This window comes from Oncorhynchus mykiss, chromosome 10 (assembly GCF_013265735.2).
Source record: "Oncorhynchus mykiss isolate Arlee chromosome 10, USDA_OmykA_1.1, whole genome shotgun sequence".
NCBI classification, from domain to species: Eukaryota; Metazoa; Chordata; class Actinopteri; order Salmoniformes; family Salmonidae; genus Oncorhynchus; species Oncorhynchus mykiss.
In genome coordinates this window covers 33929780-34001868 of record NC_048574.1, presented here as the reverse complement: position 1 = coordinate 34001868, position 72089 = coordinate 33929780, and the positions used below count along the sequence as shown (strand labels likewise).

At 42.2% G+C, this 72089-nt stretch overlaps 1 protein-coding gene across 1 annotated transcript; it reads left to right on the top strand.

Moving 5' to 3' along the window:
* The first annotated feature begins 28579 nt into the window (after window positions 1-28579).
* On the top strand, window positions 28580-62434 carry LOC110533687 (calmodulin regulator protein PCP4). The gene is made up of 3 exons (XM_021618135.2): window positions 28580-28728; window positions 52661-52709; window positions 61258-62434. The coding sequence occupies exons 1-3, from the start codon at window positions 28720-28722 to the stop codon at window positions 61395-61397; spliced, it is 198 nt and encodes a 65-aa protein (XP_021473810.1). The 5' UTR covers window positions 28580-28719; the 3' UTR covers window positions 61398-62434.
* The last annotated feature ends 9655 nt before the right edge of the window (window positions 62435-72089 follow it).

Here is a 72089-nt window from a genome sequence, read left to right as displayed (position 1 = left end):
ACATACACACACTCACGCAAATACACAAATGCACACATAAACACTTGTGTGATGATAAGATCTCTCTGTTCTTGCGTCAAGTTTGACTGCGTGTTCACAGCAACATGACAGGAGAGCACATGGCAGGAAAGTAAACTATACAATGTTGGCAAGTTTAGATAGTAATTTAATTAGTTTAATTTAATTTGATTTCTTTCAAATGGCTGCCACAGAAGTGAGATTTTGGAAGGTCAGACAGTTTATTTTATTTATCCACATGACCATGCTGTATGTCTTGCAGCCTTGGGCTGGCTGTTTGTTGGTGGGCAGGGACGGTGTCTTCTAGGACAGGCTAGACAAGATGAGAGGGGTGACCACCAATCAGACACCACTAGCAATGGCAGTGCAAACAAACCTTGCTGTAGGGAAATAATATGATGAACAGGTTAAGCACAGAGTAAGAAACATTTTAGGTTATAAGTATCTGAAGCAAGGAAGTCACATGATAGAAGAGAGAGCTATGAGAAAACAATATGAGACACACCATGTCATTGACGTCCTGTAGTTTAATGTCTATTCCCCCTCTGTGTCTAAAGATGAAAATCAGATTAATAACCACTCGTGAATGCAAATTAATTCATCTCTGAAACATAATTTATGACATATTTTACGTACTACTTACAAAGTCGTCAGTGCTATGATTAAACATTCAGACTGTGCTTGACTGAGTATCATCAAGTCTACATTTTCTGAAATGCTGTTTAATACATAAATATAGCTGTTGTTTTCTCTAATGTTAATGTTCAGCGAGGGAAATAGAGGGTCTATAGAGTACAATTCATAATCAGCCACCAGGGACACTGGGACAACCAGGTAATGTTTTTTTTTTTTTTTTTTACCCCTTTTTCTCCCCAATTTCGTGGTATCCAATTGTTGTAGTAGCTACTATCTTGTCTCATCGCTACAACTCCCGTACGGGCTCGGGAGAGACAAAGGTTGAAAGTCATGCAACCCAACCAGCCGCACTGCTTCTTAACACAGCGTGCATCCAACCCGGAAGCCAGCCACACCAATGTGTCGGAGGCTACACCGTGCACCTGGCAACCTTGGTTAGCGCGCACTGCGCCCGGCCCGCCACAGGAGTCGCTGGTGCGCGATGAGACAAGGACATCCCTACCGACCAAGCCCTCCCTAACCCGGACGACGCTAGGCCAATTGTGCGTCGCCCCACAGACCTCCCGGTCGCGGCCGGTTACGACAGCCTGGGCGCGAACCCAGGGACTCTGATGGCACAGCTGGCACTGCAGTACAGCGCCCTTAACCACTTAGCCCTTAACCACGCCACCCGGGAGGCCCCAGGTAATGTTTTTGATTGAAACGGTTTGATTTGAATTCGTAGTTGGACTTTTGTTGTTATTTTATCATGCCTCCGGGACACTCTGAACCTGCAAAATGATCCTAGTTATGACCTATTACCATGGGCCAAGTACCAACTAGGCTTCAAATAAAAAGCTGATGTCTGTGCAAGATACTGTACAATATCCATCACTGGATCACACTGTATAATATCTCCAGAGTATTCCGACTATACTTTAGCAAGTAATATTTTTTCCCAGGAACATTTCCTTATGATGTGTGCACTCAGAACACCTCCCCATCCCTGTGGTATGATTGGCAGGAGCAACAGGAGCATCTATAGTTCAACATCTTAATTGTTCACTCTGTCCTTACTCTGAATGGCTGCATCAGGAGACGTATCATGTGATGGACTGCAGTTCACTTTGGTGCAGTGTTGTCTTGACACAAGGTCTGACAGGACAGAATAGAGAACACATCCCACAATAGGTCACAGCCAGGAAGAGTCGAGTCAGCTTCATCTAGTATTGTTTTACTGGTGAATGCATACAACCCTTTACAACATTGTAAGATAGATGTATAGCACTGAATTAGAATGTTGAGGAGCCTAATAGCCTCTAATAAGGAATGTTTTTATGAGCTTTCATGCAGTCTTATAAAATGAGAAAACCTATTTGACTTAAAGCTTTGCGCATATGTTGTAGCCTATGACTTAACTGCTCTCCTAGGAGATCTATAAGCACTAGTTAAAGATTTAGAGTCTAGGTGTCAAGCCATTTATAACCATAAATAGTGACTAGCCAATAGACACATGAAGATAGATTGGGGGTAAGGCCCTGCGATAGACTAGTGTCCTGTACAGGGGGTGTACTTGTACATCAAACTGCCTCACGCTACAGAAACCGGAGATAGGCTCCTGCTCTTTTGAGACATTCTGACATGCTTGTGCAAGGCTACAAATAGACACTCAATCTAGTGTCATCGTCACAAATACAAGTATATTGTAATAATCCTGGATGATCTTTTGTTAGGTATAAGTCTGCAAAGATCTACACTTCTGTAATCTCCTCTGTTGTGACCCTCTCCCCTGATTCTGACCTGCCTGTGAGCTCGGTGTGATATTCGTTCTCTGTTAGGCCTATGTCCCACATGCTGTTGGCCCTCTAGAGGTTACAGAATGTAATAGAATACAATCTTTCATTTTCTCCAGACTATACAGTTTTACAACTAATTACTTCAGACATTGATTGGTCTACAAAAAATGTTAGGGACCAACATTGATGATGAGAAACACATGGGTAAAGTGCATTCGGAAATTATTCAGACCTCTTGACTTTTTCCACATTTTGTTACGTTACAGCCTTATTCTGAAATGGATTACATTTTTCCCCCTCAATAATTTACAAATAATACTACCATAATGACAAAGCAAAAACGTTAAAAAAAAAACATTTACATAAATATTCAGACCCTTTGGCAGCGATTAAAGCATTGAGTCTTCTTGGGTATGACGCTGCAAGCTTGGCACACCTATATTTGGGGAGTTTCTCCCATTCTTCTCTGCAGATTCTCTGAAGCTCTGTCAGATTGGATGGGGAGTGTCACTGCACAGCTATTTTTAGGTCTCTCCAGAGATGTTTGATCGGGTTCAAGTCCGGGCTCTGGCTGGGCCACTCAAAGACATTCAGAGACTTGTCCCGAAGCCACTCCTGTGTTGTCTTGGATGTGTGCTTAGGGTCGTTGTCCTGTTGGAAGGTAAACATTTGCCCCAGTCTGAGTTCCCGAGCTCTCTGGAGCAGATTTTGATCAAGGATCTCTGTACTTTGCTCCGTTCATCTTTCCCTCAATCCTGACTAGTCTCCCAGTCCCTGCCTCTGAAAAACATCCCCACAGCATGATGCTGCCACCACCATGCTTCACCGTAGGGATAGTGCCAGGTTTCCCCCGGACGTGGCGCTTGACATTCAGGCCAAAGAGTTCAATCTTGGTTACATTAGACCAGAGAATCTTGTTTTCATGGTCTGAGAGTCCTTTAGGTTCCTTTTGGCAAACTCCAAGCAGGCTGTCATGTTCCTTTCTACCATAAAGGCCTGATTGGTGGAGTGCTGCAGAGATGGTTGTCCTTCTGGAAGGTTCTCCTATCTCCACAGAGGAACTCTCACAGTGACCTCTGACCAAGGAACTTCTCCCCCAATTGCTCAGTTTGGCCAGGCAGCCAACTCTAGGAAGAGTCTCGGTGGTTCCAAACTTCTTCCATATAAGAATGATGGAGGCCACTGTGTTCTTAGGGACCCACAATGCTTCAGAAATGTTTTGGCACCCTTCCCCAGATCTGTGCCTTGACATAATCCTGTCTCGGAGCTCTTCCTTCAACCTCATGGCTTGGTTTTTGCTCTGACATGCACTGTCAACTGTGTGACCTTGTATAGACAGGTGTGTGCCTTTCCAAATCATGTCTAATCAATTGAATTTACCACAGGTGGACTCCAATCAAGTTGTAGAAACATCTCAAAGATGATCAGTGTAAATAGGAAGCATCTGTACTCAATTTCAAATCTCATAGCAAAGGGATAATGAATAATTATGTAAATAAGATCTTTCTGTTTTTATTTGTAATACATTTTCTAAACTTTCTAAAAACCTCTTTTCACTTTTTCATTATGGAGTATTGTGTGTAGAAGGATCAGGATGTTTTATTTATTTAGTCCATTTTAGAATAAGGCTGTAATGTAACAAAATGTGGGAGAAGTCGAGGGGTCTGAATATTTTCCGAATGCACTGTATTTACTAGCCCTGCTTTCTCCAGCATAGGCAATCACAGGGAGAGTGGGAGCGATGGGAAATAATGAAAAGTGTTCTGGTAATGGGTATTGATAGGCCATCAGTAATGTGGCCTCTCAACTCCTCCAGGCTCTCAAATCCCGGACTGGACTGCCTTGTGAGTGGGTCTGCTTCCCTAAGCAGTTCAGTTCCACCACATAAGGAATGGCCCTGAAAGTAATGATTAAGCAGACTTAATCATGAAATTGACTGCCTGGAGGAGGGAGTTGAGACTGTGTGCCTTATGCTGGGAGAGATAATAGAACCCATGTTAGTTTGGGTCTTCATTGTGATAATGCTCTACATGAAGCCATTTTGTATCTGCATGCTATTATTATATTGACAGTGAAATATGACTGCTTATCAGTCGGTGCATGTCCTGCACAGGAGGTTAGTAGCACCTTTATTGGGGAGGATGGGCTTGTGGTAGTGACTAGAGCGGAATCAGTGAAATGGCATCAAATACATAAAACGCATGGTTTCCAGGTGTTTAATGCCATTCCATTTGCTCCGTACATTATTATGAGCCGTTCTCCCCTCAGCAGACTCTACTGATGTCCTGATATATGTTGCAAAAGACTACCACAACTGAGAACACCACAAACGTTCACCAGGAGATGGGTCTTGCATATACAAACCTGACCATAGCAATGGGAGACCAACATTGGTTTTGGGCTTGGTTTCTAATTTGTCAGACTGTTGGCTAGGGTGGATTTCTTGGGAGTCTGGATTGCACAGTGCAGCAGAAGGTATAGCTTGGGGAAACGTATAGGCTCGAGGGTCACCTCCAAGCATACCGTCTAACAGGGTAGAACAGGAAGCACAGTCTGGTAAATTGATTGCAAAAACTGTGGTGTGTTGTCTCATATTCACTAGGCTATTGTATTTCTGTTCAGCTTACATGTGTGTGTAAATTCTGCGGCAGCCCGGGGGCCAGCAGGTAGTTACCAAGGAGCAGGACCTTGGTCAGCTCCAGAGGGCTAGAGAGGCCAAGGAGAGTCAGCACCATGGACAGCTCTACAGGCACTAACTGGGGCTGTTGATTCAAAACCAATACTATCCAGTCCAGGTTCTGCAACCAATTGGTACCTTGAATTGGTTCCACCTTTCCTGACAGTACGCCACCCGGGGCAAGTAGAGGGCATGTATTGAAACTCCAGACTCATCGCTCTCTCTCTGTTCTGTTCATTAACACAGGTGGTACGAGGAGCTGCCACGCTGGACATAGAGTGACCCACCCATTATCTGAGAGGCCTTTAATTTGTATTTCTCCCCTTCCTGTTCTCCCCAATCTTTATTAAAGAACAACTTTTGTTTGAGCACTGCAAAACGGTCTTCCACTGTCTTGTTTTATTGTGAGTTTCACCTCTGACTCACCTGGGCTGCCACAATACCAAAAGCCACTATAACAGTCATTGTCATAGTAAATCTACCAAGAATTACAGATGATCAAATATGAAATACTGTAGATAGTATAACAAATAATTGATTTGTAAGAACAACTCACTATATGAATGAACCTTTGGACTAGTCGCTTCAACCCGTGGATAAAGGCCACTAAAACAGGCTGGTGAATCACACTATGAGAACTGAAGCTAAAAAACAACTGACTATACTATCAACACTATAAGCAACATTATAACTGTATGTGAAGAGATTGATTAATAAAAACAAATTAAGAGAACCAATTTTACAGGATGATATGCAATGGGGTAAATATACAGTGCCTTGCGAAAGTATTCGGCCCCCTTGAACTTTGCGACCTTTTGACACATTTCAGGCCTCAAACATAAAGATATAAAACTGTATTTTTTTGTGAAGAATCAACAACAAGTGGGACACAATCATGAAGTGGAACGACATTTATTGGATATTTCAAACTTTTTTAACAAATCAAAAACTGAAAAATTGGGCGTGCAAAATGATTCAGCCCCTTTACTTTCAGTGCAGCAAACTCTCTCCAGAAGTTCAGTGAGGATCTCTGAATGATCCAATGTTGACCTAAATGACTAATGATGATAAATACAATCCACCTGTGTGTAATCAAGTCTCTGTATAAATGCACCTGCACTGTGATAGTCTCAGAGGTCTGTTAAAAGCGCAGAGAGCATCATGAAGAACAAGGAACACACCAGGCAGGTCCGAGATACTGTTGTGAAGAAGTTTAAAGCCGGATTTGGATACAAAATGATTTCCCAAGCTTTAAACATCCCAAGGAGCACTGTGCAAGCGATAATATTGAAATGGAAGGAGTATCAGACCACTGCAAATCTACCAAGACCTGGCCGTCCCTCTAAACTTTCAGCTCATACAAGGAGAAGACTGATCAGAGATGCAGCCAAGAGGCCCATGATCACTCTGGATGAACTGCAGAGATCTACAGCTGAGGTGGGAGACTCTGTCCATAGGACAACAATCAGTCGTATATTGCACAAATCTGGCCTTTATGGAAGAGTGGCAAGAAGAAAGCCATTTCTTAAAGATATCCATAAAAAGTGTTGTTTAAAGTTTGCCACAAGCCACCTGGGAGACACACCAAACATGTGGAAGAAGGTGCTCTGGTCAGATGAAACCAAAATTTAACTTTTTGGCAACAATGCAAAACGTTATGTTTGGCGTAAAAGCAACACAGCTGAACACACCATCCCCACTGTCAAACATGGTGGTGGCAGCATCATGGTTTGGGCCTGTTTTTCTTCAGCAGGGACAGGGAAGATGGTTCAAATTGATGGGAAGATGGATGGAGCCAAATACAGGACCATTCTGGAAGAACCTGATGGAGTCTGCAAAAGACCTGAGACTGGGATGGAGATTTGTCTTCCAACAAGACAATGATCCAAAACATAAAGCAACATTTACAATGGAATGGTTCAAAAATAAACATATCCAGGTGTTAGAATGGCCAAGTCAAAGTCCAGACCTGAATCCAATCGAGAATCTGTGAAAAGAACTGAAAACTGCTGTTCACAAATGCTCTCCATCCAACCTCACTGAGCTCGAGCTGTTTTGCAAGGAGGAATGGGAAAAAATGTCTGTCTCTCGATGTGCAAAACTGATAGAGACATACCCCAAGCGACTTACAGCTGTAATCGCAGCAAAAGGTGGCGCTACAAAGTATTAACTTAAGGGGGCTGAATAATTTTGCACGCCCAATTTTTCAGTTTTTGATTTGTTAAAAAAGTTTGAAATATCCAATAAATGTCGTTCCACTTCATGATTGTGTCCCACTTGTTGTTGATTCTTCACAAAAAAATACAGTTTTATATCTTTATGTTTGAAGCCTGAAATGTGGCAAAAGGTCGCAAAGTTCAAGGGGGCCGAATACTTTTGCAAGGCACTGAATACAGTTGAAGTCAGAAGTTTACATAAACTGAGTTTAAATGTATTTGGCTAAGGTGTTTCACAATTCCTGAAATTTAATCCTAGTAAAAATTCCCTGTCTTAGGTCAGTTAGGATCACCACTTTATTTTAAGAATGTGAAATGTCAGAATAATAGTAGAGAGAATTCTTTATTTCAGATTTTATTTATTTCATCACATTCCCAGTGGGTCAGAAGTTTACATACACTCAATTAGTATTTGGTAGCATTGCCTTTAAGTTGTTTAACTTGGGTCAAATGTTTCGGGTAGCCTTCCACAAGCTTCCCACAATAAGTTGGGTGAATTTTGGCCCATTCCTGCTGACATTGCTGGTGTAACTGAGTCAGCTTCGTAGACCTCCTTGCTCGCACACGCTTTTTCAGTTCTGCCCACACATTTTCTATGGGATTGAGAGCAGGGCTTTGTGATGGCCACTCCAATACCTTGACTTTGTTGTCCTTAAGCCATTTTGCCACAACTTTGGATGTATGCTTGGGGTCATTGTCCATTTAGAAGACCCATATGCGACCAAGCATTAACTTCCTGCCTGATGTCTTGAGATGTTGCTTCAATATATCCACATAATTTTCCTGCCTCATGATGACATCTATTTTGTGAAGTGCACCAGTCCCTCCTGCGGCAAAGCACCTCCACAACATGATGCTGCCACCCCCGTGCTTCACGGTTGGGATGGTGTTCTTCGGCTTGCCAGCTTCCTCTTTTTCCTCCATACATAACGATGGTCATTATGGCCAAACAGTTCGATTTTTGTTTTATCAGACCAGGGGACATTTCTCCAAAAAGTATGATTTTTTGTCCCCATGTGCAGTTGCAAACCGTAGTCTGGAGCAGTGGCTTTTGGAGCAGTGCCTTCTTCCTTCTTGAGCGGCCTTTCAGGTTATGGTGATATAGGACTCGTTTTACTGTGGATATACTGTAGATACTTATGTACCTGTTTCCTCCGGCATCTTCACAAGGTCCTTTGCTGTTGTTCTGGAATTGATTTGCACTTTTCGCCCCAAAGTACGTTCATCTCTGCGTGGTCCCATGGTGTTTATACTGGTGTACTATTGTTTGTACAGATGAATGTGGTACCTTCAGGCATTTGGAAATTGCTCCTAAGGATGAACCAGACTTGTGGAGGTCTACAATTGTTTTTCTGAGGTCTTGGCTGAAATCTTTTGATTTTCCCATGATGTCAAGCAAAGAGGCACTGACTTTGAAGGTAGGCCTTGAAATACATCCACAGGTACACCTCCAATTGACTCAAATTATGTCAATTAGCCTATCAGAAGCTTCTAAAGCTATGACATAATTTTCTGGAATTTTCCAAGCTGTTTAAAGGCACAATCAACTTAGTGTATGTAAACTTCTGACCCACTGGAATTGTGATACAGGGAATTATAAGTGAAATAATCTGTCTGTATACAACTCTTGGAAAAATTACTTGTGTCATGCACAATGTAGACGTTCTAACCGACTTGCCAAAACTATAGTTTGTTAACAAGACATTTTTAGAGTGGTTGAAAAACTAGTTTTAAAATGACTTCAACTTCAACGTCCGACTTCAGCTGTATGTGGGAGTCGGTCCGTGGCAGAGTGCAAAGGCAGTACAGAGCAATGTGCAGTCTGGGATGAAAGTGCAGGGTGCATAGTACTTGGATTAATAATGCGGAGTACAACGTCTATAAGTGGGAAGATCAACGTGGACCAGGTGGCCGGTTGGTAAGGGCCAAAGCTGTTCAGGTGGCGGAAGGTTTTGGTTGTCATTGACCTGAACCGTTTGCCAGTCTTTTGAAGAGGGGGTTTCCAGGGTGAAAGGGGTCGTGAGGATCTTTCCTTCACGCTTCCTTGTCCCGGAGTCGTGCAGGACCTCAAACTTCCAGCAGTGCCTGAAATAGGAATCTCTCACATTCTGTCAACAGCCTAACACTCCATAAAACGCAGGGATGGTTGGAGGACTTTTCCCGTTTAGGCAGGCAGCCATGCAGGCAGGCAGGCTCTCAATAAGCAGCTGTCTCTGTCTCTGCACACTGGCAACAGGCAGATGAGAAACTACCAGAATTAGATGCCAGTCTCCAGCCTGACACACAAAAACACAGAGGATCTTTCAGACCTTTCCCTTACTTCTGTTTACAGAATGCATTACAGAGGGAGAGAGAGGGGAGAGAGAGGGAGAGGGGAGAGAGAGGGGAGAGAGAGAGGGAGAGAGAAGGGAGAGAGAGAGGAGAGAGGGGAGGGAGAGGGGAGAGAGAGAGGATGATATTATGGGTCTGATATGTAGGGAATGAAACAGGGACAGACAGAAATAGGTGTTTCTGTTTTGGTAGAGTAAGAGTGTGTTTGTGCATGTGCACGAGCATCAGGGTATGTTTGTATGAGTGCGATAGGAGACTCAGTGTGTGAGTGAGTGTGGAGAATGAACACAGTATGGAGAGAGAGAGAGAGAGAGATAGAGAGAGAGAGAGAGAGAGAGAAGAGAGTCGGATGATCTGGAGCTGTATTGAAGGCCAAGTGTTGGTAATATGGGCAGGGACTCAGACACACTAAACCAGCAGTGTCTCTCTCAGGTGAGGTGAACGGAGTCATAGGAGAGGGCCAGTGCTTGGCAGAGTATAATAGCCTTTAATTAAGGATCCGCACCTTTTTTCAAATTTTCGCATAAAATGACATACCCAAATCTAACTGCCTGTAGCTCAGGACCTGAAGCAAGGATATGCATATTCTTGATACCATTTGAACGGAAACACTTTGAAGTTTGTGGAAATTTGAAATTAATGTAGGAGAATATAACACATTGAATATAGTTAAAGATAATACCATTTCAAAGATGTACCATCATCTTTGAAATGCAAGAGAAAGGATATAATGTATTATTCTAGCCCAGGTGAAATTTAGACTTTGGCCACTAGGTGGGAGCAGTGTATGTGCAAAGTTTTAGACTGATCCAATGAACCATTGCATATCTGTTCAAATATGAATGAATTAATTAATTAATTAATACATTTTCAGGTTCATAATTGTGCACTCTCCTCAAACAATAGCATGGTATTCTTTCACTGTAATATCTACTGTGAATCGGACAGCGCAGTTAGATTAACAAGAATTTAAGCTTCCTGCCCATATCAGATATGTCTATGTCCTGGGAAATGTTCATGTTACTTACAACCTCATGCTAATCACATTAGCCTACGTTAGCTTTACCGTTCTGTGTGTGTGTGTGTGTGTGTGTGTGTGTGGGGGGGGGGGGGGGGGGGGGGGGGGTCACTGATCCTGTAGAGGTTATAACAAGGCTCAGGTGAAGTTAGCTGGCTACACATACAAAGCCATGCATGTACATGCTGCATGCTAAGCCTAGCCTTCATTAACAGTGTCCTGATGACAGACAGACATTCTAGACAGCACCACGGTCTAACCTCCCCTGCACTGCCAGACCCAGAGTCACTAACCTGGGCTGGGAAGTGGTTAGGAGTAGGGGGTGTCACAGAGTGCTATTTAATTGCCCTCTCCAATTAAGACACCTCTATTAAAAGCAATAATGTGACATGAAAAAGGAGAGCAGAGCGGTGACTCACAGCCTGACTTTAGCTGTCTGTGCTATTCCAAAGGCCAGAGCCACCATGAGACAGACATACATACATACAGGATAGTACAATGAAACAGCCAATCAGGCGGAAATCCTCCCTCTGTTTACACCACTGTTTTTAGGCGGCTATTTTAGTACCTTGTTTCATCAGAGAGCCTATTCAAATATTCCCCACATCAAAGAGGTTTATTTTGCATCATCTTGTTGGTCGGGGAGCGAATGTGACTCAATGACAGGGCTATTCACGTGTTGCCTCTTACCTCACACTAAGATATTTAGAGGTTATCAATTTGGGCTGTTTCAAGAGCACAATGATGATATCCTGCCTGCATATGTAGTTTTGCAGAGTAAATGTTGTTCTTTTTTTAACCCATTTTTCTCCCCAATTGGTAGTTACAGTCTTGTCCCATCGCTGCAACTCCCCTATGGACTCGGGAGAGGTGAAGGTCAAGAGCCATGCGTTGTCCGAAACATGACCCTACCAAACTGCACTGCTTCTTGACACCATGCTGCTCGCTTAACCCGGACGCCAGCCACACCAATGTGACGGAGGAAACACCGTCCAGCTGGCAACCGAAGTCAGCTTGCAGGCGCCCGGCCCGCCACAAGGAGTTGCTAGAGTGCTAAGGGACAAGGAAATCCCGACCGGCCAAACACTCCCCAAACCAAGACGACGCTGGGCCAATTGTGCACCGCTCATGGGTCTCCCAGTCACGGCCAGCTGTAACACAGCCTGGGATCGATCCCGGGTGTGTAGTTACCACTCAAACACTGCGATGCAGTACCTTAGACTGCTGCTCCACTCTTGAGGCCCTGTAGATGTTGTTCTTGAATTAACTTCTACAGTATGACAGTTATAAACTAAAGTTAAAGATCTTGTTGCTTCATGACATGATTTATTTATTTATTTATTTATATTTCAAGCATCTGCGAAGCATAGATATACATCCAATACACTGGAGTGAACAGCTTGCCAAAGATCTTGAATAATATTACAAACAATTCAAAGTAAACTTCCTGTATATTATGAGGTAAAACGTCAATTCAGCCTGGTTGTGAGAACTCGAGCATTGCTCATCTCAGAGCCAGAGCTGTAGAAAGCTGTATCCTGCTATGGATACTGGATGTGTGCTAAAAATGCAGGCCTGCACCACTTCTTCCCACCAAACACCATTGGAGCTACTTAATCACCAGGAACTCACATCGTAAATTGTAACATAAATTAATCTCACATCGATTGCTCGTCATCTTGCTCCCCAAGTTTTAACTGTGTTTGTGTGTGTGTGTGTGTGTGTGTGTGTGTGTGTGTGTGTGTGTGTGTGTGTGTGTGTGTGTGTGTGTGTGTGTGTGTGTGTGTGTGTGTGTGTGTGTGTGTGATAGTAGAGTAGTATGGCTTACTGATTTAATTCCTGGAGCTAGGAAGATTGGGTATTCTTTGTCCATAAGCAATCCAGTTAAATCCATGAGCAGAGTGACTGATGATCAATGGAAGGCAGAGCATATAGTGCTATTCCCCAATTCCCCCTGCCTGGCCCAGAAGGAGAAGTTGGGTCTGCTGGTTCTGATGCAGCTGGGTGCCCCAACTGGCTGTGATGGGGAACAGTGACTGATTGAGAGTTTGCCAGTCATACCCTGATTAATTTATAGTACAAACACATACACACACGTGAGGTGGCTTTTAATCAGAATAATCGATTATGGACTGAGCTACTGTGCAGAGAAAATCAGTAATCCTGGTAGCTCAAGGAAAAATAAATTCTGTATCCCATTTTACAGATAAGGACAATCAAAGTCGCCAAAATGGCTGCACCATGGAAGCTATAAACAAACAACAAAGCAGGCCAGGGGACTTCAACCCCCTCAGAGGGGAATCATCCTAACAGGAATCATCCACAATACTATTCCATGCTGCACAGACAGGAAAACCCATTCATTTGTGGTAGTGGGTGATCCGGTACTACTGCAGTGAATCAGCTCGACTGTGTTTCTTGAAACAGGAAAAAATATGGACGTCTGGCTAATACTCTTAACAGTGGACCAGCTTCACTCTGCTCTTGTATTACAGTTTTTCCTCAGTTGCTAAAACACTAAATCCCATTGGCTGAACAAAGTTCAGTTGCCTGGACTCATTTAGCTAATTATGCAGTCTGTTGTCAATACCTTAAACCATATCTCTTGGTAAAACACAATTTTCAGATCTCACTTAGACTTTTCAGCAAAACTCTAAACACGTTCTCATTCTCAAAACACATTCTGCACTCTAATGCACATGTCATCCATACTGGTAAACACAAGTGGCAACAATCAAATACAAATAGAGAACACATGTCATTGATTGAACACAACCACTCAAAATTGATTTAACCTGTTTCAAATGATGCGACACAACCAATATAAGCCAGTTCAGAGAGCAAACAGGTTGTTGAAGGTGGGAAGGAGAAAGTCTGAGAATGGATAGAAGAAACAATGTGAGAGGACGAGGACGAGTGCACATGCGAGGTGGGCGACGAGGAGGAAGAGGAGAAGGAGGGAAAGAAAGAGGAAGAGGAGGACGAAGAGGAAGAGGAAGACAAAGAGTGGAAATATCTGATGAAATTCTAGCAACAGTTAAAGACCATGTTCTTATCCATGGACTGACAATGAGGGAAGCAGGACTTAGAGTGCAACCCAATTTGAGCCAATTTTCTGTGTCCACCATAGTAAGAACATTCAGAGAAGAGAACAGGTACAGTATACTACTGTATTTTTGGAATTGCAAATTTACTGTACTACACTATATGCAGCTGTTTCAATAGACAGTTGTAAAGTTAATCACTGTATGTATTGTACTGCATGAATATGTTTTGTAACTGCACAACTACTTTTTGTAGAATTGCAAGGCTGCCACATGCAGGTGGAAGGACAGCTATATCCACTCGGGAGCAAGAGGCCGTTATAGTTGGCATGGTCCTTCAAGATAATGCAATACGACTCAGAGAAATCCAGGAACGAGTGATACAAGACAACACACACTTCCAGGGAATCGACAGTGTGAGCATTTCTACAATTGACCGTGTCCTCCATCGTAACAGGATGCGAATGAAACACGTATACAGCGTACCTTTTGAGCGCAACTCACCAAGGGTACAAGAACTGCGAGCTCAGTATGTGCAAGTAAGTGTACATTCAGAAACATTTACTGTAATCCAGATTGTCTACAGTACTATGTGAATGACATTACTGTTCAGTACATATAATGTATGTGAATCAGAAGCCTAATTGTACTCTACAGTATAGCACTGTCTCTGTACGACTTACAAAATCCTACATACAGTATATTGTATTACTACACAGACAATATTTGACATGGAATCCTTGGACAGACCCCATGAGTTCATCTTTGTCGATGAAGCAGGCTTCAATCTAACAAAGAGGAGAAGGAGAGGCCGAAACATGATTGGACAGCGGGCCATTGTTGAAGTCCCTGGTCAACGAGGTGGCAATGTCACAATCTGTGCTGCTATCAGCAACCATGGTGTTCTACATCACCATGTTACACTCGGGCCATATAACACTCAGCATCTTCTAAGATTTATTGCCAAACGAAGAGCAGCAGGGTCAAGAGCTAAATGAGAATCCCATTCCCACCTATGTGATAGTGTGGGACAATGTCAATTTCCAGCTGCTCAGGTAAGGGAATGGTTTAACATCAATGGGCAGTTTATGAACTTGTTCCTCCCTCCATACTCGCCTTTCCTGAATCCGATTGAGGAGTTTTTCTCCTCTTGGAGATGGAAAGTGTATGATAGACAACCCTACACCAGAGTAAATCTGCTGCAAGCCATGGATTTAGCTTGTGGTGATATAGGTGAGGAATCATGTCAGGGCTGGATACGGCACACAAGAGGCTTCTTCCCCCGTTAACTCAGGAGGGACAATATTGCTTGTGATGTCAACGAAGTCCTCTGGCCTGACCCAGCCCAAAGACAAGAAGAAGCACATTGATCACGTTCACTCCTTTGATTTTTGTCCCTGTTAGTATTGTATACTGTAGTACAGTGCATTGTGGGCTGTATACTATACAATGGACAAATTGTATGGCCCTGAACATTGTGCTATCCATTTATTAACAGTACTGACTGCTCAATAGATTTTGACTGGTTGCAGGTTCATATCAACAAAGAACAAGAATTACAGTATCACAGAGACAAAGGACAAGTTTGTGAGATGCAGGGTACAGTACTGTAAAAATAGGGGTACAAGGAGGAGGAAGAACAAAAAACAAAATTGCAAAGAGCAAAGCAGAGTAGTAATTTCTGATCAATTTTGAGCTACTTTCATCAAAAGACAATGACGGAAAAATATTAATATAAATATGACATGAACTAGTCTGTGGCGACCTAAATGCCAGAACAGGACAAGAACCTGACACCCTCAGCACACAGGGGGACAAACACCTGCCTGCAGGTGACAGCATTCCCTCCCACATATGCCCCCCTAGGCACAACTATGCACAACATAATCAACAAAAACGGGTCACAACTCCTGCAGCTCTGTCGCACGCTTGGTATGTACATAGTCAATGTTAGGCTTCGAGGGGACTCCTATGGTAGGTATACCTATAGCTCATCTCTTGGCAGTAGTACTGTAGACTACTTTATCACTGACCTCAACCCAGAGTCTCTCAGAGCGTTCACAGTCAGTCCACTGACACCCCTATCAGACCACAGCAAAATCACAGTCTACTTGAACAGAGCAACACTCAATCATGAGGCATCAAAGCCAAAGGAACTGAGTAACATTAAGAAATGCTATAGATGGAAGGAATGCAGTTTGGAAACCTACCAAAAAACAATTAGGCAACAACAAATTCAATACCTTCTAGACAATTTCCTGGACAAAAGGTTTCATTGTAATAGTGAAGGTGTAAACTTAACAGTAAAGTTGACCTCTCAGCTTCCCTATCAAATCTAAAAATCTCAAATAGAAAACCGAAGAAAATTAACAATAATGACAAATGGTTTGATGAAGAATGCAAAAATCTAAGAAAGAAATTGAGAGACCTGTCCAACCAAAAACATAGAGACCCGGAAAACCTGAGTCTACGCCTTCACTATGGTGAATCACTAAAACAATACAGAAATACACTACGGAAAAAGAAGGAACAGCACGTCAGAAATCAGCTCAATGTAATTGAAGAATCCATAGACTCTAACCACTTCTGGTAAAATTGGAAAACACTAAACAAACAACAACACGAATAATTATGTATGTATTATGTATGGGTAATGTTACGGTGCGTGAATGAGGACCCAAAAGCGAATTAACGTAAACAGAGCTTCTTTAATAACAAAACAAAACGTAGGCTCAGATGGACCGGCAGGTTCCGACAGGACAGGACAAGGTTGCAGCAAACATGACGATAGTCTGGTTCAGGCATGAACAACACAAACAAGAATCCGACAAAGACAGGAGCAGAAACAGAGAGAGATATAGAGGACTAATCAGAGGGAAAAAGGGAACAGGTGGGAAAAGGGGTGACGAGGTAGTTAGGAGGAGACAAGGCACAGCTGGGGAAAAGAGGGGGAGAAAAGGTAACCTAACAACGACCAGCAGAGGGAGACAGGGTGAAGGGAAAGGACAGAAACAAGACACAACATGACAGTACATGACAGTACCCCCCCACTCACCGAGCGCCTCCTGGCGCACTCGAGGAGGAAACCTGGCGGCAACGGAGGAAATCATCGATCAGCGCACGGTCCAGCACGTCCCGAGAGGGAACCCAACTCCTCTCCTCAGGACCGTACCCCTCCCAATCTACTAGGTACTGATGACCACGGCCCCGAGGACGCATGTCCAAAATCCTACGGACCCTGTAGATGGGTGCGCCCTCGACAAGGATGGGGGGGGGGGGGGGGAAGACGAGCGGGGGCGCGAAGAACGGGCTTGATACAGGAGACATGGAAGACCGGGTGGACGCGACGAAGGTATCGCGGAAGAAAAAGTCGAACTGCGACAGGATTAATGACCTGAGAAATACGGAACGGACCAATGAACCGCGGGGTCAACTTGCGAGAAGTGGTCTTAAGGGGAAGGTTCTGAGTGGAGAGCCAAACTCTCTGACCGCGACAATATCTAGGACTCTTAGTTCTACGCTTATTAGCAGCCCTCACAGTCTGCGCCCTATAACGGCAAAGTGCAGACCTGACCCTCTTCCAGGTGCGCTCGCAACGTTGGACAAAAGCCTGAGCGGAAGGGAAGCTGGACTCGGCGAACTGAGATGAGAACAGCGGAGGCTGGTACCCGAGGCTACTCTGAAAAGGAGATAGCCCGGTCGCAGACGAAGGAAGCGAGTTGTGGGCGTATTCTGCCCAGGGGAGCTGTTCTGACCAAGACGCAGGGTTGCGAAAAGAAAGACTGCGTAAGATGCGACCAATAGTCTGATTGGCCCGTTCTGCTTGACCGTTAGACTGGGGGTGAAAGCCGGAAGAGAGACTGACGGAAGCCCCAATCAAACGGCAAAACTCCCTCCAAAATTGAGACGTGAATTGCGGACCTCTGTCCGAAACGACGTCTGACGGAAGGCCATGAATTCTGAAAACATTCTCGATGATGATTTGTGCCGTCTCTTTAGCAGAAGGAAGCTTAGCAAGGGGAATAAAATGAGCCGCCTTAGAGAACCTGTCGACAACCGTAAGAATAACAGTCTTCCCCGCTGACGAAGGCAGTCCGGTGACAAAATCTAAGGCGATGTGAGACCACGGTCGAGAGGGAATGGGAAGCGGCCTGAGACGGCCGGCAGGAGGAGAGTTACCGGACTTAGTCTGCGCGCAGACCGAACAAGCAGCCACGAAGCGACGCGTGTCATGCTCCCGGGTGGGCCACCAAAAGCGCTGGCGAATGGAAGCAAGCGTACCCCGAACGCCAGGGTGGCCGGCTAACTTGGCAGAGTGAGCCCACTGAAGAACGGCCAGACGAGTAGGAACGGGAACGAAAAGAAGGTTCCTGGGACAAGCGCGCGGCGACGGAGTTTGAGTGAGTGCTTGCTTTACCTGCCTCTCAATTCCCCAGACAGTCAACCCGACAACACGCCCCTCAGGGAGAATCCCCTCGGGGTCAGTGGAGGCTACTGAAGAACTGAAGAGACGAGATAAAGCATCAGGCTTGGTGTTCTTAGAGCCCGGACGATAAGAAATCACGAACTCGAAACGAGCGAAAAACAGCGCCCAGCGCGCCTGACGCGCATTAAGTCGTTTGGCAGAACGGATGTACTCAAGGTTCCTATGGTCAGTCCAAACGACAAAAGGAACGGTCGCCCCCTCCAACCACTGTCGCCATTCGCCTAGGGCTAAGCGGATGGCGAGCAGTTCGCGGTTTCCCACATCATAGTTACGTTCCGACGGCGACAGGCGATGAGAAAAATACGCGCAAGGGTGGACCTTGTCGTCAGAGAAGGAGCGCTGAGAAAGAATGGCTCCCACGCCCACCTCTGACGCGTCAACCTCGACAATGAACTGTCTAGAGACGTCAGGTGTAACAAGGATAGGTGCGGATGTAAAACGATTCTTGAGGAGATCAAAAGCTCCCTGGGCGGAAACGGACCACTTAAAGCACGTCTTGACAGAAGTAAGGGCTGTGAGAGGGGCTGCCACCTGACCGAAATTACGGATGAAACGACGATAGAAGTTCGCGAAGCCGAGAAAGCGCTGCAACTCGACGCGTGACTTAGGGACGGGCCAATCAATGACAGCTTGGACCTTAGCGGGATCCATCTTAATGCCTTCAGCGGAAATAACAGAACCGAGAAATGTGACGGAGGAGGCATGAAAAGAGCACTTCTCAGCCTTCACAAAAAAACAATTCTCTAAAAGGCGCTGGAGGACACGTCGAACGTGCTGAACATGAATCTGGAGTGACGGTGAAAAAATCAGGATATCGTCAAGGTAAACGAAAACAAAGATGTTCAGCATGTCTTTCAGGACATTATTGACTAATGCCTGAAAGACAGCTGGAGCGTTAGCGAGGCCGAAAGGAAGAACCCGGTATTCAAAGTGCCCTAACGGAGTGTTAAACGCCGTCTTCCACTCGTCCCCCTCCCTGATGCGCACGAGATGGTAAGCGTTACGAAGGTCCAACTTAGTGAAAAACCTGGCTCCCTGCAGGATCTCGAAGGCTGAAGACATAAGAGGAAGCGGATAACGATTCTTCACTGTTATGTCATTCAGCCCTCGATAATCTATGCAGGGGCGCAGGGACCCGTCCTTCTTCTTAACAAAAAAAAACCCCGCTCCGGCGGGAGAGGAGGAGGGGACTATGGTACCGGCGGCAAGAGCTACAGACAAATAATCTTCGAGAGCCTTACGTTCGGGAGCCGACAGAGAGTATAGTCTACCCCGGGGGGGAGTGGTTCCCGGAAGGAGATCAATACTACAATCATACGACCGGTGTGGAGGAAGAGAGGTGGCCCTGGACCGACTGAACACCGTGCGCAGATCGTGATATTCCTCCGGCACCCCTGTCAAATCACCAGGCTCCTCCTGTGAAGAAGAGACAGAGGAAACAGGAGGGATAGCAGACATTAAACATTTCACATGACAAGAGACGTTCCAGGAGAGGATAGAATTACTAGACCAATTAATGGAAGGATTATGACAAACTAGCCAGGGATGGCCCAAAACAACAGGTGTAAAAGGTGAACGAAAAATTAAAAAAGAAATGGTTTCGCTATGATTACCAGAAACAGTGAGGGTTAAAGGTAGCGTCTCACGCTGAATCCTGGGGAGAGGACTACCATCCAGGGCGAACAAGGCCGTGGACTCCCTTAACTGTCTGAGAGGAATGTCATGTTCCCGAGCCCAGGTCTCGTCCATAAAACAGCCCTCCGCCCCAGAGTCTATTAAGGCACTGCAGGAAGCTGACGAACCGGTCCAGCGTAGATGGACCGACAAGGTAGTGCAGGATCTTGAAGGAGAGACAGGAGTAGTAGCGCTCACCAGTAGCCCTCCGCTTACTGATGAGCTCTGGCTTTTACTGGACATGAAGTGACAAAATGACCAGCAGAACCGCAATAGAGACAGAGGCGGTTGGTGATTCTCCGTTCCCTCTCCTTAGTCGAGATGCGGATACCTCCCAGCTGCATAGGCTCAGCACCCGAGCCGGCAGAGGAAGATGGTAGTGATGCGGAGAGGGGGGCAACGGAGAACGCGAGCTCCTTTCCACGAGCTCGGTGACGAAGATCAACCCGTCGCTCAATGCGAATAGCGAGTTCAATCAAGGAATCCACGCTGGAAGGAACCTCCCGGGAGAGAATCTCATCCTTTACCTCTGCGCGGAGACCCTCCAGAAAACGAGCGAGCAAAGCCGGCTCGTTCCAGCCACTGGAGGCAGCAAGAGTGCGAAACTCAATAGAGTAGTCTGTTATGGATCGATTACCCTGACATAGGGAAGACAGGGCCCTGGAAGCCTCCTCCCCAAAAACAGATCGATCAAAAACCTGTATCATCTCCTCCTTAAAGTCCTGATACTGGTTAGTACACTCAGCCCTTGCCTCCCAGATTGCCGTGCCCCACTCACGAGCCCGTCCAGTAAGGAGAGATATGACGTAGGCGACACGAGCAGTGCTCCTGGAGTAAGTGTTGGGCTGGAGAGAAAACACAATATCACACTGGGTGAGGAACGAGCGGCATTCAGTGGGCTCCCCAGAGTAACACGGCGGGTTATTGATTCTGGGCTCCGGAGATTCGAAAGCCCTGGAAGTGGCCGGTGGATCGAGGCGGAGATGGTGAACCTGTTCTGTGAGGTTGGAGACTTGAGTGGCCAGGGTCTCAACGGCATGCCGAGCAGCAGACAATTCCTGCTTGTGTCTGCCTAGCATCGCTCCCTGGATCTCGACGGCTGAGTGGAGAGGATCCGAAGTCGCTGGGTCCATTCTTGGTCGGATTCTTCTGTTACGGTGCGTGAATGAGGACCCAAAAGCGAATTAACGTAAACAGAGCTTCTTTAATAACAAAACAAAACGTAGGCTCAGATGGACCGGCAGGTTCCGACAGGACAGGACAAGGTTGCAGCAAACATGACGATAGTCTGGTTCAGGCATGAACAACACAAACAAGAATCCGACAAAGACAGGAGCAGAAACAGAGAGAGATATAGAGGACTAATCAGAGGGAAAAAGGGAACAGGTGGGAAAAGGGGTGACGAGGTAGTTAGGAGGAGACAAGGCACAGCTGGGGAAAAGAGGGGGAGAAAAGGTAACCTAACAACGACCAGCAGAGGGAGACAGGGTGAAGGGAAAGGACAGAAACAAGACACAACATGACAGTACATGACAGGTAAACCACTTCTCCAATCTTTTTGGCTCTATAACAAAGAATAAAGGGGCAAAAACATATACATGATCAAATACAAATCTTAGAATCAACTATTATAGACTACCAGAACCCACTGGATTCTCCAATTACCTTGAATGAGTTACAGGACAAAATAAAACTCTCCAACCCAAAAAGGCCTGTGGTGTTGATGGTATCCTTAATGAAATGATCAAATATACAGACAACAAATTCCAATTGGCTATACTTTAACATCATCCTTAGCTCTGGCATCTTCCCCAATATTTGGAACCAAGAACTGATCACCCCAATCCACAAAAGTGGAGACAAATTTGACCCCAATAACTACCGTGTTATATGTGTCAACAGTAACCTTGGGGAAATCCTCTGCATTATCATTAACAGCAGACTCATACATTTCCTCAATGAAAACAATATACTGAGCAAATGTCAAATTGGCTTTTTACCAAATTACTGTACAACAGACCATGGTATTCACCCTGCACACCCCAATTGACAACCAAACAAACCAAAACAAAGGCAAAATCTTCTCATGCTTTGTTGATTTCAAAAAAGCCTTTGACTCAATTTGGCATGAGGGTCTGCTATACAAATTGATGGAAAGTGGTGTGGGGGTAAAACATACGACATTATAAAATCCATGTACAGAAACAACAAGTGTGCGGTTAAAATTGGCAAAAAACACACACATTTCTTCACACAGGGTCGTGGGGTGAGACAGGGATGCAGCTTAAGCCCCACCCTCTTCAAAATATATATCAACGAATTGGCGAGGGCACTAGAAAAGTCTGCAGCACCCGGCCTCACCCTACTAGATTCCGAAGTCAAATATTTACTGTTTGCTGATGATCTGGTGCTTCTGTCACCAACCAAGGAGGGCCTACAGCAGCACCTAGATCTTCTGCACAGATTCTGTCAGACCTGGGCCCTGACAGTAAATCTCAGTTAGACCAAAATAATGGTGTTCCAAAAAAGGTCCAGTTGCCAGGACCACAAATACAAATTCCATCTAGACACTGTTGCCCTAGAGCACACAAAAAACTATACATACCTTGGCCTAAACATCAGTGCCACAGGTAACTTCCACAAAGCTGTGAACGATCTGAGAGACAAGGCAAGAAGGGCATTCTATGCCATCAAAAGGAACATAAATTTCAACATACAGTACAAATTAGGATCTGGCTAAAAATACTTGAATCAGTCATAGAGCCCATTGCCCTTTGTGGTTGTGAGGTCTGGGGTCCGCTCACCAACCAAGACTTCACAAAATGGGACAAACACCAAATTGAGACTCTGCATGCAGAATTCTGCAAAAATATCCTCCGTGTACAATGTAGAACACCAAATAATGCATGCAGAGCAGAATTAGGCCGATACCCACTAGTTATCAAAATCCAGAAAAGAGACGTTAAATTCTACAACCACCTAAAAGGAAGCGATTCCCAAAAGGAAGCGATTCACATTGGAAAGAAATAACAAAAAAACAGAGCGAACTAGAATACTATTTGGCCCTAAACAGAGAGTACACATTGGCAGAATACCTGACCACTGTGACTGACCCAAACTTAAGGAAAGCTTTGACTATGTAGTGGACATAGCCTTGCTATTGAGAAAGGCCGCCGTAGACAGACATGGCTCTCAAGAGAAGACAGGCTATGTGCTCACTGCCCACAAAATGAGGTGGAAACTGAGCTGCACTTCCTAACCTCCTGCCCAATGTATGACCATATTAGAGAGACATATTTCCCTCAGATTACACAGATCCACAAAGAATTCGAAAATAAATCCAATTTTGATAAACTCCCATATCTCCTGGGTGAAATTCCACAGTGTGCCATCACAGCAGCAAGATTTGTGACCTGTTGCCACAAGAAAAGGGCAACCAGCGAAGAACAAACACCATTGTAAATACAACCCATATTTATGCTTATTTATTTTTCCTTGTGTACTTTAACCATTTGTACATTGTTACAACACTGTATATATATATATATATATATAATATGACATTTGTAATGTCTTTATTGTTTTGAAACTTCTGTATGTATAATGTTGACTGTTAATTTTTATTGTTTATTTCACTTTTGTATATTACTACCTCACTTGCTTTGGCAATGTTAACACATGTTTCCCATGCCAATGAAGCCCCTTGAATTGAGTTGAATTGAGTTTAATTGAATTGAATCGAGAGAGAGAGAGAGAGAGAGAGAGAGAGAGAGATATTCACTTTATATATTATCTACCTCACTTGCTTTGGCAATGTTAACACATGTTTCCCATGCTAATAAAGCCCCTTGAATGGAATGGAATTGAATTGAATTGAATTGAGAGAGAGAGAGAGAGAGAGAGAGAGAGAGGGAGAGAGAGAGAGAGAGAGAGAGAGAGAGAGAGAGAGCCCTACTCACTGAATCAAAACTTGTTTCCGGATTAACGCTTGGGAAAGACATAAATACATCCAACCGGTGAAAATGCACATTTGGGATGCATACAATCAATGATGCTAACCATCCCGTCTTGCAGAGACCTCCACAACATGCGTCCTTCTCTTCACTGGTGAGGCTGACTTGTTGGTCGGAGCTAAGCTGTCTTCACACATTTTAGGGCTACATGTGTTTATCTGTGATGCTACAGTGCATTTGGAAAGAATTCAGACCCCTTGACTTTTTCCACATTTTGTTATGTTACAGCCTTATTCTAAAATGGATCATCAATCTACACACAATACCCCATAATTAAATCATCAATCTACACACAATACCCCATAATTAAAAAGTGAAAACAGGTTTTAGACATTTTTGCAAATGTATTAAAAAAGAAAAACAGAAATACCTTATTTACAGAAGTATTCAGACCCTTTGCTATGAGACTCGAAATTGAGCTCAGGTACATCCAGTTTTCATTGATCGTCCTTAAGATGTTTCTACAACTTGTTTGTAGTCCACCTGTGGTAAATTCAAATGATTGGACATGATTTGGAAACATACACACCTGTCTATGTAAGCTCCCACAGCTGAGTGCATGTCAGAGCAAAATCCAAGACATAAGGTCAAAGGAATTGTCCGTAGAGCTCCAAGACGAGGCACAGATCTAGGCAAGGGTACCAAACATTTCTGCAGCCTTGAAGGTCCCCGAGAACACAGTGGCCTCCATCATTTTTAAATGGAAGAAGTTTGGAACCACCAAGACTCTTCCTAGAGCTGACCGCCCTGCCAAACAGAGCAATCGGGGGAGAAGGGCCTTGGTCAGGGAGGTGACCAACAACCCAATGGTCACTCTGACAGAGCTCCAGAGTTCCTCTGTGAAGATGAGAGAACCTTTCAGAAGGACAACCCTCTCTTCAATGGTCCACCAATCAACCCTTTAAGGTAGAGTCGACAGACGGAAGCCACTCCTGAGTAAAAGGTACATGACAGCCCACTTGGAGTTTGCCAAAAGGCACCCAAAGGACTCTCGGACCATGAGAAACAAGATTCTCTGGTCTGATGAAACAAAGATTGAACTCTTTGGGCTGAATGCCAAGCGTCACGTCTGGAGGCAACCTGACACAATCCCTACATCATGCTGGGTGGAGTTTTTCGGTGGCAGTGTCTGGGAGACTAGTCAGGATCGAGGGAAAGAAGAATGGAGCAAAGTACAAAGAGATCGTTGATGAAAACCTGCTCCAGAGCACTCAGGACCTCAGACTGGGGCGACGGTTCACCTTCCAACAGGAAAATGACCCTAAGCACACAGCCAAGACAAAGCAGGAGTGGCTTCGGGACAAATCTCTGAATGTCATTGAGTGGGCCAGCCAGAGCCCGGACTTGAACTAGATCTGACTTCTCTGGAGAGACCTGAAAATAGCTGTGCAGCGATGCTCCCCATCCAACCTGACAGAGCTTGAGAGGATCTGCAGGAATGAATGGGAGGAACTCCCCAAATACATGTGTGCCAAGCTTGTAACGTCATTCCCAAGAAGACTCAAGGCTGTAATCTCTGCCAAAGGTGCTTCAACAAAGTACTGAGTAAAGGGTCTGAATACTTATGTAAATGTTATTTTTCTGGTATTGTTTTTTTTTTGTGTGTAAAAATGCCTTAAAACCTGTTTTCCTTTGTCATTACGGGGTATTGTGTGTAGATTGATGAGGGAATAACACGATTTAATCCTTTTCAGAATAAGGCTATAACGTAACAAAATGTGCAAAAAAATCAAGGGGTCTGAATTCTTTCCGAATTCACTGTATACTGTACATTGTCTATTCATCTTGCAGTGCCAATTAACATTGGATGACATTATCCCACTGGGCACACCACGTCATTTCAACGTGGATAATTGGGTAATATTTGGATAATTGGGTAATATTTGGATAATTGGGTAATATTTGGTTGGGATGTTGATAAATGAGTTTACAACCTATGTTCACCTACTCAAAAAGACAGCCAAAAGTTCATTGAATTTCCAAAGTGTAATCACTTTGCTTTCAACATTTTAAAAGCACACCCATTTTCCAATGTAAAAACAATGTCCAATTTTTGTTTCGTTGTCAACCAAATGTCTATGACTACGCTTTCAACCATTTAAAAGTACAGCAAAGTTCAAATGGGAATACAAATTTGACATTTTAGCAATGGTATAAAGTACTTAAGTAACAATTATTTATTAAAGTACTACTTAAGTAGTTTTTAAAAATGTTTACTTCACTACATTCCTAAAGAAAATAAGGTACTTTTTACTCCATACATTTTCCCTGACACCCAAAAGTACTCTTTATATTTTGACAAGAAAATGGTCCAATTTACACACTTGTCAAGAGAACATCCCTGGTCATCCCCACTGCCTCTGATCTGGTGGACTCACTAAACACAAATGCTTCATATGTAAATTAATTCTGAGTGTTGGAGTGTGCCCCTGAGTAAAGAGTCTGAATACTTATGTAAATGTTATTTTTCTGGTATTGTTTTTTTTTGTGTGTAAAAATGCCTTAAAACCTGTTTTCCTTTGTCATTACGGGGTATTGTGTGTAGATTGATGAGGGAATAACACGATTTAATCCATTTCAGAATAAGGCTATAACGTAACAAAATGTGCAAAAAAATCAAGGGGTCTGAATTCTTTCCGAATTCACTGTATACTGTATAAATAAAAAATAAAAAATAAAATTGTGCTGTCTGGTTTGCTTAATATAAGGAACTGGTTTATACTTGTACTTTAACTTTTTTTTAAATGTTTTTATTTTTTTTTACCTTTATTTAACTAGGCAAGTCAGTTAAGAACAAATTCTTATTTTCAATGACGGCCTAGGAACAGTGGGTTAACTGCCTGTTCAGGGGCAGAACGACAGATTTGTGCCTTGTCAGCTCGGGGGTTTGAACTTGCAACCTTCCTTGCAACTAGTCCAACACTCTAACCACTAGGCTACCCTGCCGCCCCATACTTAAATACATTTTAGTAATTCCATTGACTTTTAATACTTAAGTATATTTCAAACCAAACACTTTTACTCAAGTTTTATGTTAATTTCACTTTTCTCTGAAGGTATCTTTACTTATACTCAATTATGACAGTTTAGTTCTTTTTCCACCACTGCATGTTAGTCATTTAGCAGACTCACTTAAACCAGATTGACTTACAGTAAAGTAATGAGTGCATAAATGTTCATACTGGTCCCCCATGGGTATCAAACCCACAACCCTGGTGTTGCACGCACCATGCACTACCAACTGAGCGACACAGATGTTGTGGTTTAGTACTACATTAAGAATAGACAAGTATCCACTCATCCATGTCAGCCATGAATTTGGTGTGGGCTAGTAGGTGAAGGGAAGGTCTTGATTGAATGGATTACTTTACATGCAGTTTTTTTAGGATTGTTGTCAGAAGTGTTCTCCCAGGAATGAACAGCAGGGGGCGGTACTACAATAAATTAATGATTTATCACTGCACTTCATCTAATAGCAAAACCACATGACCTGTGTTATAGTTCAGTTTACATTAAACGTACATGGTGCAAGTGATCAATGTAGTTCGAGATTCTGCACAGATTATTATAGCAATTGTGAACATATACGTTAAAGAGTAGGACTAAATCAAATCAAACTTTAAATGCACTTTAAATAAAGTTTGATTTGATTTAGTCCTATTCTTTAAACAACATTTTTTGGTTGAGATGGAGACGTGAAACCCACATATCAATTATTAAATTGTAGACAAGCTGGAATTAAAGCCAGACTAAGTCAGTGGTACTGATGGAACTATTCATGCAGAAGATATCTCCTTCAAATGTTGATAATTGGTTGTGTTGACAATAAACACAATTCAATATCACATAATTCAATTTGAAATCAACCAGAGCTTGAAACCCTGGGTATTGTATATTTAATTATGGTTTAAATTGAAACAATTGCTGATCATGACCTTGCATATGCTATATCATCATCATTGATGATATATGAGTGATAAAGGATGGTCACATTTCATTTGCTCTGGTAAACCTACCCTTTGGAATGACTTCAATAGCAACAGTGAATCTATTTAATTTATAAGTGGAGATCACTCAACAATCATTCTCACAATATTACATTGGTTATGGTCAGTGACAAATATCATAGCTCAACTGGGCTTCGTTAAAACCATGGATGGGCGTCCAAATGGTACCTGTAGATACACCAATTATCCTGTAGAAGGTCCTGCCCAGCCTACATTTTTTTCTGATAGTGGATATAACATGGAAGATCTGACCTTGTTGTAAAGGTACAAATTCAACATATTTTATACTAGGTTTGTTTATGTTGAAATGTGGTTACCATGGTGAAAATCATGTTGTTGAAATTTCACACTCAAAACAGCAGTTTACATTGATAACTTTTTTCAAATCCATTTTAGGCTATTTTCCACGTAGATTCCAAATGGCGTTGAAACAACGTTGATTCAACCAGTTTGTGCCCATTGGGGAGCTGCTTTGCATTACATAAAGCACACGTTGATGTGTCGTCTAAACTGTGCTGTGGCAAAAGAAGAGCTATTGGTTGGTTTAATATAACAATGAGCTGTGGCAATAACTTGATAAGGCTGCCTGCCTATGTGTACGACTGTAATGGATATTTGAGCTCTTGAGTGGTGACTTGAGATAGAGATATGCCGAAGACATTCCTATTGGTTCAATGGAAACGTGAGGAAATGAAAGGGTTACTCCACATACTATAAAACCTCCCCTCTATAACGGACCAAGGCATCGTGGACGGGAGGACTGCTTACGAGTGACAAGTGTACATCAAGTACTGGAATCATCGTAACTACAACACTTATAAATCATGAGTGAGGTAGGTGTACTTTATTTTTTAAAAGCCTTTCTTTTGAAGTATAATTGTCGCTCACATCATACGGTAGGCTAATAAGTGCATCCATGGATAGTCTGCTACTGCAACACTGCCAATTCCAGCATTCAAGCGGAGCGCAACCAAATTGTTTAAAATGAGCCCATTAAAGCGTCAAATGAATTAAATAGTTTGTAGTTTTGCCGATGGCAACGATATGAAACGATTTGCTACAATATAAGAAAGTGTCACTGGCGTCCAGCAGGTCAACATTATTTATTAGGCTATCCAACTACCGGGCAATCAACCCCAAACGGTCCTCTCTGACCCTCCATTTGTGATTGTTGTCCTTCCTTATATGTTTTTTTTTGTAGAAAAGGTTTGTACAATTATGTATGCTGCTGGTATGGACGGGAAGTAGTCTACAGAGAGCATAGCTTTGGAAATGTAGCCTGCATGCCTATTTGTGTAGCCAAGACACGGGCTATTGTGCAACACTTACCCGCTGAGTACAGACTTAATTTCAAAATCTAGTTTTGACTAACATTTGGTTGAGTTGTCAACTAACGTGAAATCAACAACAAAAAAGTCACCGTGTTATTGGATTTAGGTTAAAAGATGGGTGGAAAAAAATAACAAATTCTCATAACATGATTTATTTTTTCAAATCCCCCAAAATAGTTTTCCAAGTTGATTCAACGTGATCACTGATTTATTTGGTTTAAATTACGTGGAAACAACGTTGATTCAACCAGGTTTTGCCCAGTGGGTAAAGTTATGTTAAAATAAACACAATTCCACATAGTTTTCTGGTGCGTTATGATTTTAACGTATTGCAACACGCTAGAAAAAACGTAAATCATCTGTCTAACTTTACACTTAAAGGTGAATACATTAATGTACGTGGTTACATAATAACCGAAGACTTTTGTTGAATGGATACAGTTTTGTGTGGCCTCTAATCTTAGGTTCAATTCGTCAGTAATCACAGGAGCAGTGGCGGTTCTAGCTTGTATGGCTCCCTGGGCGCCCCGCCAACAAAAAAAAAGCACCATTCTGCACTAACTGTAATTTTTATTCAGACATTTGGAACACAAATAAACTATCATAGCATTTAAAACGATATAAATATACAAAATAAGACTCAAATATCAAAAAGAAGTAACAAAGACAAATATAAACACATTTGTGTTGATTTGCCACTCGAGCATCAATACATTACCCTTCCCCCAACACTGTCAACCAAGAGTCAAGACTAAACCAATTCACCTTAGTGGTGTGCAGAGTGGTTTTATATTATTCTTAATGATTTCACACAAACCAGAAAAAAATGCAACAACATGTCTGTGACACAGTATTATGAATGAATTGGGGTTTATTTGGTAACATTTCGTAGTTTGACTGATTTGACTAATTGCATTAGTACTGTACGAAGTTAGAGGTTAATTGACCCACAGTCCCACACGGTGACATGATATCATTGACGTGACGTGTAAATGAGCGTTAGAAAATCGATCATGCAAATGTCACCATTCCAAAAAATGTTATGTGGGCGCCATGTGCCGTCCCCGGCAAGATGTTGCCCTGGGAGGCTCCCCATGTCATCTATACCTAAATCCGCTACTGCACAGGAGAACAAACCAGTGCACAAAATACAAATACTCCGGGAAATTGGAAACAAGTGTACTAATGGTGGTACATACATGTTTTATGTAGTCTTTATTTAACAGTTGTTGTCATACTGCAATGGCCTACTTGTTTTCATGTATCAATTAAGTGTGTGTGTGTGTGTGTGTGTGTGTGTGTGTGTGTGTGTGTGTGTGTGGGAGAGAGAATAGGCCTACATACAGGAGTAGTCTATGTGTGTGAATCGTTTGATAAGCAAGATTGTTGAGCCATGACATTTGTAAGTTAATGTTTATTCCAGCATAAACAGTTTGTGTTAGCTGAAGCAGGGGTGATATTGACCTAGAGACAGTCTGCCAATCAACTGAATGCACCAGTCAATTCAGTTAAGCCATAATAGCCATGTTTATAATCATCATGTCTTAGCTGAAGGCAATGGGTTTCTGTGCTTATTACACTGCTAGAGAAAAACAGCACCAGCATCCCAGAATTCGTTATATGCAAACACTGCACTGAGTGTTGGCTGTCACTGAATAATTGAAGGCTGACCCACTGAAATAACACATTCTGTTCTGTCACTGCATGCATAGCGCAGGTGGGAATGGAAATAAATGAGGCCCCCAATCGGAGACCTTATCACTGTCTCTTTCCCTAAAAACAATGGGCCAATTTTGGAAACAATTGAGCTGCATTCTTTTCTGGTCGCTTGCCTGATGTATAGGCTAGTACAGTTGGCCTTTCCATCAAAGTCAATGGATTCCAGCAGCAGTTGCTGCCGGGAGAGACAGAGACAGAGACAGAGACAGACAGACAGACAGACAGACAGACAGACAGACAGACAGACAGACAGACAGACAGACAGACAGACAGACAGACAGACAGACAGACAGACAGACAGACAGACAGACAGACAGACAGACAGACAGACAGACAGACAGAAAGACAGAGCTGGCTGTGGTAGTGACAGATGGGGCCAGTCCTCTTAGCTCTACAGCAGTGCCCCGTCCCTTCTTCACAGCTGCCCCCTCTCTCTCCTAGCACCTCGCTCTGCCTGGATAGGTGGTCCAATAGAGAGGCTTGGTCAGTGGTTACCTCTGTGTATGGCTGAGGGAAACCTGCCCAGCCAACCCTACCCACTAAAATACATTGAATAGAAAACACATTACACACTATTTTGGATTGGCTGTATTTAGTTAGTGCAACATTTTCCAACATCAACCAAAATGTACTTGTGGTGACAGAGGTTTGAGATCATACTGTATATCACAGCGCACACATCTGACAATGATTTTCTCTGTTCATGGTTTATATAGGATTCTACGGTACTGCATAAACAGGATTTTATAAATAAGACAAATGTCCTGTGTGCTCTAGGGTACAAAGTGGTATCTTACAGCACACAGGACATGAATTAGATTCCCATCTCCATGATGCAAGTACAGTGCCTTCAGAAAGTTTTCACACCCCTGGACTTTTTCCACATTTTGTTGTTACATCCTGAATTTAAAATGAATAAAAAACATATTTTTCACTGACCTATAATGTTAAAGTGGAAATATGTTTTTAGAAATTTGTACAACTTAATCAAAAATAAAAAGCTGAAATGTTTATAAGAATTCAACCCCTTTCTTATGGCATGCCTAATAAATATAAATTCAGGACAAAAAATGTGCTTAACAACTCACAAAATAAGTTGCGTAAGTTTTGCGCAATAATAGTTTTTAACATCATTTTTCAATGACAACCTCATCTCTGTACCCCACACATACAATTATCTGTAAGGTCCCTCAGTCAAGCAGTGAATTTCAAACACAGATTCAACCACAAAGACCAAGGAGGTTTTCCAATGCCTCGCAAAGAAGGGCACCTATTGGTAGATAGGTAAACGTAAAAAAAAAAGCAGACAATGAATATCCCTTTGAGCATGGTGAAGTTATTAATTACACTTTGGATTGTGTATCAATGCAGCTAGTCACTACAACGATACAGGCACCCTTCCTAACTAATTTGCTGGAGAGGAAGGAAACCACTCAGGGATTTCACTATGTGGCTAATGGGGACTTTAAAACAGTTACAGAGTATGTGGTCTTGAAAAGAAGCTCAGTAATATCTTAAGTATATGCCAGTGTATTATTGGTAAACACATCTGTGTCAGGCCGCAGTGACAGCATTAGAACCAGGGCACAAAATCCACATATCTCCACATTTAGAGACAGCCACCGTCCCTCTGTCGGCAGGCTAGATTAGAATGCTCCCATCAGACACGCAGATATTTAGCAGATTTGTTCAATACATTTGTTGCTAGGCAGGATTATGTAACTGCTCGGGTGGATATTTGGATCTGTCTGTAGTGCGATGTATCTATCTCCTGCTATCACTTACAGATTGAGATAGGTCAGGCACATTCAACAGCCATGACATCCATCTTCTTGATGAGACACTTGGGTTCAATTGAATTTGTCCTCTTCACAATGGCTGCAACACAACACTGTTTGTTCTCTCGCCTTCAAGTTTATCTTGGGGGGGGGGAATAAGCATTTTAGTACCTGAAGCGTGATGTTATGTCAGTATGAAACATGCTGTGATACGACACTGCCACCACAGTGATGGTGCAGTGTGGTTAAGATGATGGGTAGATGATGCAGAAGGTTATATCCCTGTTCTGTAGAGCCTTGAGGGACCCAACCAACAGACGCTTAACCGTAACGTGCTGTAAATTAACCTTACCAATGTCTGAGTTAGTTGTCGATTGTGATCAGGCAGGCATGTAGATGTAGAGACATGGAAGGGAAGCAGGCAGATAGATAGATATATAGACAGACAGCAGTACAGTCAGTGTCGCCTCCAGGCTTTAAAACAGGGTGCAGTCAGCCTTGTCTGATTAGCATTGAGAGCACGGTCCAGTGGTTTGTTGTTTTCCATGTGGATAGAGATGGAAACAGAAATGCCTGCGTTTCAAAACAGGGAACAAATATGACATAGAAGAACATCATCAAAGTGTGAACAAACAATCACAACCATGTCCACATTGTGTGAACGTTGTGGTGATGAGCTGGAATGTCAGGTTAAGATGACAAGCATGGTAGTGTGCCATTCATATGGATGTGTTTACAGTAAATGCAGAAGAACAAGGAAATGGTTCAATGTTTCAAAAACCACCAATCATGCATGCTTTGCTCAACTAACAGTGGTGTATTGCTGTGACTTGATATTTTCACATTTTATTACATTGCTTTGATATAGAAACTTAATCAATTCCATTACATCCTTTTTTTGAAATGAGTATTTTTAAAATCTTAATATACTGATGCTCTGTTTAAGTAAAAGCAATGCATCAGACGAAGAGTCCAATATGGTGTTGCCACCACTAACTTATCATGGGACTTCACGGTGGCTTTGGTGTCTACTTAGTGGAGCTATTTCACTCCAGCATTTCTCTCTAGTATACATCAAATGGACAAGGAGAACTAGAGGGCTGCTACCAATTAGTGTAAAAAGGTCAGAGTGGTAGAAGGATGAGCAGTGTCTCTGTGTCTTTTTTACCCTCTGTATATACCTATTAAAGTCAGCGAGAGTAAATTATATTCAGCTCAGAGGTGCCTGTTGGACAGATTTGGAGATGAACTCAGTCAATGGAAGTCTGAGGAAATTAGCAAAAGTAACTTTTTTGTTGTTTTAGCGTTTCTATTTTGAGTTGTTTTGCCTCGTCTCTGACCTGGACAAAGAATCTTTCACAGTTATTCTGTTAGTGGAAATGTCATATTAATTGGGGTAATCTCTTCTGAGTGACCAACTGGCAACTGACAGTGCATAAATATATATATATTTTTTAAATCTTTACATTTGCTTAAAATCCTCTCAAAATCAAATAAAAGTTTATTGGTTGCATACTGCATATTTGCAGGTGTTATAGCAGGTGCAGCAAAATTATTATGTTAGTATCTCCAATAGTGCAGTAGAATGTCTAGCAAATGCAATACAAATATACAAATAATAATAACAAAATGAAAAAAATCAAGAAATGTCAGAAAGAGTCCACAATCCAAAGTAGATATGAAGTAGATACTGTATATTAGAACGAGTAGTTTCTTATTCCTGAACATAAATATGTGGTGTGTGTGTGTAGACAGTATACTGTATTTTTTGCAAAGAAAATGGTATGTACAGCAGAAGGTATATTTTATTTATTTAACTAGGCAAATCAGTTACGAATAAATTCTTATTTACAATGGCGGCCTATCCCGGCCAAACCCCCCTAACCAATTGTGCACCGCCTTATGGGACTCCAGATCACAGCCAGTTGTGATACAGCCCAGGATCGAACCAGGGTCTGTAGTGATGCCTCTAGCACTGTGATGCAGTGCCTTAGACCGCAGTGCCATTCGGGAGCTCTCTGAGTTAGGATGGGCTATGTTGAGAATAAAGTATACAGTTGGGTCCAAAATTATTAACACCCTTGATAAAGATAAGCAATAATGACTGTATAAAATACATTATTCAAGTACTGAGCTACACTGAGTGTACAAAACATTAGGAACACCTGCTCTTTCCATGACATAGACTGGCCAAGTGAATCCAGGTGAAAGCTATGATCCCTTATTGATGTCACTTGTTAAATCCACTTCAATCAGTGTAGATGAAGGGGAGGAGACAGGTTAAAGAATGATTTTTAGTATATGATGTGACCAGTGTTCAATGCCTTTATATACATGGGGCTGTATTCTCAAGGTGCAGGGCAGAGCACCAGGCAGGTAGCTGGCTAGTGATGGCTGTTTAACAGTCTGATGGCTTGGGACCCGTTATCTACAGTTGAAGGTGGAAGTTTACAAACACTTATGTTGGAGTCATTAAAACTAGTTTTTCAACCACTCCACAAATTTCTTGTTCATAAACTATAGTGTTGGCAAGTCGGTTAGGACATCTACTTTGTGCATGACACAAATACTTTTTCCAACAATTGTTTACAGACAGATTATTTAACTTAAAATCCACTGTATCACAATTCCAGTGGGTCAGAAGTGTACATACACTAAATTGACTGTGGCTTTAAACAGCTTGGAAAATTCCAGAAAATTATGTCATGGCTTCAGAAGCTTCTGATAGACCTCCACAAGTCTGGTTCATCCTTGGGAGCAATTTCCAAATGCCTGAAGGTACCACGTTCATCTGTACAAACAATAGTATGCAAGTATAAACACCATGGGACCACGCAGCCGTCATACTGCTCAGGAAGGAGACGCGTTCTGTCTCCTAGAGATGAACGTACTTTGGTGCGAGAACTGAAAATCAATCCCAGAACAACAGCAAAGGACCTTGTGAAGATGCTGGAGGAAACAGGTACAAAGGTATCTATATCAACAGTAAAACGAGTCCTATATCGACGTAACCTGAAAGGCTGCTCAGCAAGGAAGAAGCCACTGCTCCTAAACCGCTATAAAAAAGCCAGACTACTGTTTGCAACTACACATGGGGACAAAAATTATACTTTTTGGAGAAATGTCCTCTGGTCTGATGAAACAGAAATAGAACTGTTTGGCCATGATGACCATTGTCATGTTTGGAGGAAAAAGGGGGAGGCTTGCAAGCCAAAGAACATCATCCCAACTGTGAAGCATGGGGTTGGCAGCATCATGTTGTGGGGGTGCTTTGCACTTCACAAAATTGATGGGATCATGAGGAAGGACAATTATGTGGATATATTTAAGCAACTTCTCAAGACATCAGTTAAAGCTTGGTCGCAAATGGATCTTCCAAATGGACAATGACCCCAAGCATACTTCCAAAGTTGTGGCAAAATGGCTTAAGGACAACAAATTCAAAGTATTGGTGTGGCCATCACAAAGCCCTGACCTCAATCCTATTGAAAATCTAATCTAATGTATTTATATAGCCCTTTTTACATCAGCTGATATCTCAAAGTGCTCTACAGAAACCCATCCTGAAACCCCAAACAGCAAGCAATGCAGGTGTAGAAGCACGGTGGCTAGGAAAAGCTCCCTAGAAAGGCCTAGGAAGAAACCTAGAGAGGAACCAGTCTATGAGGGGTGGCCAGTCCTCTTCTGGCTGTGCCGGGTGGAGATTATAGCAGAACATGGCCAAGATGTTCAAATGTTTATAAATGACCAGCATGGTCAAATAATAATAATCACAGTAGTTGTCGAGGGTGCAACAGGAGTAAATGTCAGTTGACTTTTCATAGCTGATCATTGAGAGTTTCTCTACCGCTCCTGCTGTCTCTAGAGAGTTGAAAACAGCAGGTCTGGGACAGGTAGCACGTCCGGTGAATATGTCAGGGTTCCATAGCCGCAGGCAGAACAGTTGAAACTGGAGCTGCAGCACGGCCAGGTGGACTGGGGACAGCAAGAAGTCATGCCAGGTAGTCCTGAGGCATGGTCGTAGGGCTCAGGTCCTCAGAGAGAGAGAATGAAAGAAAGAGAGAATTAGAGAGAGCATACTTAAATTCACACAGGACACCGGATAAGACAGGAGAAATACTTCAGATATAACAGACTGACCCTAGCCCCCCCGACACAAACTACTGCAGCATAAATATTGTGTGAAAAAAATGTGTGAGCAAGGAGACCGACAAACCTGACTGTTACACCAGCTCTGTCAGGAGGAACGTGCCAAAATTCATCCAACTTATTGTGGGAAGCTGGTGGAAGGCTATCTGAGTCGTTTGACCGAAGTTAAACAATTTAAAGGTAATGCTACCAAGTACTAATTGAGTGTATGTAATCTTCTGAGGTTGATGAAATAAATAAAAGCTGAAATAAATCATTCTCTCTCCTATTATTCTGACATTTCACATTCTTAAAATAAACTGGTGATCCTAACTGACCTAAGACAGGACATTTTTACTAGGATTAAATGTCAGGAATTGTGAAACTGAGTTTAAATGTATTTGGCTAAGCTGTATGTAAACCTCCGACTTCAACTGTATCTGGATTTTGCCTATTGGATAGGATTAAATGCATAGAAATCAAATTAGTAGAACGGGAGTGATTTGTCTGTACTATTAATTATATTTCTATGCATTTATTCCTAACTGATAGGCGAAATCCAGATAACTAAAAAAAACAACAACTGGGTCCTGATGATAGAAGCTGTTTCTCACTCTCTCGGTCCCGGTTCTGATGCACCTGTACCATCCTTGTCTGTTCGATGGCAACAACCGGGGCTCTGGTGGCTTTCCTTTGACAACGGGTGCTGTAAATGTCCTGGAGGGTAAGCAGCGTGCCCCCGGTGATAAATTGGGCTGACTGCACCACCCTCTGGAGAGCCATGGAGTTGCCTGACAGAATGCTCTCAATGGTGCATCTGTCGAAGTTTGAGGGTTATGCCAAATTTCTTCAGCCACCTGAGGTTGAAGAAGCGCTGTTGTGCCTTCTTCACCATAGTGTCGGTGTGGTGGGACTATTTCAGGTCCTCAGTGATGTGATGTGGTCACAGTCTTCAGCTCCAATATGTTGTCCTTATAGAATACTCCACGGTGTCTGAAACATGATGTCCGCTTGCATTTTTAGCAACATTACACTGGTGATACATGGCCCTGGTTCAGAATGACCCTAATCATCCCTCACAATGAGCAGAGATTACGCAAAAATAATATATAATCCAGCTAAATTGTCTGATGCCTGTATTCTGTGCACTCCCTATAACCTGGTCCACAACATAAGGCTAGATGTTTAGGTATAACAAAGCCTAAACATCTAATATCCCATTGTTTTTGTGATGCTTTCATAACACAGTCCTTGTGATGCCGAATGATTTCACTTACTGTACAATAACCATTTAGCTACATATTGTCCTCGAGCTAGGACTGAGAGACAGGATTTACTGTCTGGATTTACCGCGCATGTTGATTACTCATCCTCATAGAATGACAGTGTAGACAACATCCTTCATGTGTTCTGGGCCTGTTTTCATTAAGCGTCTCGGAGTAGGCGTGTGGATCCAGGATCAGGTCCCGCCTGTCCATTCAATATAATTTAAAAGGAAAAACTGATCCTAAAACAGCACTCTGAGATGCTTTGTGAATACAGGCCCTGATGTCGAGCAGAAATGTGCTGCTGAAGGATGCAGTGTAGTTGGATGTGTTGAGAGCCCTGGGGTCTGGCTAATGCGTGTTAATGTTTTATGAGGAAACCATGGTGTTGTATCATTAGTTTTGCTCAGATTATTCCAGCAGGGAGAAAAACTGTTACTTATTGCCTGCCTGCCTGTCTGATAATGAATACTGTAGTTAGAACACCACATAGACATCAGTGAGAGAATGATGGTTCTGTTACCATGTCATGGAGGGGCATCCAGGGCAGATTGGATGTCAATGGAAGTACCTGACTAAATGCATAAAATAATAATGATCTTTATACAAAGACAGTAATACAGGAGATTACCTTTTCAGCAAGTATGCACGGAAAGACAAATATAAAGAACTGACATTATAGTTTGACAGTATCTTGAAGTATGATGCACAATTACCTCAGTCTGAAGCCTTGTTATTGTCATTGGAATCTTCCATCAGTGTGCAGACTGAATGAACAGAGGCAAACTCTGCTCACATAATCAAATCAAATTTTATTGGTCACATACATATATTTAGCAGATGTTATTGCGGGTGTAGCGAAATGCTTGTGTTCCTAGCTCCCACAGTGCAGTAGTATCTTAAAAACAAATTGTCCCGTGTAGTTCTTTGAGGGCCATCATGGTATCGGCTTGAGGGGGAATATACACAGCTGTGACTATAACCGAAGAGAATTCTCTTGGGAGGTAATACGGTTGGCGTTTGAGGTATTTTAGGTCCGGTGAACAAAAGTACTTTTATTCTTCCCAGATAGTTCTTTATTCCTGTCTGCACGATGTACTGAGAACCCAGATGGCTGTATGGACGGGGACAGTATATCCCAAGAGAGCCATGTTTCTGTGAAACAGAATATGTTACAGTCCAAGATGTTTCTCTGGAAGGAGATCCTCGCCCTGAGCTTGTCTACTTTATTATACAGATACTGTACATTAGCGAGTAATATACTCAGAAGCGGTGGATGGTGTGCACGCCTCCTGAGTCAGACTAGAAGTCCACTCCGAATACATCTTCTCCGCCGGCAGTGTTTTGATTGCCCTGGGGGGTACGAACAAAGGATCCAATTCGGGAAAGTTGTATGCCTGGTCGTAATGCTGGTGAGTTACCGACGCTCTGATAGCCAAAAGTTATTTCTGTCTGTATGTAATAACACAAAAAATGTCTGGGCTAATAATGTAAGAAACAACACACAAAAAAACGAAATACTGCAAAGTTGCTTAGGAACTGCCATATCTGTCATTGCCATGTCTAAAGTGAAGAATCTCCTCAGTTGACTTCTACAGTTGACTTCTACACTGATGCTAACAAACAGTTAAATGCAATGCCGGATAACTAAAGTTAGCTAGCAAAAACAACTCGATAAAATACTGTCACGAAGATGAGGCCATCTCAGAACTGTCTTTCTTCACGGTCACTCCTACCACCAAGGTCATGCCCTAACTTTCCTTCTCTCAGGGGCATCACTGACCTAGGCTGTGTTTAATAATGACTATGTCAGGTTCAGCTTCTGGATGGACAAGTCAAACCAAGTTGAACGCCCTAACTGTGCCGTCCAACACCAGAGCCTTGAAAGGATGACATTTTCCTTTACCCCATCCCATTCCAACATGGACTTCCTCTATCCTCTAAACTTGGCTGCTGTGTGTCTGCTGAGTGAGCAGGTATTGTAGCACTACTCGTCAAGTTAAATGGATACTTGACAGGATTCCAGAGACTAGTAGGCTGAGTGATACTTTCTGGATGCGCATGTAAGGAATGTTAGCAATGCTCCATCCAACTTTTCCAAGCCTGAAGCTTTAAAGGTGGATATCGTGCTGTAAACAGGTGGATATGGTGCTGCAAGTCAGAGCTATCTAATGTGTTGGCAGCTGAGCTGCATACAACCTTGGCTCCCTTTCCTCCCATGGAGCTTGAGATGGTGACAATAAAGTCCATCTCAGCTCAAAGCTGTTACTTGAAAGCATTAATTCAAAAGGACACTTTCTTCTTGTGTCTCGTCTAGAACGTTGATGTATGCTAATTGCTTTAGACACCTGGTAATGTAGTGAGGGAGGAGATCTTCATAGGTTAATTTGAGGGTGACCAAGAAGAATTTGAGGGTTCCATTGGTCACTGGTTAAAATAGTTCATTTGAATAATCTACGTTTCCCCTGATCAGTCGGTTTATAGCTTGTTTTCATTTACCAAGCAACAATTCAAATCACAATGGGGCCAATAGAAAACATGTAGGTAAACACATACAGTGCAGTTGGAAAGTTCAGACCCCTTCCCTTTTTCCACATTTTGTTACGTTACAGCCTCAAAATCAAGTTTTTTGAAATTGTTGAAATGTATAAAAAAAAAAAAAAGGATACCTTATACATAAGTATTCAAACCCTTTGCTATGAGACTTGAAATTGGGCACAGGTGCATCCTCTTTCCATTGATCATCTTTGAAATGTTTCTACAACTTGATTGGAGTCCACCTGTGGTAAATTAAATTGATTGAACATGATTTGGAGAGGCACACACCTGTCTATATATGGTCCCACAGTTGACAGCGCATGTCAGAGCAAAAACCATGTCATGAGCGAAGGAATTGTCTTTAGAGCTCTGAGACAGGATTATGTCAAGGCACAGATTTGGGGAAGGGTACCAAAACATTTCTGCAGCATTGAAGGTCCTCAAGAACACAGTGGCCTTCATCATTCTTAAATGGAAGAAGTTTGGAACCACCAAGACTCAGCCAAACTGAGAAATCAGGGGAGAAGGGATTCTTGGTCAGGGAGGTGACCTAGAATCTGATGGTCACTCTGACAGTGCTCCAGAGTTCCTCTGTGGAGATGAGAAAACTTTCCAGAAGGACAACCATCTCAGCAGCACTCCACCAATCAGGCCTTTATGGTAGAGTGGCCAGTAAAATGCATATGACAGCCCTCTTGGAGTTTGCCAAAAAGGCACCTAAAGGACTCTGACCATGAGAAACAAAATTCTCTGGTCTGATGAAACCAAGATTGAACTTGGCCTGAAGATTGAACTTGGAGGCCTCACGGGTGGCACAGTGGTTAAGGGTGCTGTACTGCAGCGCCAGCTGTGCCATCAGAGTCCCTGGGTTCGCGCCCAGGCTCTGTCGTAACCGTGCGTGGGGAGACGCACAATTGGCCTAGCGTCGTCCGGGTTAGGGAGGGATTGGTCGGTAGGGATCTCCTTGTCTCATCGCGCACCAGCGACTCCTGTGGTGGGCCGGGCGCAGTGCGCGCTAGCCAAGGTTGCCAGGTGCACGGTGTAGCACGGCTGGCTTCCGGGTTGGATGCGCGCTGTGTTAAGAAGCAGTATGGCTGGTTGGGTTGTGTATCGGAGGACGCATGACATTCAACCTTCGTCTCTCCCGAGCCCGTACGGGAGTTGTAGCAATGAGACAAGATAGTAGCTACTACAACAATTGGATACCACAAAATTGGGGAGAAAAAGGGCAAAAAAAAAAATAATAATTAAAAGATTGAACTTGGCCTGAATGACAAACTGGAGGAAACCTGGCACCATCCCTACAGTGGATGGTGGTGGTGCAGCATCATGCTATGGGGATGTTTTTCAACGACAGGGACTGGGAGACTAGTCAGGATCGAGGGAAAGATGAACGGCGCAAAGTACAGAGAGATCCTTGATGAAAACCTGCTCCAGAGCGCTCAGAACCTTAGACTGGAGTGGAGGTTCACATTCCAACAGGACAGCGACCCTAAGCCAGAACCCAGACTTGAACCTATAGAACATCGCTGACCTGAAAATAGCTGTGCAGCCACGCTCCCCATGCAACCTGACAGAGATTGAGAGGATCTGCAGAGAAGAATTGGAGAAACTCCCCAAATACAGGTGTGCCAAGCTTATAGCATCATACCCAAGAAGACTTGAGGCTGTAATCGCTGCTAATGGTGCTTCAACAAAGTACTCAGTAAAGAATCTGAAAACGTATGTAAATGTGATATAAGTTTTTTTATTTGTAATAAATGCACAAACATGTTTTTTAATCTGTTTTTGCTTTGTCATTATTGGGTATTGTGTGTAGATTGTTTGAGGGGTAAAAATTATTTAATCAATTTTAGAATAAGGCTGTAACGTAGCAAAATGTGAAAAAGTTCAAGGGGTCTGAATACTTTCCGAATGCATTGTAGATAAGCTTAGGTGAGCACACAACACTTAGGTGGATACTATTTCAGTGTTCATGTATAGTACCAAATCACAATGGGGGCTAGACAGCAGAAAACCCACTAAGCTTGAGTGAACGTGTCTGGCTACACAACCGAACTATAGCTGTTATGGTCCAGTGTCTGAGTCACCCAGTGACACTGTCTCAGCAGCTGGTTCCATCCTTCCAGCACCATGCTTCCCTTCTGCTCCCACCTCTTTCCTATCCCTTTGACCTCCTGAGTCCCTTCCCCTGCACTTCCCACCACACTGGGGTTGCTGAGGCTTTGTAACGTGTTGGTTGGGGCTGAGTTGCCGACATTGTTGTCTGTGGCCTAGTTCGCCTAGCGTCGCCTCCTCTCCTCCTTGTTGAATAGTTAATAGACACTCAGTGCCGTGTGGAGCCCCTCTGGAGAGACCAAGCTCACAGAAACCCCCAAAATAGCCCTAGAAATGGCTACAAGGATATATCATTTATTTATTTGGCTAATTCAACCCCCCAATACTACCACGGCATCCTTTGATCACATCACTGTGGGATGTGAGAGCGTGCTTTATATAAATTATATTAATGCTTGAACATACAGGACATGTCTTTATCATCGAAGAGTAAGTGATGATCTGATCTATGTTTAGACTATAGCAGAGATCTGACTCAGTTTAATCATGAGAGATGAGATTAATACATTAACTAAAGATGCAGTCCGGGATCTTAAGGCAGCCTCACCAAAAGTTTTGGTTCTGACTAGTTCTGACATTTAGAACGACTTAAAGATCAGTGCCAGAAGATCTGAGGGAACGACTGGGCACATACCTTAAAAGCCTATCAGACATGTGTTCGGGTACCAGGCCATGTAGTGGTTTAAAAATCAACAAAGCAATTTTTTAAATAAACTCTCAAACTAAAATGCAATGAGTAGAGGACACAGGTTGGCGTGACTTTGGGTGGCAATGCCAGGCAGGCATACAGGCTGAAGAGTCAGGCTGAAGGGCTGTGGAGTGCTGAGTGCAGACCTCTGGATGGCACCAGGTTAAACGCACTGCGCTGTTGTGTGTGCCAAGCTTTACATGGGGATATAGGACCAGACTGGGCTAGGCATGCCCAGGGGGATTACTGACACACCAGAACCACAGCTCTTTCTTTATGCTGTGTTATCTACCAGCTGTGAGAGCTGTGTGCTTACTATAGCCTATGACTAAACCATGTAAGGAAAAACAACCCTTATGTGCTGAAAACATCATTACTACTATCACCATCATCACCGTCGTCCCATTAGTTAATCTCCCTCTCCAGCTCCAACATATGGGGCTGGGAGCAGGCAAACATCTTGTCTTCTCTGGGGGGAGCGTGACGTGACAAGCAGCCCCTCAGTCCAAGCTGTGCCCATAATGCCTGTCAGCTGGGAATTGACTGAACTGAATGAATGCCATGGACTCATTATCTTTTCACTTCCTGCAGTTACTGTGCCCACTCACAGTTTAACTGGCCATGTTACAGCCTGAGTATCAGTGAAAGACTCTATGCGTTGGACTCAGTGGACTATGGCTGCTGTTGTTGTTCATCTTTCTTCTATGTCCTACTCCTAATGAGTGGCATTTCTGGAAATGGCTGTGCTGTGCTGCTTGGTGGCCCAGAAGGAGAATCTGTTGTTTTGGTTGTTTTTAAAATATTTTTAATCTGCCCCCTCACCCCTACTCTGCTCCGCTACCTTTCAGGGATGCTGAGTGTTGATATTTAATATTTTTAGGACCACATAGGGAAAGAAAAGGGCTGTGTGCTTACAACTGAATGTATTCATATACCAAGTTTATGCGACAGGGAAAAGTGTAGAGTAGATACAGTAAAACATGCTCTAACTATTTATCCTTTTCTACCCCTTCTTTTAACCTTTATTTGTCCTCTCATTTTAATGTGCAAAAGGTGTCGCAGTGTAAAAGCTTTGTTAGACTGGCTCTTGGTGCTGTATTCCTAAGTGTTTCACCGTAGCACCTTTCATTCATTAATCTGACGGGGGATCCTCCAGTCATGACTCTCTGTGTCCTAGGCTTTCATGTCATGAACATCTCTATCAGTGAAGATGAGATGAGGTGGAGACAAGGTCATTCTTTATGATAGGTATGTTGGTTAATGCAGTTAAACACAGTGGAGGTGAGAGGAGGGAGGGTGGAGGAGTAGAGGGACAAAATAGGAGGAGAGGAGAGCAGATAGGAGACGAAGAGCAGTGGAGGGTGTGTGTGTGTGGATGCTGGGTCTACCAGGGACAGGGTTTCAGGTGCTAGTCTCTCCTCAGTACCAAACTGCCAGTGCATGCATTTTAATTTAAGCCCTCCCCCATGAGACAAAATGCTAATAGCACTCAAATGTTTGTAAGGATCGTGTCAATGTCTCCTCTTGTATTGTGCTGAGACTCTTGCCAGTCACAAATTCATTTGTGTGGTTATTTGATTCTTGGCTAGAAAATGCAAAAGCTGCTATTTTGCACGATTTTCACACAAAAAGAAAAGGCAGTTTGTCTTACCAAACCCTGAAGAACCAAACATTCAGGATCCCCTGCTTTCTCTCCACTTTGATGGAACATGTCACAAAACGTTTTCCTGCTTACAAGTTCAGGCTGCCAGTCTCTTTTCTCATGCCTCCTTTATTGATGGACTAATGATGCCAATTCACAGAGGTACAACAAAGAAACAAACACAAAAGAGCCCAACTGACCAGGTTGTTATGTTAAATGGGAATTTACCCTGGTTCTGCCACGGCATATAGTCAATACTATATTAACATTACATTTTTATCATAAACATCAGAATTATCCAAACCACAAGTTAGAACTCGCACATTTTAATTTCACTGCTAGAATCGGGATGTTTCACCTCCCTGTGTATTCGTCTGCTCATAGTGAACAGCAAAGTCTGGCATTCATAGTGTCAGAGTTCTTTACTTAGAACGACCAACACATAGTAATCTCTGAACTTCTCGAGATAATTTTTTTTTGAAAAGGTTTGTTTTCTTCTGTAATTTTTGTCATCTTGTCCATGTGGTGTTCTGTTCCTGGCTTGGGCTAATTACAAACATGCGCAAAAATGTATTACCTTTCACCGTTCTACCTACCAGAGATTCACCCCAACTCTGCTGGTGGCTTGGGCTATCAAGAATGATGCAGTGACCAAAGATTAGAGGGATTTTCAGGCTGAACTGATGGGCAATCCATTTCGTGATGCGATACCATCGATTTGTTTCCTTCACAACAAAACAGAAGATTAGAGGTAACCTAACGTTAGCTAGCTTGCACATCAGCACATGGAAACCATGTGTTTGATGTATTTGATACAATTCCACTCCAGCCATTACCACAAGCCCGTCCTCCTCAATTAAGGTGCCACCAACCTCCTGTGGTAGAACAGGGGTCTCTAACCCGGTTCCTGGAGAGCTACACTCTTGTAGGTTTTCGCTCCAATCGCAGTTGTAACTAACCTGGTTCAGTTTATTATCCAGCTAATAATTAGAATCAGGTGTGCTAGATTAGGGTTGGAGTGAACCTACAGGAACAGGGTTGGAGAGCCCTGATTTATAACCACCATAAAATAAATATGGATATTTCCTATCAATCTTTGAAAATTGTCTGCCTTTATGGATACACTGAATATATTTATATAAGCTGTACAGGGCTCTGTAGCATAAAACAGATGCTAGACATTCAGATAGCCAAAGAATGTTTGTTTATTTGTAAAATTCTAAAATACAGGGAAGTGTACACTATTTAATGCTAACTCAAGAGAACTTGAGTTAGCATTAAAAATGTTATATGGTAAAAGTAGCATACCATTTTTTGGGGATGAACAGTGTAGTTCAGTGTCTGAGTGTGTCTCTGGTGTAGAGACACACAAGTGCTGAGAACTGAAGCTACATATTGTTACACCAGATAATGTGATTTACCCAAAGATTTTTGCCAACATCTTGTCTATTTCAAGTCTTCTCTCATTGATTGAGACAGGTCGGTGTCTAACCCAAAGTGCTGCATGTCATGATGACAGATACCTGTCTCGATCAATGAGTGAGAAGACTTCAAATAGACACAATGGCGGCACATATATTGTTGGATAACTTTATGAACCAAAAAAGGTTTTATTTTAATAATGGAGCTTTTTCTAAATTCAAACGGACCCCCTGCAACTGGACACAGACATTTTATGAGACTCCTGTTTCCCTGAATCGAGGACGAAGAAGGCATCACTAAGGTTGGTCAAATTCTCTGTGTTACACCAAACAGTACCTATCCTGTAACTGCCAGTAATGGATACGTTAAATATGGTTAAATGACATTATCTGGTGTAACAATCTGTTGCTAAAATAACTGGTGATCCGCAGATGATGGGAGAGGTGGTCATTATGAAATGGCCATTCCAAAGAAACATACAGTAAATTCAAGGAATATTTGTATATCTGTGGGGGGAGTGTTGTCATGATCAAACTGCCATTCAGCGCCTCATGAGTCATCTGCTTGAAATCGAGCATAATGTATAATCCTTCGAGAGGGATACAGTTCTGCTACAATGACACACGCAAGCAATGGAATTCTGTTTTTGTATCTAGAATCCACTCCAGGAAGAAGCCCAGGCACTTTGTATTTTCTGTAAGACAATAAACAATGATACTCTATTGTACAGTTTGGAAAACAGTTGAACTGTGCCAGCATAACATCAACATTAGGGTAGACTAGATGAACATGCATGCATATGCACAGGCACAGAGATTACATTCACAGTATCTAGCCTGAAAGAATGAAATATGACATTCAAACTTTGCACAGTGACCAGACTGTACAAATGGTTTGCAGGTAGGCAGACAATATTGACCTGCAGCCATGTCTATCAGACATGCTTAGGCAAATATTTCTTATTGTAAAACCAGTTTCAGAGATTTACAACAGTAAATGGTTGTATTATTGTTTATCCTTACTGTTTGCTAGTTAACTTAGCTAGCTATCTTGCATCATGCCTAACGTTTTGTGAGATTAAAGGGGAAAACACTCAGTTCTGCCTCCAGGACAAGACCTGCGAGGGGAAAAAAACAGGGAAAAGAAGTCAGAGGGTGTATGAGGATGTATTTTGTTGTGTGCCCACTTAAAGGGATTGTAGTGGTTCCTGGTACAGAATCCAGTATTTACCCCTACAGTAGTAGAGTGGCTCAGATAGGGACTGCGCCCCACATGTAACCCTATTTATTCTGGACAACAGAGTGACACTCATCACTTCATCTGACAGCGGCCCACACTTCGTTGCGCCTGTGTTTGGTATAATGAAATGGTAATGTGTGGAAAGCCGCCACAACACAATGAGTATGTGATCCATAATTATGTACTACATAGAATACATAATGAGGATTTGAATGGTTTGTTGATGATGTTGCTGGCAGGACTTTGACAAAAGCTGGCATGAGTGAGGGAACAATAATCATCAAGGAGCTAAGCCGAAGTGAAAGAAGAGAATGTGAAAATCAAGGGGCCGTGACAAATGTTTCATTTGAAATTCAGTCATGGCATCTAAATGCACATTTTTTAAGAATATATTTTTTTACACTTATTAGGCGCTGTTTAACAAAAATAGAGCTGAAAGAGAGAGAGATAAGAGCCTCACTGGAGATAAATAAATATAGAAGAAAGAGGAATAATGTGGGGAAAATGTGCCAGTCTGTTCAGAGTAATCCTCCTGAACATTATGACCAGCCTGGTTATGTAAGTTCTAACCGTATCCAGGCAGATAGAGGGGGAGGAGGGAGGGAGGGATGGGAGGGATGGGAGGGAGGGAGGGGGAAGGATGGGAGGGAGGGAGGGAGGGATGGGAGGGAGGGAGGGAGTAGAGATTGGGGCATGCTCAAAGAGCTGATGCAATCCTGAATCCGGGATTCACCTCAAACTGATGTAGAGTAAGAGAAACCATCCTTTATTGTTTTCATCACAGCCGCTCCCTATAACATCTGTTGGCCGCTGGTTGCGTGTGATTAAAGAGAAAACAAACAAACTATTACAGGGTCAGCAATGACAATGAGCAACAACAGGATTAAAGCAGATTAGATAGCGATGACTGTTTCTTCATTAACCTCTGTAACCACTCTGTTGAGCAGCTCTACTGTAAATCACAACAGCACAGTGGAAAAAGCAATAAAAGCATCCTCCCCTCTCCAGTTGTGAAATGTGACTGACCGGCTCGATTCGGTCTTGTGTAGCAAAACTTGAAATTGTGTTTTTTACATTGGATAAAAGTACAGACTCAGAGCTAGAAAATGATATACAGTTGAAGTCAGAAGTTACATACACCTTAGCCAAATACATTTAAACTCAGTTTTTCATAATTCCTGACATTTAATCCTAGTAAAAATCAGTTAGGATCACCACTTTATTTTAAGAATGTGAAATGTCAAGAATATTTGAAGAGAGAATGATTTATTTCAGCATTTATTTCTTTCATCACATTCCCAGTGGGTCAGAAGTTTACATTCACTCAATTAGTATTTGGTAGCATTGCCTTTAAATGGTTTAACTTGGGTCAAAGGTTTCAGGTAGCCTTCCACAAGCTTCCCACAATAAGTTGGGTGAATTTTGGCCCGTTCTTCCTGACAGAGCTGGTGTAACTGAGTCAGGTTTGAAGGCCTCATTGCTCGCACACCCTTTTTCAGTTCTACCCACACATTTTTTATAGGATTGAGGTCAGGGCTTTGTGAATGCCACGCCAATAACTTGACTTTGTTATGCTTTTTGCCACAACTTTGGAAGTACGCTTGGGGTCATTGTCCATTTGGAAGACCCATTTGCGACCAAGCTTTAACTTCCTGACTGATGTCTTGAGATGTTGCTTCAATACATCCACATATTTTCCCCTCCTCATGATGCCATCTATTTTGTGAAGTGCACCAGTCCCTCCTGCAGCAAAGCACCCCCACAACATGATGCTGCCACCCCCGTGCTTCACGGTTGGGATGGTGTTCTTCGGCTTGCAAGCCTCCCCCTTTTTCCTCCAAACATAACGATGATCATTATGGCCAAACAGTTCTATTTTTGTTTCATCAGACCAGAGGGGATTTCTCCTAAATCTACCATCTTTGTCCCCATGTGCAGTTGCAAACCGTAGTCTGGCTTTTTTTATGGCTGTTTTGGAGTAGTGGCTTCTTCCTTGCTGAGCAGCCTTTCAGGTTATGTCGATATAGGACTCGTTGTACTGTTAATATAGATACCTTTGTACCTGTTTCCTCCAGCATCTTCACAAGGTCCTTTGCTGTTGTTCTGGGATTGATTTGCAGTTCTCGCACCAAAGTACGTTCATCTCTAGGAGACAGAACGCGTCTCCTTCCTGAGCGGTAGGACGGCTGCATGGTCCCATGGTGTTTATACTTGCGTACTGTTGATTGTACAGATGAACGTGGTACCTTCAGGCATTTGGATTTTGCTCCCAAGGATGAACCAGACTTGTGGATCTCTACAATTTTGTTTTTGGGTCTTGGCTGATTTCTTTAGATTTTCCCATGATGTCAAGCAAAGAAGCACTGAGTTTGAAGGTAGGCCTTGAAATACATCAACAGGTACACCTCCAATTGACTCAAATAATGTCAATTAGCCTATCAGAAGCTTCTAAAGCCATGGCATAATTTTCTGGAATTTTCCAAGCTGTTTAGAGGCACATTCAACTTGGTTTATGTAAACTTCTGACCCACTGGAATTGTGATTAAGTGAAATCTGTCTGTTGTTAGCAATTGTTGGAAAAATGACTTGTGTAATGCACAAAGAAGATGTCCTAACCGACTTGCCAAAAGTATAGTTTGTTAACAAGAAATTTGTGGAGTGGTTGAAAAACAAGTTTTAATGACTCCAACCTATGTGTATGTAAACTTCCACCTTCAACTGTATCATACACTACAGTTGAGGAGACAATGGGAAAGTAATTCTGCTTTGAAAGTTGATAAATTTGCTACCCCGCTTTTGAGAAAATGGCCCTTGAATGATTTGGCACACCTACTGGAGAGCTCTTCTTTGGCTACACCCATTTATCATGGTTCATATCCACTTAAGCCATAGCCCCACCCATCTCTTTAATGATTCACATGTGAGGTCATGTGCTAAACAGTGAGTACTGTAGTGTACTAAACAACCAAAGATTAAGACTAAAGGCTGGTTTATACTACGTCTATCGACATATCTGTAGACAGTTGTTGCAGTGACATCATGAACATTCTATTGTCGTATTTATACTTTATGAAAAAGTATAAATATAAAAATCAGCAGCTTGTTGGTCCAAAGTAGCATAACTGGTCTATTTTAACACCAATAAACGAATTTAGACATTTTTCAATCTAGCAAAGCAACTTTCTAAACAATGTTTTGGGTAAATGCTAGCTTGTTAGCTAGCTAGCTAACGTTAAGTTAGTTGGCTAGCCATTTCAAATAATTACCATATCATATAGCTGACAACGTCTTAACTTAAATAAACTCACAACAAGAACCTTATTTACAATTGATTGGCGAGCTAATTGGTTCTGCGTGTGACTAAATAAAGGCAGGGCATTCTACTGGAGAACTTGGACAGTGTCTCGTTGGCCTAACGTCATATCCTAATTTGACTTTGGTGTTGTTCTTCACATTACCGTCTCTGGTAAACACACACTATATTAAATAAAATCAACGTTTATTTGTCACATGCACAGGATACAGAAGGTGTAAACGGTACAGTGAAATGATTACTTGCATAGTGGAGTCTTTTGTTTAGACATGTAGCTAGCTAAACAATGAACCATAATCCCAACTCATAACGTTACTACCCTGCATGAATCTACATGTAGTTAAAACTAACCAAATAGGTTCAATGTTAGCTAGCTAGATAACATTAGGCTATACATAGGAATGCAAATGCACTGGGCATTCCACTGATTTCAAAACTCGGTCCTCCAGAAAGTGCAGAGCCTTAGCAACAATATTATATGAATAATATTACTACATATCATAGACGTAACGTTAGCTAGCTAATAGTATGCTTTAACTTGCAATGATAACGACTTTCTGACTAAATTGGAAACGTATAACATCTGAAAATGTACTTAGACTCTCTTAGCTAGGCTCTCTTACCCATATACATGGATGAACCCTTCTCCCTCTCTGTCATGGATGCCATGGTTGTCCATAGTTTGAAGATGTAATCCGGAGACAGGTGTTTTATACAACAGCCTGTGTTCTCTTTTTGACTCCCTTAGCATTTGCAATCAAATGTCTGAATTTTCTCCGTAGCTATCATACTCTGCTTCCACTGGGCATTCCACTGATTTCAAAACTCGGTCCTCCAGAAAGTGGAGAGCCTGAGCAACATTTTTGCAGTTATTCGCGATATCTTTCAAAACTGAGCAGCTCGTGTTACAGACAGGAAGAGACTATAAGATGGAAAAGTGGAGAGAGAAAGAGGGGGAGAGGAAAACAGAGGTAGAAATGGAGTGAGGGGGAAAGGACAAGAGATTGAGAGAGTAGGGGGGTGTTAGTAGCATCACCATAGGGTGGTAGTAGCCTATGGTGAGCCACAGTATCATTCTCAGAACATGTGACAGAATATAACACAGACAGATGAGACCCAACAAGGAAGCTATCTCAACACCCCAGTGAATCTTTGTGATTTTTTTCCCCACACTAACAGTGAGACAGATGGCAAAGCCTCGAAATGAGTTTTCCTTCCTCTGGCTTCTATACGAGAACTGAGGACATTTTTGTTGTTTTCTCTTCTCAGCAGCCTGCCTAACATCAAAGCTGAGCTGCTGTGTTTGAAATTCATTGAAAGCCATGGATTAATAATTCAGGTAGTGATGTGCAGGATGGGGAGGGTGTTCCTCCACAGAGCAGAAGTATCTGCTGCTCAGCTGCTACTGTAGAACACACTCTTTCTCATATACGGTAGTTGAAGCTCACACATGTATGCATGTATGTGTTTAATTCCCACTTTTGAACCAGCTACCTTCTGGCTACTGGTCTACTTCAAAGTTTTGCCCTTGATGTAAAATATTGAAGGAGGAATATTGATCCCTTTCTTTATCTTTCTTTGCAGAGACCAGGATCTGGAGCCATGAGTGGAAACAGCAAACCTTCTGGACAAGGTAGGTAAAGGATTTATATAGGACAAATATTACAAAATACACAACATACTGTACAACCATACATCACGTAGACCTACTGTACTGTATAACTACTGTCCTGCTTTCAAAAATTGTCTTGTGAAATTCATGACTGAAAACTCCATCCATGTTGGTACATATGAACACATAGAGTGAGAGTCATAGAACACATTGAGTGAGAGTCCACCGTCTCCACTTCTACTCATGGAGAACTTAATGTCCAAAAACTGAGAAACAGAGATGTCTCAGAACTTGACAGATAATGTCTTGACTAGATCTCTTTTGTGTTTTTTAATGAAAGAAAAGACGCCATGATTAAATAATAAATAGTCTTTTGATCTACCTTGGGCACATTCAAGCCTGGGATTCACAGAAATAATTACTTTCAAAACTAGGGCATGGTATTGTTGTCATGATAATGTCATTCAAATCCCTGGAGTTAGAGACAGCACAATTAGGCTTGCAGGATACTTGGTAGGATACTCTGATATCCAGAAATGACATTAAATGTAGAATTCAGCTATCCGGGTAAAGCAAATGTGACTAGATGAGAAATTGAATTGAAAGTCACACTTCAAATAGATTTTGGACCAAATAACTTAAATTTTTCTCATTACCTCTGAAGTTTAAGTTTACAATAATGTAGATTAGATAAATGTGATTATTTTAGTCATATATATTATATATAACTTTCTGATAGGAGTATAGGGTTGAAAAACTCCAAAGAAATGTATAAACTGTATGTGAAGTCCCATACATACTATCCATCAGCTGTGCCAAAAGTGTCTTTAATGATTGAATAATCTATCCAGTTACCATAGTTGTAGTCGATTGAATGTGTGACTTTGATTGAGTACATTTATTTGGCATTTGTCAAGTTCTACTTTCTTTGCTTTAACTGTTTAAATGTTTTAGTAACCTGAGCAACTAGAATTGTCCCACTATGGTCATATTTCAATGCCTACATTTCAGTTGAGAGAACACATTTACCATAGGGAATTACATTGACAATGTTTTATTGTAGTCCAATGCAAGTTACATCAAACTTGATGGATTATATACGTGGTAGTGAGGATTTCATGTAGTCTGGATTGCAGCTATACCCCTCTATACTGAATGATCTCCCCTAGGTGTTCTGAGACTAGACCTTCATCAATCATTGTCCCAGTGTCCCTGAGCAGCATGCATCTCAGTCACCAGCTCCAACCAGTGGCATCAGTTCAGCTAAACCTAGGGTATGGCAAAGTGGGGTGTGAATTCCAAGGATTGAAGCTCATTTACTGCATTTCTACACAAGTCAAACAAAACAGTGAAAACAAACAAGAAAAAAAAATAGCAATAATGACTCCAGCCATCAATTTTCATAGCAATATTAGGTTTAAAAGTGTGTGGAACAGCATATACAATGTCAACCACTACTTATCTTCATCATAAATTGACTAATTTACTTGTGTAATGGTGCATACACTGCAGCGTGAAATGGATGCATAATACACGCTATCAAGTCACAACAGGGACGACTTCAAATGCCGACATCCATTTTAGGCTATATGACTGGAGACATAAGCAACATCTTTTTTAATATGATACAAATTAGAAGCCTACGCTGCTGACACTGACAACCCACTGGGCACACACTGGTTGAATCAACGTAATTTCAAGGAAATTACGTTGAACCAACATGGAATAGTCGTTGACTTGACGTCTGTGCCCAGTGGGAAACAAATCAGTAAAAATGAATTACGAAAAGGCGAGACACAAATTGTACAATATGACATCCATCATTATTTTTGTTTAACTAGGCAAGTCAGTTAAGAACAAATTATTATTTACAATGACTGCCTACCCCGGCCAAACCTGGGCCAATTGTGGAGGGAGTCCATCTAGCCTGGAGGAGGAAATTATTGTCACCCCAAAAAACTTTCCAGTGGTACTGATCCAAGGACGCGCACTCACTGGGGATATGGCCGATGCGCTCCGCTGGTGACGAGGAGGAACGCTGCCATTCATTGTAGCCATTGGCGCTCTGTAGAGTTGCTGTTTTCTCGTGTCAATTAACTTGTGACATTCTTGAACTACTAATTTTACTAATAAAGTCAGCTTTAATAAACAAATATGATAGTCAATTTAAAAAAAGGTTAAGGGTACAAGACTGTGTACATATCTGGCTGTGTTGGCAATATCACTACATATCCCATCGAGCCAAGCGGGGAGAGGTCACATTTCCAAGACCAGTCAGAAGCTTCCAGGTAACCCTAAGCCAATGAATCTCAAAACTGAACTTGAATCTGTGTTAAGTAGCAATGATATCCTTCGCCACCGTTGTGTTACGACGTGACAGATAGCTCAAACCAGTCATGACTATTCAACAAATCAATCAATCATTTTCTGTTTTCTTTCCAGTGAATTTCTTAGTTACATGATTGTATAACTACATGAAACAAAGATAAATATTTAAGGAGAGCGAATCGATATATACAATCCTGAAATCAGCTGTAACTGTCAACAGTAAAACAACGCTTAAAACCATGTTTGAGTGAACCTGAATCCATAAAATGAATGGTGAGGTCTATTTCAGACACGGAAGACTCCTCCTCCTCACCACTCTATAAGATAGGCTACTGTTCGCTCAATTGGGAGTTGAGAATTTTGATAACTAGAGACAGATTAGAGTCGTTTGTCTTCTCTTTTCAGCAATAGCCATTTGCTTTCTAAACTATGCTTTTCCTACAATTGTATGTTGAAATATTGGATAGGCATATTTAACTGCTTTTCACTGACCGCTGCAACTCAACAATCTGCAATTTGGTAGGTGATTTTCCTTGCTCACTGGGGAAAAAACTGCCTCTCCAAATTCACTCCATTCATTAAAATCACAATTTTACCAACACCCATATCTTTTTGTGACTGCCTGGACCTCCCATTTGCTTTTGAAGTATTGAAATCAAATGAAAAGTATTATAATAAACATGAAAAGGTGAATGTAAGAAGCGCACATCTTTTCAAATAGGCTACATGTCATATTAAACAGCATATAAACACACTAAATAGGTCAGGAGCCAGACAGGGATACATTTATTTCCATTACATTATTTTTGTCTTCGAAGGTCATCAAGAAATTCCATCTAAACCTAAATGTATGTTGTCCACTTTGTATGCGTTCACATTTTGTATGTTGGTACATTCACAACTATGGTCAATGTCAAGTGCATATGGCATGTGTGATGTCTTGTAAAGGAATGGATCTTTCGGTATAAAAAACACATAGTAGATGCATGTGAATGGAGAATGACATACAGATGTGGGCTCTTAATTCGATCACACTTTTGTTGCTGAGTATTTTCCTGTGCCGCAGGAAATACAGATGAGCTTCATGATATGCATAGATTCACTGAAAACCACACGGTTATAGTAACAGTTTTGCACTTTTCATGTAGCCTAATTTTGGCCAGCTATTAGCTTAACCACCGATCAAGCAATATTATGGACTAAATGTTCAAATCATGTTGCTGCAGATTATTTTGCTGCTACAATACTGGTTAAATTAAAATCCTATACCAGTATACCATTTTTCTTGCATTACTATTATTATTTTTTTTAATTACCTGTAAACTATTGCATCCTTCTGATGTTGGAGTCAGACCTGGTAATTGAACCCATATCACTGAAATTGGACCCACTATTGCTTGTTAGGTCACACAGTCACATCACAAATCCAATTCTGTATCTAGCATGGGGACTGACCTGAACCCACTTCGTCTTTGCTGGCATTTTGGGTATGATTATCTGTTTATTAAAGAAACGTTTATCATTACCTTTGTAAGTAAATTAACAATTTTATATTCTGATGTATACTCATTTGTCACGATCGTTGGAATAAATGGACCAAGGCGCAGCATGCATAGAGTTCCACATGTTTTATTAAATGAAACTCACCAAAAACAATTCAGAACAAACGAAACGTGAAGTAAATGCAGTGTTCACAGGCACTACACAAAAACAAGATCCCACAAAAAAACAGTGGGAAAAGGCTGCCTAAATATGATCCCCAATCAGAGACAATGATAGACAGCTGCCTCTGATTGGGAACCATACCAGGCCAACATAGAAATAAAAAAACTAGACTACCCACCCTAGTCACACCCCGACCTAACCAAAATAGAGAATAAAAAGGATCTTTAAGGTCAGGACGTGACATCATTACTGTACATGTATTTTGTCTTCTGAATTAAAAGGGGCAATGCATGAATAATGAAAGGGGAGTTAGACAATTAAATCCTCCTGGATAAATAGAGGACTTGACAGCATGTACAGTATATGTATGAGAGATTAGAATGGCTTGCCTTACCTCATATTTGACAGTTTATCCCCTGATTTAAAGTCTTTGTTGTTGTAATGCCCCCTGCCCTGTGTATACGTTCGTAAAAGGTTGCTTCTTAAACATAATCTATTGAAATGAATTCAAATCAAACTCATTTCTATAGAGTAAGACACGTTCTAAAGCCGTTAACAAAAGACCAAGGTTAAACCCTGCTGAAATAAAAGAGACAATCTGAAGAAAAAGCAGGCAGGCATCTTGGGATAATCCACATTGTTCTAAGGGAGGCAGCAGAATACTGTTGGTGATACTGATTCTTAGTGTTGGTGATACAGGTCTTCAGTTTCTTTCCTAGGAAGACTAATAATGCACGCCAGAGGTGAGGTTAATTCCATTTATAAAAACATTTCAGTCAATTCATGAATTGAAAACTGTAAAAAAAAAAAAAAATGATGCAAGGATGAAATGGAGTGACCCCAATTGTGGTAGACACACCCATTCAGTTTGACTCCCCAGTTGCTCTACGCTATAATGGTGCCGGAGGGGAAGGCTGCTGATTTACGGGCTCCTTACCAACTGTCCTATTGTGTTTGTTTTTTTCGCATTGTTTGAAAACTCATTTTGTACATATTGTTGCTGCTACTGTGTCTTTTGACCGAAAAGCGCTTCTGGACATTAGAACAGCAATTAGTCAAGTCGAACTGGACAAAGTTTTTTTCTTTGAGTAAAAAAACGGAGTAAAAACGAGAAGGATATACTGCCTTGTCGAGACAAGGCCCAAAAGGGGGAGGAGGTCAGGGTGCCTTGTAAGAATTCACTGAGGATTAGGTAAACCACCCCTACCCTCCGTATTATTGGCCAACGTGCAATCATTGGGGGAAAACTGGACTATCTACGATTAAGACTATCCTACCAACGGGACATTAAAAACTGTAATATCTTATGTTTCAACGAAACGTGGCTGAACGACGACATGGACAATATAGGGCTGGCTGACTTCTCCGTGCATTGGCTGGACAGATCAGCTACGTCTGGTAAGACGAGGGACGGGGGTGTGTGTCTATTTGTCAATAACTGCTGGTGTGCGATGTCTAATATTAAAGAAGTCTTGAGGTATTGCTCGCCTGAGGTAGAATACCTCATGATAAGCTATAGACCACACTATCTACCAAGACAGTTCTCATCTACTGTATATTATTCATAGCAGTCTATTTACCACCACAAACCAATGCTGGCACTAAGACCAAAAGCGGTGCTCCTAGTGGCTGGGGACTTTAATGCAGGCAAACTTAAATTCGTTTTACCTTATTTCTACCAGCATGTCAGAGTAAAAAAAACCTCTAGACCACCTTTACTCCACACACAGAGACGCATACAAAGCTCTCCCTCGCCCTAAATGAGACAATTCTAACCTTCTATTCTATTCTTCTGATTCTTGCTTACAAGCAAAAACAAAAGCAGGAAGTACCAGTGACTCGCTCATTACGGATGCTACCCTACAAGGCTGTTTTGCTAGCACAGACTGGAATATGTTCCGTGATTCATCCAATGGCATTGAGGAGTGTACCACCTCAGTCACTGGCTTCATCAAGTGCATCGACGACGTCATCCCCACAGTGACCGTACGTACATTTCCCAACCAGAAGCCATGAATTACAGGCAACATCCACACCGAGCTCAAGGCTAGAGCTGCCCACTATGCCTTCAGAAAAACCATCAAACAGGAACATCGTCAATACTAGACTAAGATTGAATCCTACAACACTGGCTCTGACGCTCGTCAGATGTGGGGCCCTGGGACTAAACACCTCCCTCTGCATCTGGATCCTGGACTTCCTGATGGGCCATCCACAGGTGGTAAGGGTAGGCAACAACACATCTGCCACGCTGATCTTCAACACTGGGGCCCCTCAGGGGTGCTTATTCCTAAACGATATCATAACCGCCATCGACAATACTGTGCAGCCGTATTCATTGACCTGGCCAAGGCTTTCGACTCAGACAATCACAGCATTCTTATCGGCAGACTCAACAGCCTTGGTTTGTCAAATGACTGCCTCGCCTGGTTCACCAACTACTTCTCAGACAGAGTTCAGTGTGTCAAATCGGAGGGCCTGTTGTCCGGACCTCTGGCAGTCTCTATGGGGGTGACACAGGGTTCAATTCTCTGGCCGACACTTTTTCTCTGTATACATCAATGATGTCGCTCTTGCTGCTGGTGATTCTCTGATCCACCTCTACGCAGACAACACCATTCTGTATACTTCTGGCCCTTCTTTGGACACTGTGTTAACTTCTTATGGCTAGCTGCACCCCTCGACAACATTCCGCTGAAAAGGCAGTGCGCAAAATTCAAAAATATTTTTTAGAAATATGTAACTTTCATACATTAACAAGTGCAATACACCAAATGAAACATTTCTTGTTAATCTACCCATCGTGTCCGATTTCAAAAAGGCTTTACAGCGAAAGCACACGTATGATTTTGTGACTTGGCTCTGACCTAACATAAACACACACAGCCATTTTTTCCAGCCAAAGAGAGGAGTCACAGAAATATAGATCAAATTAATCACTAACCTTTGATCTTCATCAGATGACACTCATAGGACATCATGTTACACAATACATGTATGTTTTGTTCGATAAAGTGCATATTTATATCCAAAAATCTCAGTTTACATTGGCGCAGTAATGTTTTGCTTCCAAAACATCCGGTGATTTTGCAGAGAGCCACATCAATTGACAGAAACACTCATAATAAACATTGATAAAAGATACAACTGTTATTCACAGAATTAAAGATATACTTCTCCTTAATGCAACCGCTGTGTCAGATTTTTAAAAAACTTTACGGAAAAAGCAAACCATGCAATAATCTGAGTACGGCGGTTTACCTCCCTAATCTCACTTCCTTTGCACACACTGTATATAGACTTTTCTATTGTGTATTGACTGTACGTTTGTTTATTCGATGTGTAACTCTGTTTTGTTGTCCGTGTTGCACTGCTTTGCTTTATCTTGGCCAGGTCGCAGTTGTAAATGAGAACTTGTTCTCAACTGGCCTACCTGGTTAAATAAAGGTGAAATAAATAATTAAAAATACCCTCCTGTTCTCCCTGTTCACCCACGACTGCGTGGCCAAGCACGACTCCAACACCATAATTAAGTTTGCTGATGACACAACAGTGGTAGGCCTAACCAACGACAATGATGAGACAGCCTATAGGGAGGAGGTCAGAGACCTGGCAGTGTGGTGCCAGGACAACAACCTCTCCCTCAATGTGAGCAAGACAAAGGAGCTGATCATGGACTATTGGAAAAGGAGGGCCAAACAGGCCCCCATTAACATCGACGGGGCTGAAGTGGAGCGGGTCGAGAGTTTCAAGATTCTTGATGTCCACATCACCAACAAACTGTCTTGGTCCAAGTACAGCAGGACAGTTGTGAAGAGGGCACAATAACACATTTTCCCCCGCAAGATGTGGCATGGGTCCCCATATCCTCAAAGTTCTACAGCTGCACCATCGAAAGCATCCTGGCCGGTTCCACACTGCCTGGTATGTTAACTGCTCGGCATCTGACTGTAAGGCGCTACAGAGGGTAGTGCGTACGGCCCAGTACATCACTGCTGCCAAGCTTCCTGACATCCAGGACCTATATACTAGGCGGTGTCAGAGGAAGGCCCAAAAAATTGTCAAAGACTCCAGTCACCTAAGTCTTTGACTGTTCTCTCTGTTACCGCACGGCAAGCGGTACCAGAGCACCAAGTCTAATACCAAAAGGCTCCTTAACAGCTTCTACCCCCAAGCCATAAGACTGCTGAACAATTAATCAAATGGCTACCCAGAATATTTACATTGACCCCCCCTCCTTGTTTTTACACTGCTGTTCATTATCTATACATTGTCACTATACAAATTACCTCGACTAACTTGTACCCCCGCACATTGTCTCAGTACCGGTACCCCCTATATATAGCTTCATTATTGTTATGTAATTTTCTTGTGTTCATTTTTTTTTTTTACTTTAGTTTCTCTAGTAAATCTTTTCTTAACTCTGTTTCTTGAACTGCATTGTTGATTAAGGGCTTGTAAGTAAGCATTTCACGGTAAGGTTTACACCTGTTGTATTCGGAGCATGTGACAATACAATTTTATTTGGATTGATTTTCTGTCGTAGTCTCTCACCATCTCTCCTCCCTTCCTACAGATGACTCCAAGAAGGATGCTCCTGAGGAGGACTTTGCGGACATCGACATGAAGGCCCCTGAGACGGAGAAGGCTGCTGTGGCGATCCAATCACAGTTCAGGAAGTTCCAGAGCAAGAAGAAGCAGGAAGTGAAGTCCTAGAGTGGGCAGGACAGGGCCAGGCAGCTCTGTCTCCTCCTATAAGCTGGGACTGCACCAATTGGGGGCTTGGTCTTGCATGTCAATCAAACCACACTGTTATGGACTCAACGGCTGGAGGGAGGGTTTGGAGTTAAAGAATCAAGGGATCACTGATATCTTTGTGAAATTATTATGTGTAACTTATTATTCATTGCTGTGTCCATAAATGATGATTAAGTTATGGATATATCTTGATCTTTCCTATGATTTTGCTTTTTTTGTGTTTTATTGATAATGTTATACTCTCTATATTGTCCAGTTGCTGTAGCAGTCCAAACCCTTAGTAGTACTCTCATGTCTCATGTCATGTATGCTATAACATACACATTTGAACAGTAAAAAACTGCTTAATAAGTAGGTTCGCTCGTAAAGCAATTAAGGAACTGGAACTAGGGTTTTATCTCCCTCAGGAGGAACATGTATTTGTGATGATTGATCGTCAGATTCCAGTCATGATTGCATTGGCATTCTTTTCAGCTATGGCATCATAAATCGAAAGATTTTATTTTCCTAGGAGGTTTGTTAATGGTGTTTACCTCTCACTGTGGAGTGTTTCCAGGCAATGCAGCTTGTTTTGTTTGATCCCTCCCAGCTAGCGCCGTGCCAATTGTCTTTCATACCTTATGACTGAAGCATTTAGAATTGAATCAATGGGTCTAATTTTATTTCCAATGTCTCTGATATCTCTCTGCAACTTGGCAACTAAATCTAGGGCTTATTCCATTATTCATGTGAAAATTGTGGATATTTTCTTTCTTCCTTGCTTCCCTTTAACATCAACGTCAATAGAAAAAGTATTTTTCTTCTGGTTTTGACTTTTATTTTTTACATTTGTTGGTTTTGATTGTGTTTCTATTGATCTTGTGATTTAAATCCCCATTGTTTCCTTTGAAGTCATTGCTCAAAACCAAATGAGTAGAATATACGGTACAATACCATCATCCTTCAGTAGACACCTTCAAATAATATATACTTAATAAATATCCCAAAGAGGTAAACATTGTGTCAGAAGTTATTTCTTAATATTGTGTTTGTTTATGGTCCCATATTGACATGTTATGAATTATTTTTATGTTTGATTATGTGGTGTCTGGCAGTTTTTGGGATCACTCGGTTGTAGAATAAAGGATTTTCAATATGTCCTTATGGTAAGATAAGATAATATAAGATGAGATGCATGTTTTAAATGATTTATAACCTTACATAAATTAAAATTACTTTTAAAGTACACTATATACAGAGCATTTGGAAAGTATTCACACCCCATCACTTGTTCCGCATTTTGTTACGTTACAGCCTTATTCTAAAAATGATTAAATCATTTTTTTCCAATCCAGACACAATACCCCATTAAAACAAAACAAAAACAGATTTTTAGAAATTATTGCAAAGAAAATAAATAATATAATATAAACTTAAATATCACATTTATGTAAGTATTCAGACCCTTTACTCGGTACTTTGTTGAAGCACATTTGGCAGCGATTACAGCCTTGAGTGTTCTTTGGTATGACGCTACAAGATTGGCACACCTGTATTTGGGGAGTTTCTCCCATTCTCTGCAGATCCTCTCAATCTCTGTCAGGTTGGATGGGGAGCGTCGCTGCACAGCCATTTTCAGGTCTCTCCAGAGATGTTAGATCGGCTTCAAGTCTGGGCTCTGGCTGGGTCACTCAAGGACATTCAGAGACTTGTCCCAAAGCCATTCCTACGTTGTCTTCACTGTGTGCTTAGGGTTGTTGTCCTGTTGGAAGGTGAACCTTCACCCCAGTTTGAGGTCCTGAGTGCTCTGGAGCAGGTTTTCATCAAAGATCTCTCTGTACTTTGCGCCGTTCATCTTCCCTCGATCCTGGTCCTTTTCGCAAACTCCAAACGGGCTGTCATGTGCTAATTACTGAGGAGTGGCTTCCGTCTGGTCGCTCTACCATATTGGCCTGATTGGTGGAGTACTGCAGAGCTGGTTGTCCTTCTGGAAGGTTCTCCCATTTCCACAGAGGAACTCTGGAGCTCTGTTAGAGTGATCATCGGGTTCTTGGTCACCTCCCTGACCAAGGCCCTTCTCCCCTGATTGCTCAGTTTAGCTAGGCAGCCAGCTCTAAGAAGAGTCTTGGTAGTTCCAAACTTCTTCCATTTAAGAATGATGGAGGCCACTGGGTTCTTGGGGACCTTCAATGCTGCAGAAATGTTTTGGTACCCTTCCCCACATCTGTGCCTTGACAAAATACTGTCTCCGAGCTCTATGGACAATTATTTCAACATCATGGTTTGATTTTTGCTCGAACATGCATTGTCAACTGTTGGACCTAATATTAACAGGTGTGTGCCTTTCCAACTCATGTCCAATCAATTGAATTTATCACAGATGGACTCCAAGGAAGTTGAATAAACATCTCAAGGATGAACAATGGAAACAGGATGCACCTGAGCTCAATTCCGGGTCTCATAGCAAAGGGTCTGAATACTTATGTCAATAAGGTTTCAGTTATTTATTTGTAATAAATTTGCAAACCTTTCAAACATTTTTTTATTTAATCAATTTCAGAATAAGGGTGTAACGTAACAAAATGTGGAAAAAGTGAAGGGGGTCTGAATACTTTCTGAAGTATGTGGACACCCCTTCAAATTAGCTGGTTCAGCTGTTTCTACCACACCCTTTGCTGGCAGGTTTATAAAATAAAGCACACAGCCATGACATCTTCATAGACAGACATTGGCAGTAGAATGGCCTTACTGAACAGCTCAATGACTTTCAACGTAGCACAGTCATAGGATGCCAACATTCCAACAAGTCAGTTCGTCAAATTTCTGCCCTGTTAAAGCTGCCCCAGTCAACTGTAAGTGCTGTTATTGTGAAGTTGAAACGTCTAGGAACAACAACGGCTCAGCCATGAAGCTCTCAGAATGGGCCTGCCGAGTGCTGATGCGTGTAGCTTGTAAAAATCGCCTCTCCACGGTTGCAACACCGAGTTCCAAACTACCTCTGGAAGCAACATCAGCACAAGAACTGTTCATCAGGAGCTTCATGAAATGGGTTTCCATGGCCAAGCAGCCGTACACAAGCCTAAGATCACCATGCGCAATGCCATGCGTCGGTTGGAGTGGTGGAAAGCTCACCGCTATTGGACTCTGGAGCAGTGGAAACTCGTACTTTGGAGTGATGAATCACGCTTCACCATCTGGCAGTCCGACGGACAATCTGGGTTTGGTGGATGGCAGGAGAACGCTAACTGCTGAAAGCATAGTTGCGCCTGTAAAGTTTGATGGAGGATTAATAATGGTCTGGGGCTGTTTTTCATGGTTCGGTAGAGGCCCCTTAATTCCAGTAAAGGGAATTCTTAATGCTACAGCATACAATGACATTCTAGACAATTCTGTGCTTCCCACTTTTTATTTTATTTTACCTTTATTTTACTAGGCAAGTCAGTTAAGAACAAATTCTTATGTTCAATGACGGACTAGGAACAGTGGGTTAACTGCCTGTTCAGGGGCAGAACGACAGCTCGGGAATTCGAACTTGCAACCTTTCGGTTACTAGTCCAACACTCTAACCACTAGGCTACCCACTAGGCTACCCCTTTGTGGCAACAGGGGAAGGCCCTTTCCTGTTTCAGCATGATAATGCCCCCTTGCACAAAGCGAGGTCCATACAGAAATTGTTTGTTGAGATTGGTGTGGAATATCTTGACTGGCCGGCACAGAGCCCTGACCTCAACCCCATCGAACACCTTTAGGATGAATTTGAACACCGACTGCGAGCCAGGCCTAATTGCCCAACATCAGTGCCCGACCTCACTAATGCTCTTGTGGCTGAATGAAAGCAATACCCCGCAGCAATGTTCCAACATCTAGTGGAAATCCTTCCCAGAACAGTGAAGGTTGTTATAGTAGCAAGTGCCAATGATTCTGTAATGAGATGTTGAACGAGAAGGTGTCAGCATATTTTTGGTCGTGTAGTGTATCTTAAAAACAAAACTATATCATATTGGACTTGGGATGGGCAGAAAGTGTTGAGAGATGAAGTCAGCTTGATAGGTAAGGTGTGTGCATGGACAGTTAACTTTTTGATGCTAAATATCATTACACTGAAGGCTTCTAGGATTACTTAGATTTATATTTCTTTCTGAGCTTGCAATAAACTCAGAGTCTGAACTTGACTGCATTGATCGATCTAGGGGATTTACTAGATGGCTTTAAAGCCAATAATGATGCAGTAGTCAATTGAGACCATTTAATCCCTCCCATGCACTGAAAACTTGCTGATCAAGTGCCTTTAAACATACAATGGATATGCCTACGTAATGGGATTCTCAAACTTTTCCCATACACCTCAATATCCCTTACACAGTATGGTCTCCATGCCAAACTCACACCAATAACCTGTTATCAATAACAGTGGATTTGGTTTTGCGATCTGTGTGATATGTTCCCATTATATCCATGGATGGATAGAATAGGAACAAGAGTGTACACATTGACCCTATTCTCTAATTAAAATAGTTTATAGAACTGTAAAAAATGTGGTTTCGTCAGTAACATCGAGGCCATCAGCAGCAATCCACATAACACTTCCATCCTAGGACAAGACAACTTCTGTGAGAGCTGACGCTAAGGGGAGGAAGTTGCCATTCTGTCTGGAAAAAAGGAAAAGAAACAACTTTCCATGAAAACCAAATCATGTCTTATCTATGAAATGCTTGTGTCTCAGTTATCACCTCATTTATCATCTGATTTACTTAACAAAAGTAACAAAATCCACGCCGGAGGAGAAGGCTGATGTCTTACGTAACTTATTTTGTACATAATGTTGCTGCTAGTCTCTTATGACCGAAAATAACTTCTGGGCATCAGAACAGCGATTACTCACCTCGAACTAGAAGAAGCTTTTTCCTTTAACGAGTCCGACGCGAAGGATATACTGCTTTCTCGGGAACCAGCACAAATCCTTGTCATTTGCGTGAAGAAAAGACTGAGAAAAAGGGGGCGGAGGTCGGGCTTCTTTCTGAGAATTCGTAGGCGAGCGAGTAAACCCCCACTGCCATTCATTCTATTGGCCAACATTCAATCATAGGAAAATAAAATCGATGACCTATGATCAAGATTATCCTACCAACAGGACATTAAAAACTGTAAAATTCACTGAGTCGACAACACAGATAACATAGAGCTGGCGGGACTTTCCATGCACCGGCAGGACAGTGAAGCTACGTCTGGTAAGATGAGGGACGGGTGTGCGTATCTATTTGTCAATAACAGCTGGTGCGTAATGTCTAATATTAAAGAAGTCTTGAGGTATCGCTCGACTGAGGTAGAGTACCTTATGATAAGCTGTAGACCATACTATCTACCAAGAGAGTTCTCATCTATATTATTCGTAGCCGTCTATTTACCACCCCAAACCGATGCTGGCACTAAGACCGCACTCAACCAACTGTATATGGCCATAAGCAAACAAGAAAATGCTCATCCAGAAGCGACGCTCCAAGTGGCCGGGAACTTTAAAGCAGGCTAACTTAAATCTGTTTTACCTCATTTCTACCATCATGTCACATGTGCAACCAGAGGGAAAAAGCTCTAGACCAACTTTACTCCACACAGAGATGCATACAAAGCTCTCCCCACCCTCCATTTGGCAAATCTGACCATAATTCTATCCTCTGATTCCTGCTTACAAGCAAAAACTACAGCATGAAGTACCAGTAACTCGCTCAATACGGAAGTGGTCAGATGCTACAGGACTGTTTTGCTAGCACAGACTGGAATATGTTCCGGGATTCATCCAATGGCATTGAGGAGTATACCACCTCAGTCATCAGCTTCATCAATAAGTGCACCGATGACGTCGTCCCCACAGTGACCATACGTACACATCCCAACCAGAAGCCATTGGTTTACAGACAACGTCCGCATCGAGCAAAAGGCTAGAGCTGCCACTTTCAAGGAGTGGGACACTAATCCAGCTCTTATAAGAAATCCAGCTATGTCCTCAGGTGAACCATCAAACAAGCAAGTGTCAACACAGGATTAAGATTGAATCCTACTTACACCGGCTCTGACGCTCGTCGGGTGTGGCAGGGCTTGAAAACTATTACAGACTACAAAGGGAAACCCAGACGCGAGTTGTCCAGTGACGTGAATGCTTTTTATGCTCGCTTCGAGGCAAGAAACACTGAAGCATACGTGAGAGCACCAGCTGTTCTGGGCGACAGTGTGATTACGCTCTCGGAAGCCGATGTAAGCAAGACTACCAGGATGTGTATGCAAAGCATGCGTGAACCAACTGGCAAGTGTCTTCACTGACACTCCCTGACCGAGTCTATAATACTTATATGTTTCAAGCAGACCACCATAGTCCCTGTGCCCAAGGAAGTGAAGGTAACCTGCCTAAATGATTACCACCCCGTAGCCCTCACGTTGGTAGCCATGAAGTACTTTGAAAGGCTGGTCATGGCTCACATCAACAGCATCCTCCCGGATACTCTAGACCCACTCCGTTTCACATACCGCCCCAACAGATCCACAGATGACGCAATCTCAATTTCACTCCACACTGCCCTTTCCCACCTGGACAAAAGGAACACCTACGTGAGAATGCTGTTCATTGACTTCAGCTCAACGCTCAACAACACAAAAAAGCTCATCAAGAAGCTAAGGACCCTGGGACTAACCACCACCCGCTGCAACTGTTTGCTCAACTAAAAGTTGTGCGATTATGCAAAACTGTTTGCTCAACTAAAAGTTGTGCGATTATGCTGCGGGACTTATAGGTAATTTGTGGTTTAGTACAGTACCCTGCGTCACTACTTCATTGCTCCAGACCAGAGCAAGGGGTATAAGAGCACTGATTATGCTTTTGGGTCCCAAGCGCTACTGTGTCTCTAACTGACACTTATTTATTTTTTACTACTCGTCAGTATTACTTACTAAAACTGTTGTTACACTAAGGTTTTTAGTCTAAGAGAAACTTAGACTACAATTAGGGTGTGGAAATGTTAGGATTATTTTGCTCTTACTGTTGTACTGTAGCCTGCTCCCAACTGGTCACATTGCACAGCGCCAGAGAGGCCCAGCGGTCTGAGACACTGCATTGCAGTGCAAACTGTGTTGCTACAGATGCTGATTTAATACCCGTGCTGGCTGCGACCAGGAGACCCATGAGGTGATGGTAGGCTTTTGATTTCTCTCCCTCTTCTCTCTTCTCTTACATATTAGTAACAATGTCTCATCCCATGTTCAAGAATGGCCTTTTTCCCGCTCACTTTACATTATTTGAAAACTAAATCATCACCAAAATATAATTATTTTTTAACACAAAGCTATTATTATTATTATTATTATTATTAATTCATTTAGAATCATATACAAGCCCCTTAGATACTCTCACAGATATATTATTAACTCTGTTTTTCACAAGTGTAGCTGGCTGTGAATTCTGCAAACAACATTTCTAGCAGAACAATATACATTGGTCATATTGGTCTTGGCTCCCGAGTGGAGCTCAATGGGATTACCTTGCAGAGCTACATGGAGATGGGAGGAGGAGGAAGGGGACCCGCCCCACTGGGTGGCACAGAGCAACACTTTAAGGGGCATTGCATTAATAATGGTACTGACTAGGGAAACGTTCCCACTGTTCTCAGTGCCTGTCTTCACGTTCAATCTAAAACAATGTAACTAATAATGGCATGAAAAATGCCCCTTAGATATGAATTCGGAGGACAGATATTTTTAAATATTAAAGCGTTAGACCTCTCACTATGTAACGATTCTCGTCCGATGAGGAATATGAAGGATCGGACCAAAATTCAGCATGGTACGTGTCCATGTTAACTTTATTAATCTGAACACAAAATCACAAAGGTGAAACAATGAAAAAAACGAAACAGTCCTATCATGTGACAAAACAGGAAACAACTACCCACAAACACAGGTGGGAACAGGCTACCTAAGTATGGTTCTCAATCAGAGACAACAATAGACAGCTGCCTCTGATTGGGAACCATACCAGGCCAAACACAGAAATACAAAACATAGAACAAAAACATAGAATGCCCACCCCAACTCACACCCTGACCAGACATAAAAAAAGGAACTAAGGTCAGAACGTGACACACTAAAGGCGTCAGTCAAAAGTTATTCTTAAATCTGAACTGGTTTAATGAAGATTGACATGAAAAGCACACATTTGTAAATCCCAAACTCTAAAAGTAATTGGAAAGGTAGATACAAATGATTTGTGACATTGGGGTTACAATAAAGAATGTAAACAGGATGTAAACAATATGCTGTGTTTTTATTTACAGTAGTAATGGACAGCTGGAGGCATTTTGAAAACAGATTTTCAAACACAAGCGTACTTTAGTACTATAGCAGGTGTAGCCCTACAGTATTAGATTCTTTATAGCCCGACTATTGTAGGTGTGAACATCCTCATACTTGCAATATATTTGATGCTTAAGTAATCTAAAGTGTTACACTTCTAACTCAAAACAGCAGAACAGTATTTCTTCATCAACGTCTTTATGCTTTTGTTAATAAAATATTGAGTAAAATACATTCAATTTGCAGATGTTATTTAAATAACATTTTAGTTGCACTTCCACCCAGCTCCACGGCCACGGGTAAAACCTTGCTGTATTTGTTGCATTGTTGTATCGTCAATTTCTCTAGCCAAAACATCTTGATGGCCTTGACCAGTTCATCTTTTCTAGTAGGCTTGGCAGAGTTATGGATTAATATTTTCAGTTGATGCCAAACAAGTTCGATCAGGTTTAAATCAGGAGACCTACATGTTGAGATTTAAAAAACAATTTTTGATAGAGTGTAGACCTACCGTAGGTGTTGTAGGTATTTATTTATTTATTTTTATTGAACCTTTATTTTACTACATAAAGGTCTACTTACTCTGCTGGTGTCTTGGCCCAGTTTATGCCCTCATTTGCAATTCAAACCCGGGGGGAAATGTGTTTTGGGTCATTGTCTGCATTTGGAGATTTTTTATTTTTTTTGCCTAACAGCCAACATTAGGTACAATACTAGAAATATACATGTAAATAGGCCTAAAGATAACAAAATATTGCTAGAGTGCCTTCCAAAAGTATTCGCCCTCCTTGGCGTATTTCCAATTTAGTTTCATAACAACCTGCAATTTAAATATATTTTATTTAGATTTCATGTAATGGACATACACAAAATAGTCCAACCCAATCAGGGTTGGGTTATAAAAAAATATCTGTAACTTTGAACATCCCACGGAGCACCATTAAATCCATTATTAAAAAATGGAAAGAATATGGCACCATAACAAACCTGCCTAGAGAGGGCCGCCCACCAAAACTCACGAACCAGACAAGGAGGGCATTAATCAGAGAGACAACAAAGAGACCAAAGATAACCCTGAAGGAGCTGCAAAGCTCCACAGCGGAGATTGGAGTATCTGTCCATAGGACCACTTTAAGCCGTACACTCTACAGAGCTGGGCTTTCCGGAAGAGTGGCCAGAAAAAAATAGGCAAACATGTTTGGTGTTCGCCAAAAGGCATGGTTGAGACTCCCATGGAAGAAGGTACTCTGGTCAGATGAGACTAATATTGAGCTTTTTGGCCATGAAGGAAAATGCCCAACACCTCACATCACCCCAAGAATACCATCCCCACAGTGAAGCATCATGCTGTGGGGATGTTTGGGACTGGGAAACTGGTCAAAATTGAAGGAATGGCACTAAATACAGGTTAATTCTTGAGGGAAACCTATTTCAGTCTTCCTTAGATTTGAGACTGGAGGTTCACCTTCCAGCAAGTCAATGACCCTAAGCATACTGCTAAAGCAACACTTGAGTGGTTTAAAGGGAAATATTTAAATGTCTTGGAATGGCCTAGTCAAAGCCCAGACCTCAATCCAATTGAGAATCTGTGGTATGACTTAAAGACCCCAGCGGACACCAGCGGAACCCATCCAACTTGAAGGAGCTGGAGCAGTTTTGCCTTGAAGAACGGGCCAAAAACCCAGTGGCTAGATGTGCCAAGCTTATAGAGACATACCCCAAGAGACTTGCAGCTGTAGTTGCTGCAAAAGGTGCTCTACAAAGTATTGACTTTGGGTGGTTGAAAGAGGCTCAAGTTTTGTGTTTTTTGCATCTTCAAAATGGTAGCCAGGTTGTGTAATTCCAAGGTGTAAGGCAACAAAATAGGAAAAATGCTAAGGGGGTGAATACTTTCGCAAGCCACTGTATAATCCTACCTTGAAAGAAACAAACTTGTCCCAAAAACACCTCTCTGACATAGGGTCCAGCATATCTTTTGATGATTTCTTCCTCAAAGAATTCACGAGCCACGATACCTAAAAAAGGAGGCAACAGTGATTTATTTAAGCATTCTTTTTTTTTATCATTACTAGGCCTACTTTATAGTATTGTCGCCTACTGTGCCTGTTCATTTTCCTGGGCTTTCGCGTTCGCCGTAGCACAGGCATTTGATGATTGTGTTTGCGATAGCACTGTCCATGGCCAAAATCCCCAAGTCTACAAGTATTTTTGAAATGTCTCCAGTACATTTCCTGTTCCTCCTGAAAGCCCTAATCTTCTCACTTAAATTAATAGAGATCCTGGTCGTGGTGCTGCAGTATGTTGTTACAGCATAATCAAATTGAGGACAATCGG

Excerpts from the sequence above, each read along its gene's own strand:
- LOC110533687 (XM_021618135.2), top strand. Across the intron at positions 52,710-61,257 it reads CAGCAAACCTTCTGGACAAG|ATGACTCCAAGAAGGATGCT; the intron begins GTAGGTAAAGGA and ends CCCTTCCTACAG.